The sequence below is a fragment of the Mus caroli genome, unplaced genomic scaffold (genome assembly GCF_978045245.1).
Source record: "Mus caroli unplaced genomic scaffold, Mus_caroli_1 scaffold_8, whole genome shotgun sequence".
In the NCBI taxonomy this organism is placed as follows: Eukaryota; Metazoa; Chordata; class Mammalia; order Rodentia; family Muridae; genus Mus; species Mus caroli.
This window is the reverse complement of record NW_028227263.1, coordinates 8,095,947-8,166,345: the sequence shown is the minus strand read 5'-3', so window position 1 is coordinate 8,166,345 and position 70,399 is coordinate 8,095,947. Positions and strand designations below refer to the sequence as shown.

General features: G+C 46.0%; 1 protein-coding gene across 2 annotated transcripts; it reads left to right on the top strand.

Moving 5' to 3' along the window:
• Positions 1 to 14,524: 14,524 nt before the first annotated feature.
• Positions 14,525 to 43,490, top strand: Glrx3 (glutaredoxin 3). 2 transcript variants are annotated; one of them, XM_021166420.3, is made up of 11 exons: positions 14,525 to 14,681; positions 20,425 to 20,533; positions 28,292 to 28,366; positions 29,011 to 29,212; positions 34,150 to 34,322; positions 34,514 to 34,575; positions 36,526 to 36,583; positions 38,080 to 38,132; positions 39,211 to 39,250; positions 39,545 to 39,637; positions 43,230 to 43,490. In XM_021166420.3, exons 1-11 carry the CDS (start codon positions 14,584 to 14,586, stop codon positions 43,278 to 43,280), a joined length of 1,014 nt encoding a protein of 337 aa, XP_021022079.1. In that variant the 5' UTR covers positions 14,525 to 14,583; the 3' UTR covers positions 43,281 to 43,490. The 2 variants fall into 2 exon arrangements, with proteins under 2 accessions (XP_021022079.1, XP_021022081.1); XM_021166422.3 differs by lacking the exon at positions 14,525 to 14,681 and adding an exon at positions 28,048 to 28,136.
• The last annotated feature ends 26,909 nt before the right edge of the window (positions 43,491 to 70,399 follow it).

Sequence of the window (70,399 nt, the reverse complement as noted above, 5' to 3'; positions counted from 1 at the left end):
TGCTGGCATGTAATTAAAATGGTATAAAAAGTGGATTGGGAGAATTAATTTTGCCTTCAGTCTCAGAATTGACAGGGGTCATGCTACAATGTTGTCTCACTGTCCTTTTTCTTTTTAGTCCTCACTCCCGCACTGGAAAACCTGTTGACTGACTGAGCGGGCTTGGTCATGCCACTGTTTTTGTTGTTGTTGTTGTTGTTGTTGTTGATTTTAGTTCAAAGATAGTATCTCATACTACAGTTTATGGTAATCCTCTTGCCTCAGCCTCTCAAGTGTTAAGCTTCTAGCTGTGAGCCTTCAGTCTTGGCTTTTGTTTTACTTTGCCTTCCTCCTGGTGTCATAAAACACCATAAGCAAAAACAACTTGGGGAGGAAAGACTTCATTTCATCTTACAACTCCCTAGGAAGCTGGCAGGTTCTCAGGCAAGAAGCTGGACCCAGGAACTGAAGCAGAGACTATGGTGGGCTATTGCTTCCTGGCTTGTTCTGCATGGCTCCCTCAGACCATTTTGTTATACGACATAGGGCCACCTGACCAGTAGTGGCACTGCTCACAGTGGGTTCGGTGCTCCCATATCAGCTTTTTTTTTTTTTTTTTTGGTTTTTCGAGACAGGGTTTCTTTGTGTAGCCCTGGCTGTCTCACTCTGCAGACCAGGCTGGCCTCGAACTCAGAAATCCTCCTGCCTCTGCCTCCCAAGTGCTGGGATTAAAGGCGTGCACCACCACGCCCGGCTCATATCAACTTTTAATGAAGAAAACGCCACATACATTTGCCTACCAATTTAATGGAGGAAATTTCTTAGCTAAGGTTTCCTCTTCCCAGATGACTCTAGCTTTTGTCAAGCTAACAAAAACGTGCCAGCCAACACAGTCTTTAAACTGCTTCACTTTTGGTGAGACTTCACACACTTTCTAAACACATTCCTTATGACCAGGGACACTTCACAGTGGCCAGCCTCAGAATAGCAAACAGCCCGTGGCGTTTCTGCTTTCCTGAAGACCTTTGTGAGTTTAGCTACTTCCTAAAATATTTTCTGTCTTGGTAAATATGCTTGGCAAAGTGACCCCAAACAGATCAGATTTAACATCTGAGAAAATAGATGACCCGTGCAAACTGGAGCTGTATAAGAGTGTATGACGTGTGTTAGGAGTGTTCCTGTATCCATTCCACAAAATCACAAAAGACACTGACTACAAACAGAAGGAAAGCCTTCCGCAGCCTGTCACCTTCACAGGTGCTGTCAATATATAACAGCCACAGATGTGCCTTCCAAAATCAATGGCTTCATATTTGAGTGGAACACATTAATTATATTCCATTTTGACCTAGCCTTGCCTTTAATCACTGAGTGACATTGGGTGACATTTGTCAAATGCCGCATGCCCCTGCACTTTCTGGGTTATACTTTGTTTCAGGAATAGATGGGAACTTTAGCACAAGGTTTTATATTTTGTCCTAAATTTTTTTCACTTGCAAGGATATGCAGTCACATTAGTTATGTCAGATAATCCATTTTGGGCATGCATTTTCATATAAATTATGGGGTATTTTTGCCTTTCGGCTCTCTCAACATAAGGAAAATCTCCAGCATGTGAAAATATGACTGATGCTGTGTTTGTATGTGGGTTGGAAATAATAAGGATTATAAATGACTCACTAGGTATAGAAAATAAGGGGAGAAGACTTATTGAGGAGAAGTAAAGAGCTTGCTCTCTTTATGCACAGCTGAGAGAAGGCACCATGAAAGATATATTGCTATTCACCTTCCTTTTATTTCTAAGGGAGTTTTTATTAACCCCTTTTTATCAATCAAAATAAATTGATTGCTGGAGAATGCAGTATTTCCTGACTGTTTAAAATTATAAAACAAAATCAAAGACATGCAAGGCCACATTCTACATCTCTGGTAACTAAGAGATCAACCTTTCCTGGAGAAATTGTTAAATAATGTTAAAGATTACAAGCATCTTTCAAAACAGAGCATTCATTTAAGTAGAAGGCTGGGCCTCAAGATTGTCTGGGACTCCCACCTCTTCCAGCTGTGCTGGTGACCAGGTATGCCAGACATTGTTAGTTAATATTTATATCCCATCGTAAAAGAACATATTTCTGTAGGGTAAATACAGTTATGCCCAATAATAATGGCTCTGGATAAGGAATGATGGTATAATAACCCAATTCTCAAGGAGAGCAAACTGGGTGACAAGGGACACATCTGTGACTCACTACCCCAAGAGGGGTTCTGGTCATTTGTAATGTCACTTGTACAGTGATTTACAGTGTGGAGAAATCAGAAAATAAAGATTTCCATCAAATTGGTGAAAAGATTTCTTTTGATCTCCACTTGTCTAAGAAGATGGTCAGAGAATTTGGGACAATAGGAATAAGACTGGGGACTGGAGAGCTGGCTCAGTGCTAAGAACCTGTACTGCTCTTGCAGAGGACCTAAGTTCAGTCCCTAGCATCTACTTCAAGTGGGTGACGACTATAACTCCAGCTCCAGGGAAATCTGATGCCTCTGGCACATACCCACATACATGTGCACATACCCACACACGTGCACATACCCACACACATGTGCACATACCCACACACATACACATAATTAAAAAAAAATGAGCTGGAGAGTTGGCTCAGTGGTTAAGAGCACTGGCTACTCTTCCAGGGGACCTAGTTTTGATTCCCAGCATCCATATAGAGGCTCACCATCCTCTGTAACTCCAATCCCAGATAATCTGACTCTGTCTTCCGAGGGCACCAGGCAGACATATGGAGCACAGGCAGTACATGCAAGAAAAACATCCATAGACAAAATAAAAGTGAACCCCCCCCTCAAACAACTTACTATACAAAACTAGATACAAACTTGCAAGATTGAGGGTATATTGCGCTTGGTGGTGGAGCGCTGGCTTTTGCACACACAAGGCCTGGGGTTCAATCCCCAGCATTATATTAAAGAATGAAACAAAACAAAAACTAGCTTAGAAGATGAAGCCAGATACGGCTCTGGTGTGGAAGAGAGGAGCGCTCTGGGCTTCTTGCTATTCACTGCTAAGACAACCATTGCTTGTTCAAAGCCAGACTTCTGATGGACTTGGTAACCAGAGGAATAGTCGCTGTCTGGGCTCTGGACAGTCGACCAGACATAGCAGAGTGGGCTGGGCACTGCTCTTTCCCTCAGCTTCTTGAAGGAAAAGACTGCCCATCTGGGAGCCCACCCCATCTATCTCTAAGCCTAGAAAGGTAAATAGTGACAGGGACTTGTTTGATAGAAACATTTCTTGGGCTAAAAAAAAAAAACCTGTTCCCAAGCAAGGAATGGGCCCTGTCTCCTACTCAGGTGCCTCTCAGAGCCCCTCCGAGTGTGTAAATGTTAGAAAGTAAGCAACCTCATCTTGAGATCGTGAGAAAAAAATCACATAGCCAATTCATTTATTTAGAAAAACTCAAGGCTATTGTAGTTTTTTTAAAAAATATTTATTTTTTATTATCTTAATTATGTGCATGTGTGTGTGTATGTGTGTATGTGGGGGAGGGGGTCTATGCAAGTGCCCTGAGGCCAGATGTGTTCAATACCCCTAGAGCTGGGTTTACAGGCTGTTCTAAGTCTCCTGACGTGGGTGCTGAGAACTGAGCCCAGGTCCTCTGGAACAGCAGCCAGTGCTCTTTAACTGCTAAGCCATCTCTCTAGGAACTCTGCATTTTTTTTTTTTTTTTCTTTTTTCGAGACAGGGTTTCTCTGTGTAGCCCTGGCTGTCCTGGAACTCACTCTGTAGACCAGGCTGGCCTCAAACTCAGAAATCCTCCTGCCTCTGCCTCCCAAGTGCTGGAATTAAAGGCATGCCCCCGCCATCCCCCCCCCCCCCCTGCGGAATTCTGCATTCTTAAAATTCCAATCTCCTTGCTTCCTCTCTTGCTGGATTCTGTGAGTTTCCCCCATTTTTTGCAGTCTAGGCTGGCTTCAAATTCACTAAGTCATGGAGGTTGGCTTTGAACTCCTGATCTTCCTGCCTCTTCCTCACGAGTGGGATTATAAGGGTTTGATACCACAAACAACTTTTTCTTCTCATTAAAAAGAAAAAAGTGATTTGTAATTTTATGTGTGTGAGTGTTTTGCAAGCTTGGATGTACGCATGGGTGGTATGTGTGAACCTGGCACATCAGGAGGTGAGAAGGCACCAGGTATCCTGGAACTGGAGTTACATCACAGACAGTCGTAAGCTGCCATGTGAAGCCAAGAAATGAAGGCAGATCCTCTAAAAGAGCAGCGGGAGGTCTTAACCACCCGTATCTCTCCAGCCCTTAGCCTGTTTGGTTGTTGTTTTTTTTTTTTTTTTTTTTTTTTCGAGGAAAGGCCTCGTGCTACCCACCCTGGTCTCAAACTGCTGATCCTCTGACAGTTGCGGTCACAGACCTGGGCTATCTTGCCTGAAGCTTGTTTTTTTTTTTGTGTCCTCTAAGAAGGAACTCTGTATGTGTGGTTTTATAGAACAAAACCACAGAAAACATCCTGGCTGTTTAAATCCAGGGTGGGGCTCCAGTCTGGAGAACTTCCCATGGGGATGTTTTGTGAAGGAAGCAGGTCCAAACACCTCCTGCTTGCCCAGGTCGCCTGATGACACTGGCTCCCTGAGTTTTCAAACTTCCTTCAGTCAAAGCTGCCCTGATGCAGAGGCCATGGAGTTGCATGAGGAGGGCTAAGGACCACACATTCCTGTCCACTCTGCCCACTACTCCTAGGATGCTCAGGATGGATAGAAATTCAGATGACAGTAATCAATAGTAACAAACAATCAGTATTCTTTGGGCCTGGTGGCATAAACCTAAAATGCTAGGTACCTAGGAGGCAGAGGCAGGAGGATTGAGGGTTCAGTGCCACCTTGGGCTATTTGGGAAGGCCTGCCTATCTCACAGGGTAAAATGGCTGGATTTTAGCCCTGTCATGGAGTGTTTGCCTAGGATGCTGAAGCCCTAGATTCCAGCCCTAGGATTGGGAAAAACAAAACAAACAAACAAACAAAAAAACCAAACAAAAAGTCATTGTTTCTTTTCTTGCACCCAAGAGAAATCTCTCTTGTTTATTAGGGAGGAAGCTCTTCTGAGTGTAGTGCATGTTTGAGGAATACAGCAATGATAACTGTGGTCATGGATTCAGTTCACTCTCAGTGATCTGATTTCCATGCTAGGATGGTGTCTGCTACATAAAGAATCAGTCAATGACTGATTGGCTGGCCTTTGTCTACACGGTACCTATATTGTAAAGGTGTGTATGTGTGTGTGCATGTCTGTGTGTGTCTCTCTGTGTCTCTCTGTGTGTGTGCATGTCTGTCTGTGTGTGTCTGTGTGTGTCTGTGTCTGTCTGTCTGTGTGTGTGTGTACATGTGTCTGTGTGTGTCTGTGTGTGTGTCTGTCTGTGTGTCTGTGTCTATGTATGTGTGTGTCTGTCTGTGTGTGTGTGTGTCTGTGTGTGTGTCTGTCTGTGTGTGTGTGTCTGTGTGTGTGTCTGTGTGTGTGTCTGTGTGTGTGTCTGTCTGTGTGTGTGTGTCTGTCTGTCTGTGTGTGTATGTGTGTGTGTATGTGTGTGTGTCTGTGTGTCTGTGTGCCTGTGTGTGTGTGTCTGTGTCTGTGTGTCTGTGTACCTGTGTGTGTGTGTGTGTCTGTGTGTGTGTGATCCTCATAAATATCTACTTTGAATCCTTCTGCTAGCAGGAAGGGGCAGGAGTTGGGTCTTCTCTGCCTGTTCCAGAGATCTATTCAGGGAGATGGCATCTCTGAGCACACACAAGTGAGAGTTTGGGACAGGGAGCCTGCTGTCTTAGTTAGGGTTTTACTGCTGTGAACAGACACCATGACCAAGGCAAGTCTTAGAAAGGACAATATTTAACTGGGGTTGCCTTACAGGTTTGGAAGTTTAGTCCATTATCATCAAGGCAGGATCCAGGCAGGCATGGTGCAAGAGGGGCTGAGAGCTCTATATCTTCAACTGAAGACTGCTAGCAGAACACTGGCTTCCAGGCAGCTAGGATGAGGGTCTTAAAGCCCTCACCCACAGTGACACACCTACTCTAACAAGCCACACCTTCTGATAGTGCCACTCTCTGGGCGGAGCCTATACAGATCATCACACCTGTGTACTCAAGTAGCTGACCAGGACCCTACTTCTGGAAGGTTCTGGTAGAAATGTGACCTCTTTGAGCCACTAGCCTGAGTCTGTCTAGCTAGAGCGTCTTAGCTTTGTAAGGAATCACTTCTAGCTCCACAGGCTGTGTTAGTTCCTGCTCTGCTGTTATGATAAATACCCGAGGGGGTGGGGAAATCCAAGCAGGGAAGATTTATCATTTTCTCTTGGTTCCAGAGGTTGGAGTTCGTGGTCCACAGGGGCCATCGCTGCTGTGAGGCCTTTGGTGAGGCAGAGTGCATCATGGGGGCTCGGGGGAGGGTAGGGGGTCATGGCAGAGCATAGTAGCTCACTTTGTAGCAGCCAGGAAGCAGATCTAGGCAAAGAAGAAACAGGAATAGGGGATGTCTTTTCAGGGCACATCTCCATTGAACACTCACTTCTTGGCCCTGCCTCTCCATGAAAGGATTATTCCAGCCAAGTTTCAAAGACCATCAACAGGCAAACAAGTCTCCAACAGTGGAGCTTGTGGGAACCTTCTGATTCAAGCCACTACACATGCTATATTGCCTGCGACAAGGGTGGGTTCACCTGTGTCCTTGTTTCTTAGCTAAGGAGCAAAAATTACAGCTGCCACACACTGTTAATTCCAGAACTTCGGAGTAAGAGGCAGGCAGAAGCAAGCAGATCTCTGCGAATTTGAGGCCAGCCCAATCTATGTAGTGAGTTCCAAGATAGTCAGGGTTAGATAGTGAGATCCTGTCTACAAAAAGAAAGAAAGGAACAAGATTTACTTACAAATAAGAACAGAACACTAGGGCTGGTGAGATGGCTCAGTGGGTAAGAGCACCCGACTGCTCTTCCAGAGGTCCAGAGTTCAAATCCCAGCAACCACATGGTGGCTCACAACCATCCGTAACGAGATCTGGCGCCCTCTTCTGGAGTGTCTGAGGACAGCTACAGTGTACTTACATGTAATAAATAAATAAATCTTAAAAAAAAAAAAAAAAAACAGAACATTAACTCTCAATGGACTAGGAGAATAGATACATCTGTGTGCACCGTTTATATGTAAAACATTTTGGCTCAGAAAAGACAGGGTACATTATCTGCACGCTCAGGCCAGTGCAGTGTTATGTCTGGGGTGGTCCCTTGGGCATGGGCCCCTGGAAAGTAGCTCTGTGTGTGGAAATGTGTATGTCAGTGATTGTGCAGGAGTTCTTCCTTTTCGCATCTCTCCGGAGCATCGCTGTGCTGGTGATGCTTTCAAATATACAGTCCAGATGTGGCGGCATTTGTAAGATCTCAAGTACTTAGCCGATCGGGATGAGAAGGGTTGGGGAAGGTATTAAAAGCTCATAGGTCAAGAAAAAGCAGGAGGTATCTCAAACATTAACAGAGCCTTGGAGCTGTTTATGTTAAATCTTCCTGGGCCTTCTAGGTTGACTAGGGAATCCATTCAACAAAGACACTCTCCAGTCTGGGGTGGAGGCAGCAGCTTAGGTTCTACACCACACACAGCTCCTTCTGGACCAGGGTAGAGAGAGGGATTCAGGCTGGGGATGGAAAACTTGTAGGCCCATTAAATGGTTGGTTTTTGTTTTCTGTTTTTTTGTTTCTTGTTTTTTTTTTTTTTTTTTTTCAAGACAGGGTTTCTCTGTGTAGCCCTGGCTGTCCTGGAACTCACTCTGTAGACCAGGCTGGCCTCGAACTCAGAAATCTGCCTGCCTCTGCCTCCCAAGTGCTCGGATTAAAGGCATGCGCCACCACTGCCCAGCTCATTACATGGTTTTAACTGAAGACTTTGGGAGAGGGGCAACTGAGCAGCTGGGTTAAGTTTGCTGAGCCACATTTTCACTGATGGACTTTTCTGAGTTGGCGTTTTGGGATCTGATCATTCACCCCTGTCCATAACAGCCCTAGTGTGCGACACAAGCTCCTGGTGGAGGATGCGCCCGCTCATTCAGCCCGTCTTCCCTTCTTCTGGGAAACCAGATTATGTGGAGCCATCAGACAGCACCTGCTCCTGAAAAGAAGTGGAACACATTTTATTGGCACAGCCAAGATGAAGAATGGCTTGAAATCTGTTTTACAAATAAACTTGCACATAAATTGTCCATTCTCGGCTTGGAAACCTGCTTTTTCTTTCTTTCTTTTTTTTTTTTTTTTTCTTCACGTTTGAGGAGCTGTCAGAGGTCCCTAATAAACACTGAGTCTTATTTAGTTTACTGGATATGTAATTCTTCTTTTCTTTGGAAATAATTATTTTTCAAGCAAGTGCAGCAGAAATATAACCAATAAACATCTAGCTATGACAGCATAAACAACCTTTATAGCAAGCCCATACATCGAGCGCTCCAATAAAAGTACCTATGCTAAGAAGGGAGCTACAAAATTGGCTGTCTTATCCCCAGACAGAGCTCCTTCTCCTGAGGATCCAGAGACTGCTTTTAGCTACTTTCCACTTCTGTGCTACAGAAATGTCTATCAGGGTGGCTGCCAAAATGGCCGTGGGTTAAGGAGAAGGAGTCTGGGCTCGTGGTCGGGTCAATGTACAGTGTATCTACATGGTTTGGTAAAACCTGTCTCCCTAGGTCCATTGTGGAGTAAAATTCCCCATAGGACTCTGGAGGGGCCATGTGAGGCCCTCAGCCTTTGGCCACCCTCGTTAGTTCAGGCTAGATGTCACACATGGGATGGAAGGCTATACCTGTGCATGGAACAAGAATAGCCTCTCTAGGAGTCTCCCACCTTGGGATTCTGCCCATGGCTGGGTCAACCTGATCCTAACCTTTCCAGGACTCTGGAAGGGGGAAGATTTGTTCAGGTCTTTCCCACCTAAGAGCTCAGGCTGACTCTCAATGTGCCCAAATTGGTGGGCAGTATGGGGATTGGGGGTTGGTGGTGAGACAAAACCCTGCTGGGCCAAGTGGGCTCCACGCTTCTCCTGGGGAACTGTGTGTTGCACAAGTCCCCAGCAGACTTGCAGGGCTCATTGGGGCTCATTTATGCTTTTATGGTAGCTCACAAGATGTTATCGCAGCTTGAGAACTGAAATTAAAATATGTATCCTTCAGGTGCAAATCCTGTACTAACAGCTTTACCGCTGCTCAGCGGGGGGCTCCATTAATCTCGCACCAGTGAAATTCCTAAGGAAATTAATTCCCTCCAGTTGGGGTTATTCTCAACTAGTCTTTGGGGGCGGAGTAATTGGAATTTAAGAGTCTCTCTTAAAAGAAGGGAAACCTTGGCCATTTTACTTGAGTGGCAGCCCTTTTCAGTGCCACAGTTCCCCCCCCCCCCCGCCGCGACTCCCCCCATATCCCTTTATGATTCTTGATTCTCTAGGTAGGGTTTACAGATTTCTACCCATGGAAGGGAGCTGGACTTTGAGGCTTCATTTCAGCTGACCAGGTATGGTCCTTGGCAGAATGGTTTGTTTGTGGCCTCACAGTCATGTGCATGCTGAGTAAGATTTGGCCATAGGAATGCATGACAAAGCATTAAAAGCTGGTGGTTAAAATACTGTACTAACAAGAGTAACTAGAAAGAGCCTGGCTGTTTAGGAGCAGTAACTACCAGCTGTCACTGTCCAGCCCAGCAAACCTCCCCTTCCCCCCACCCCAACACAGTTGAAGGCTGAATGACAGCTCAGTGGGTAAGGTGCTCAGAGGTTGCCTTGTAAGCTTGAGGGCGTAAATTCTATGCCTAGAACCCACTTGAAAAAAAGATGGCTGTGGTGGCGGGTTTGTAATCCCGGTGTTGGGGATAGAGATGGGGAGACATACATCTAGATCCTTGGGGCTCACTCTCTCGCCAGCCTAGCCCACTTGGAGAGTTTCAGGTCAGTGAGGCTTTGTCTCAGAAACTAAGATCCTGAGGACCTACAGACAAGGTCGTCCCCTAGTTCTACAAGAACTCGTGCATGTGCACGAGTGTGCACACACACACACACACACATGCATATGTCCCACAGTTGATTGCAAACACAAGATGGAGTTCTCTGGCTGCCTCCTCACTCCTGGGCAAGGACTTTAGCTCTTTAGCCGGAATCCCAGGTCCTGCTTGTTTCTATGCTCCAGAAATACCTCACAGTGCTCCTGGGGCAGCTTCATTGTCTTGATCTGCAGGTTAGAAGCAGCTGCTTTGCTGGGAGGGCTGTTTCTAGCCAGGCAAATCCGACAGCACAGGATGGCACCTTACCAGAGGGGGTTGGAGGTTCAGGAGTCACATTCTCTCCGGTAGGAATCCCAGCTCCTAAAAAGGCATCAGGCAAAAGTGAGTGTTGTACCCAGAATAACTCTCCAGGGACATAGGCCCAGATCAGCTCCAAGCTCTTGCTTTCCTAGGTTGGTTTTTCCACCTGCACAGAGAAAAGCCGAGTGTCCTTTACAAGTAACCTCTAGCTGGGGTTACTGTGGCTGTGATAAAACACCATGACCAAAGCAAAGTTGGAGAACAAAGGGTTGGTTTAACTCAATTCTATATCACTGTTCACCCCTGAAGGAAGTTGGGACAGGAACTCAAACAAGACACGATCCTGGAGGCAGGAGCTGATGCAGAGGGGTGCTGCTTATTGGCTTGCTCAACATGGCTTGTTCAATGTGCTTTCTTTTTGTTTGTTTGTTTGTTTTTCAAGACAGGGCTTCTCTGTATAGTCCTGGCTGTCCTGGAGCTCACTTTGTAGATCAGGCTGGCCTCGAACTCAGAAATCTGCCTGCCTCTGCCTCCCATGTTGGGATTAAAGGCGTGCGCCACCACGCCCGGCTTCAATGTGCTTTCTTATAGAACCCAGGACCACCAGCCTAGGGATAGTACCACCCACATTAGCTTCTTTCTTTCTTTCTTTCTTTCTTTCTTTCTTTCTTTCTTTCTTTCTTTCTTTCTTAAGATTTATTTATTTATTTATTTATTTATTTATTTATTACATGTAAAGTAACTCCCTCTCCAGAAGAGGGAGTCAGATCTCCTTATGGATGGTTGTGAACCACCATGAGGTTGCTGGGATTTGAACTCCAGACCTTCCGAAGAGCAGTCGGGTGCTCTTACCCACTGAGCCATCTCAGATACCACACATTAGCTTTCTAAAATGCATCTTGGCCCATCCTGAGCTCTCTAGTCTTAGATGCTGAAGTCAGAGCATTTTCTAGGCACGAAGTCACCTGCGGTCTCCTGGGTTATCAATATTAGCAGTGGTAACTGCAGAAAGGTGATTGGAAAGTTCCTCAGGATATTTCCTGTGGTTTCCCCAAAGTGAGAGCCCCTCTGCAGCTGGTGTCTGCCACTTGCAGCATATTCCATTTAGAGGGAAAGTCAGAATTTGTAAAACTGACAGATGGGGAGTGGGGTGACGCCCCCTTAAAAAAAGAACTCTAGGGCTGGAGAGATGGCTCAGTGGGTAAGAGCACTGACTGCTCTTCCAAAGGTCCTGAGTTCAAATCCCAGCAACCACATGGTGGCTCACAACCATCTGTAATGAGACCGGACGCCCTCTTCTGGTGTGTCTGAAGACAGCTACAGTGTACTTACACATAACAATAAATAAATCTTAAAAAAAAAGAACTCTACAATACATCTCCTCTCTGAATTACAATTTTACTAACTTCATGTGACAGAGGCAGTCTTAGTTCTTTGAAGGCAAGCAGAAGCAGATACAGAGCAGTGGCTCTTAACCTTCCTAATGCTACGACCCTTTAATACAGTTCCTCATGCTGTAGTGACTCCCTAACCATAAAAGTATTCCACTGCCACATCATAACTGTGAATTTGCTACAGTTGTGAATTATAACGTAAGTATCTGATATGGAGGATATCTGATATGTCAGCCCAAACAAGTCAAAACCCACAGGTGTGGAACTGATGGGTTAGAGAATGAAGGGCCTCCCATTAGCACCCCAGCTCTGATTCTTGGCTAGCAAGCTCTCACACTTTGGGGAACTTTGGGCAGACCTTTCTCTATGTCACATTCAGCTATATAGTTTATATGCTTAAATATAGCAATCAGAGTGGGTGGCTTAGTCAGGGTCTTACTGCTGTGAGCAGACACCATGACCAAGGCAAGTCTTATAAAAACAACATTTCATTGGGGCTGGCTTACAGGTTCAGAGCTTCAGTCCATTATCGTCAAAGTGGGAGCATGGCAGTATCCAGGCAGGCATGACACAAGCAGAGCTGAGAGTTCTACATCTTCATCCAAAGGCTGCTAGTGGAAGACTGACTTCCAGTCAACTAGTGTGAGGGTCTTAAGCCCACACCCACAGTGACACACCTACTCCAACTAGGTCACACCTATTCCAACAAGGCCACACCTCCAAATGGTGCCTTGGTGCAAGAATATACAAACCATCCCAGTGGGTATCCGGTCTTATTTATTTCTTATTCTTTTATGAAGGCAAGGTTTCATACTGAAGCCCAGGCCCTCTTTTCTCGTGCATTTTACCTCCAAAGAGTTCTCTACAGTCTTTGTTTTCAGTCAACCTACTCTTTATTCAAAGATGTAGATTCATATATACTTAATATGAAAAAGAAAAATTCTGGGTCTGGAAGCACATGTCTGTAAGCCCAGGACTTGGATAGTGGAGGCAAGGGGATCAGGAGAGCACGACAAACTTCAGCTACACAGCAAATTGGAGGCCAGCCTGTGCCACTTAAGAATGTATTTCAATAAAAACAATAATACATTTATTACCAATGCAATATACTATGCACACATAGTAGTTAAGTTTATTATCAACTAGGTGGTACATACATATAAGTCCAACATTTTGGACGTAGAAGCAAGCAGGTCATGAGTTCAAGGCCAGCCTTGGCTTCATAGTCAACTCTAGGCCGTCATGGCCTACATGAAAACTTGTTTCAAAATATAAAGGGTGTGTGTGTCGAGATACAGAGATAATGTGTGTACTGTCTCCCAATGATAAAACCTTGTGTCTTAGTTAGGGTTTTACTGCTTGTGAACAGACACCATGACCAAGTCAATTCTTATAAAGGACAACATTTAATTGGGGCTGGCTTACAGGTTCAGAGGTTCAGTCCATTATCACCAAGGTTGGAGCATAGTAGCATCCAGGCAGATGTGGGGCTGGAGGAGCTGAGAGTTCCACCACTTGTTCCAAAGGCAGCCGGGAGAAGACTGGCTTCCAGAGAGCTAGGATGAGGGCCTTAAAGCACACACCCACAGCGACACACCTACTCCAATAGGGCCACACCTTCTAATAGTGCCACTGCCTGGGCTGAACATATACAAACCATCACACTTTGCAAACCTGTAATACAATATTATAATCAGGATGTTAATGTCTGTGTGTGACCCTGATGTCTTTCTGAGGTTTCTATGGCTTTACTGGTATTGGTAAAATATGTTTATTTTCTTATAGTCCTAAGTTTGGGGTTCAACCACCCCAGCCAAGAAGCAGAACAATTTGTCCTGTTGCATTTGGAGCACTGTGATTCACATTTTTTAGTAGGGATGTTTCTCAAGATGTGTGTGACACAGCTCCCAGGGCTGTTTGTAATCATAGGAGCAGGGCTGCCAGTAGGATACAGGAGTGGCCACCGCAAGCAACTCTCCTGTGTTCTTTAAAATGGCTCAGTGAGCAGAGGTAAAAGGACATATTTAATTCCCAATCGATCCAAAATATTTCAATCTGTTACTGTTACTCAGGCTGGCCTGGAACTCACTGTAGAGCCCAGGCTGGACTCAAACTTAAGGAACTTCCTGCTTTAGGAGCATGGGAAAGGGTGTGGAGAAGATACCACTGGCGAGTAACTGCCCGTACAGGGAAGCTTCTAGTAAGAGGGTCATGGAGGCTGGGCCTGGGTGGGAAGATGCAAAACTCTAAAAAGGAGCCTAATGGTTCTTATAGGCAATGGGGCGAGCCATTTAGGTCCTGTTGTGTCAAGGCTGCAACGGATAACAGGTGTCACAGGGTTGTACTGAAGGGTTGATTATGGGGTTCAGAGGGCACCTCTAGAAGAGTTCGAGTTTCCTCCAGGACTGAGGTACAAGGACTATCAGGGTTGTGTTCAGACACTATTGTCTTTTAGTCTTAAGACTTCCTAGTTCATCTTTATGCAGCTTCATGTGAGATTTCAGCTTGCCAAATGTTCTAATCTGACTTCACTCTGATTGACAATACACACATACTTACATCCCTTCCTATTATACGTTTCTGAGCTCCAGAGCTACAAGAGCCGGGGGCCAAGGCATCTAGCTAGTTAGCACACCAATACAAAGCAAGGAGGCTCCGCTAGCCCAACCCAGAGCCACCAGGGGTGCCTCCAAACCTCCCAGTTCTCCCGGCCCGAGGGCGTGACCTTCAGTGCCGGAGGGCGTGGCATAGTGTGTCAGGGGTGGGCCCCCGATCTCAGCGGGCGTGGCTTCCCAGTGCGCAGCCTCCTCGCGTGTCCGTCCCTCCCTATCGAGCCTCCGGCGCTCGACTGCTGGTGTCTGGCGGAGACAGCATGGCGACGGGGGCGGCTGAGGCCGGCGAGGCAGCCGTGGCAGTGGTGGAAGTCGGCTCTGCCCAGCAGTTTGAAGAGCTACTGCGCCTCAAAACCAAGTACGCAGGGGCGGCGAGAGGACCCGGGGACCAGAGGGCGGCGGGCCGGGGGTCACGGGACTTGGGGGCGGCCTCCCAACGCGGCACGTCCGGAGCTGAGCTCGTGGTCCAACGGCGGCCCTACCTGGGCCGCGGCGGTAGCCCCTCCTAGGGAAGCGGCCCGCGGCGGCCCGCGTGCACAATGGACCTGCCCTCGGGAGACCCGCATGTGGCGCCTCCTGAAGGAAGCCTTGGCTGGCGACCAGCCTGCAGGCCCAGCTAGGGTCCCGGGCTTTCCTGAACCACCAGCCGGCTATGGGAGGGTCTGCGGCGGCCGGGTGCGCGCGCCTCGCCTTTGGCCAAGCCTTCCAGACGCCAGCCCTGGGGATGCGTGGGAAACAGGGACCTCGGCGCTCTAGGATGCTGCCCTGTCTTGATCTGCATGCAGAGTGGTGAGGGAGGGGTTTCAGGGTCCACTGCCGGGGACCCCCAACCTCTCCTTAGCCCCTTATGTGCTTGTAATCCTGGGGCAAGTTTCCTAACCTCCCCTTCGGCTTCCTCCCGGGTGAATGGACCGGTTCTGTTAAAGCGCTGTTGTGTGGTTGGCGTACCGGAAGCTCTCTCCACTAATGTGGGGGCCTTGGTATCCTCACAGAGCAGAGTGGGCAGGTGGCAGATTGACTGGCTGACATCTGCTACTCCATACAGAATGGAGGAGAATTAAAATAGCTCATTCAGAGGCTGGCAGTGTAGCTAGTGCTTAATACACGAGAAACCCTCAGTTCAACTCCTAGCACCGAAAACAACTCATCTTCATCAACAACAAAACCAGTCCTTTCCAGCCCTTTCGCATTTCAGGTTTACTTGATCTTTTAATTTTTTTTTTTTTTTTCCCAAAGAAAAGAAAAAGGGAGAATGAGAGTGACATTAAGTAGAAGTTGAGTTCTGATGGATCCAGCCAGGTCGTTTACCAGGCGTTTCGGAGGGCATCAGAGATGGCCTCCTGAAGTGATGAGGGCTTGTGTGGACATGTCCTGAAAAGCTTGAACTTAAATCAACTGAGAAGATTGTCTTATGTGTGTGTGTTTCACATGCTAAGTTTGTCTTTATGTTTCATGTGTTAAACAGGCCTTAGTGGGTAAAAGTTAGCATGCATGCCATTTATTCTGCAAGTTCAAGGTCAGTTTGATCGTCATAGTGAGTTTCAGGCTAGCCAGAGGTAGGTAAATAAGGAGACCCGATTGTAAGAAATCAGGAAACAAACATTCTTTCCCCTGGGGGGCGGGGGGGGGGGACAAGAACAGCAACAAACCGCAAACCCATCTGCATGTAGCCTTGTCACTGGTGTCTGCCTGAGATGACTCGAAGGACACTGTTCCTGTCTGCAGTGACTGTTTGGAATGGGTCGTGGGAAATGCTGTGTGACACCTGGGGAGTGACACCTGGGGAAAGAGCTGCTTTGTGTGGATAGGAAGCCATCAAGAATATTAAATAAATAGCACTTGTGGGTGCAGCCATTTCCATGTCAAGACTTTTTCAGGGTTGGTGTGGGTTGAAGTCTACTTTTTTGTTTTATTATTATTTTTTCATCATGTGTATTGCTGTCCACCACATGCATGCAGTGCCCTCAGAGGCTAGAAGAGGGCGTTGGCTCCTCTGGGATTGCAGTTACAGATTGCTGTGGGCCCTTGTATAGGTGCTAGGAATGGAATTCCCTAGTTTTCTGCAAGAGCACTTAGTGCTCTTAATCACTGAGCCATCTGTCCAGCCCCAAAATTTTCTTTTTATATTAAAATTTTAACGTATTTACGTACTTGTAAATTTTTCTATATATATTTTTTGTATATGAAAGTTTTTATGTCTATGTAAATTTTATGTTTATGTAAGTTACTGAAATCTCAGTTTCTGTCTATACAGTGGGGGTGGGAAATGGGTACCAGAGTTTGCGCCCATTCATAAACCACTTTATTCATAAACACACACACACACACACACACACACACACACACACACACACGAGTCCAGAATATGGTAGTGCTTAGAATTAGTCCAGAATTGGTAGTATAATTTGCAAATGAATAACTAGAGTAGTGGAGCACAATAGTATAACAACAAATGATTATTGGCTCTAATTGTTTCATTGATGGAGAAATGAGACTCATTATGTCTGCTAAAATAGTGAGATATTCTAGAGTGTAGTGTAGCTCAGTGGTGGGGTGCGTGTTCAACGCTCTAGGTTTGAACACTAGTGCAGGGTGTAAGGGAGCCATGTTAATGAGTATTTCAACTCCAGCTTTCTATAAACGTCCTAAAACAATGCATTGGACATACTGGCCTGTCTGTTATGAGGCAGAGACTGGTGACATCCCTGTTACATGTGCAGTCGGCACTCCATGCTTAAGTGGAAAATGAGAGCTAGGCCTGTAAACATAACATCTTGGGCAGTAAATAGTCATTCGCATTAAGCATGCAGTGGTGCTGTCAAAGCAGTCTTGTCTGATCTTCTACCAACCCAGTGGGCGTTCAAAAAAAGCATTCAAAGCCATGTTAGTGCCATTGGAGCAAAACTCAGCTCTGAGTGCAGACTTTCTTCTTCCTCCTGCCCTTCTTTTTGAAGCCAGGACTCATAATGGAGGCTGGCCTGGAACCCGAGATGTAGCTGAGGAAGCCCTTGAGTTCCTGATCCCTCTGCCTGTACTTGTGAGTGCTGCGGTTAGAGGCAGGCATCAGCACACCTCGCTCTCCTCTTTTGTTTTTCACACTTGGACTCATACTGGGAACAAACCCTGGTCACTTGTTTTAATTTAATTTAATTTAATTATTATTATTATTTTTAACTCTGCTGGAATTAAGCCCAGGGCCTGAGGCATACCAGACACTGCCATGAGCTACATCTCTATCCACCGACTGTAATTTTTAAAAGCAAGCCAATATTGTCAGCATTTACTTATGCCATTAAAACTTGTTTGCAAATTTGTAATGTACTTTAAATATTTAGAAATACTTTTAATATTTTAAAAATACTTTGTTTTGGTTATTTGAAGGCTGTTGTGAAATGAGTTGTTTTGGGATTTTTTTGGGTATTTTCTGTAGTATTAGGAAGATACCCATCATCCTAAATCTTTGTATTTGAATTCTTAGAGTAAATACCTGTGGGTGTGGGCGTCGTGGGAGGTCTTGTTTCCAATCTCTTCGGCAGGGTAAGAAGGCGCTTCTTCCACTTCCTTTTAGAGATCCTGCTGCTCTGCTGGCCTGGGGGGTGTGGTCAGATCCTGCCCAGGCTTATGACGGAGGGTTTCAATATTCTGTAGGCTGTAACTCCATTCACGGTTCCCAGACAACTTTAAGGAGGCTGAAAAATGTTGTCTAGCTGAATGGGTGACTGAGAGGCAACATTGCTTGGTAGAGCAGTTGCTATCAGCTGAGGCCCAAGTATTCTTCAAAGATCTGCCAGATACAGGTCTGTCTGGTGCAGATTGTAAGGTATGATGTGTCCTTTCTTGCCGTAGGTGGATCCTCCTGTTTGCCTTTTGTAGTCTCTCAAATGGCTTTCTCTTTATCGTTTCTAACTAGTTAGTCTCTGTCTTTCATATCTGTCTGCCTCCCTTCCATGACCCCAGTCCCTACCATTTTTGAGGTGGTCCTACTGGCTCAGGATGGCCTTGAACTGACTGTATCCAGTCTGGCTTTGAACTGCTTGGTGGGGTTCCAAGCATGCAGTTCCACACTGGGCTTCCATTTCTGTTTCAGCGTGTCATCTAGCTTTATACTTGAGCAAACCCAGGATCTCAGGGACCTTCTTTCTCAGCCCTCCCCACCCCTACTTTGTACATGTCATTTAATCTGCTCTTAATTCTTTGGCTCTGGACTGGAAGGCACTGTTCTCTTTGCTCTGGCTGCCTTTCCCCTTTCCTAACTTCTTGGACACCTTGCACCTACAGCTGCCTCAGATTTTCAACCCTGTCTGCACTGGCATTGTTTCTGCACGATACATGCATCTGGGGATTGATTTCTTGCACCGGAGTTAAGCTGGACCCGGTGCTCTTGGATTCTTCTGTGCAGTCCAGATCTCTTGAGGCTGATTTCTGTAGTGGCCACTTCCAGACAGCTCCCTGTGCAGCTGTGGGCTCCTCCTGCTCCTCCTGCTGCTGCTTCTCCTTCTCCTCCTTTATTATTTATTTATTTGTTTATTTATTATATGTAAGTACACTATAGCTGTCTTCAGACACACTAGAAGAGGGCATTGGATCTCATTATGGATGGTTGTGAGCCACCATGTGGTTGCTGGGAATTGAACTCAGGACCTTCAGAAGAGCAGTCAGGCTCTTAACTGCTGAGCCACCTCTCCAGCCCCAGGCAGCCCCAGGCTTCTGCTTCTTTGGCCGTTGGCCTCGTTCACTGTTTGCTGCTACTTTAGTGGTGTAACTTCTCCTTCTTGCCATTATCTTGACTTCTGGGAAAGTCTGATCTTAACACTCCCGAAGCTGTCCCTCTTTTCTCTGTCCCTCTATCTGGCCTGATGCGATGTTGATGAGACCAGAAACATTGACCTCAGGTTCCTCTGTCCCTTCTGTGACATGGTTGGCTCTGTGTTTCTAGATTCCCAGATCTATAGAGAGCTGAGGCTCTCTGCACTTGAGCCCTGGTCCTAAAATCCCGGTAGACTTCCTTTCCTCCTAGTATGACATTCACTGTCAGGGTTTAAGCCAGAACTTGTAGTCAACCTTTGAAGTCAACCTTTGAGTGCTACCCTTTCCTGCCCCTTCTGGCTATAACCTTCCTCATCCCATATGTGTCTCTTGTTGTGGGTAGGCTCCCACTTCTCATCTGTGTGTTTTTTCTTTTCTTTTGTTTTTTTATTTATATGTGTTTTTGTGTGTGCCCATGTATATGTGTGCAGGTTCATGTGGGTTCCTGAGGAGGCCAGAATCTTGGAGCTGGTGTTGAGATGTTTGTGAACTGTGTGACCTGCACGAGTGATGGGGCTGACCTCTGGTCCTTGTGATTGGTAGAGCAGCAAGTGCTGCTCCTGCTGAGCATCTCCCCAGCCCTTTATCATTTCTTATTCCACTCCTTGCTGGTAGGTAAAAAAGTTTGCATCTTTTTCCATATAACACATTTTTATGTGTTTTCCCCCCCACCTTGGAGGAGGATTTTACTTGAAATTAGAATTCTGTAAATTCAAGTTTCAGTTAAATTAGAGGTGGTTTCAAACATAGGTCTTTGTGAACAGTTTTGTATGAAAATAATTAAGATTTTTAACATTGCCCAGGAATCTAGTGACTCCACTGTCAGCCAACATGGAGGGTTCTCTGGTAACATAACTGCAACAGACATCTATGAACAGTGATCGTAGTCCTGCTCTCCTCTGCCTTTACTGTTAAGACTTTTTTGCTCTTCTGCGGTTATAGTTGTGTCCCTTTGTCACAATATTATGTGAGATTAATATTAATAATGTATCTTCAATCATTTCTCAGCAGCAGCTTGCTTGTACAGAAATTCAGTCTCCACTCTCATCCTGGGTCTGAAATATAGTTGACATGTCTGTTAGTTGATGTGGATGGACATTTAGAAGCACTTACTAGGGCTTAGTCTTGATTTAAGAAACCCCATTGACTTGACTGTTTATCCAGACAGTCTGAAGACTGGCCGTGATGCTGCCCACTGCAGTGGGATTCTTTGTTTTCTAGGTAGAAGAATTTGATCTACACCTGTATTTGCTTCCAGGATCATTTTAATAAAAAATATGCTTTTTGATTTACAGGTCACTCCTTGTGGTTCATTTCTGGGCACCATGGGCTCCACAGTGTGTACAGATGAACGATGTCATGGCAGAGTTAGCTAAAGAGCACCCTCATGTTTCATTTGTGAAGGTATTCTTCATTTTCACTCTGATGTCTTTTATTAATATCTGACTATATATATATATCTATCTGAGATGGACTAGATTTTATAATGTAAGGAAGAAGCTGTGAAATCCCAGTACTTGAACTTTGTGTTGAATTCTGTTATATTTGCAGCAAGCTATTTTGACAGATCTTTTGGTTTGATTTGTTTGTTTGTTTGTTTTCGAGACAGGGTTTCTCTGTGTAGCCCTGGCTGTCCTGGAACTCACTTTGTAGACCAGGCTAGCCTCAAACTCAGAAATCCGCCTGCCTCTGCCTCCCGTGTGCTGGGATTAAAGGCATGCACCACCATGCCCGGCTTTTGACAGATCTTTTGATGTTGCATTTCTCACATAGTTTAAAAAAATCGCTACAGAATGGGCAACGGACAGAAGTGTTTGACAGGACAAACAGACCAGATAATTCACTGGATAATTTTGGCTTGATAGCAGTTGATGAACATTGAGAAGGTAGTATGTTGCGAAATGATTCTAGAAAGTGCATATATAAACAGGTTGCTGGGGTCAGTTATGTCTGCCTCTCCTGTGTATACTGAGCCCCTGCTGTATTCAAGTCTTGGTTTCTACGTTGCCTGTTGTGTTTTGAGAGACTAGGCTTTACGAGGAGTTGCATAGCTGGGCCTGGAGGTCAGCAGGGTTTACTTTTACAAAGCACATGGAATTCTAGTCACTCGGGAAGTCATACTGCTTTAGGTTTGGAAAAAAGTGAAATAAATATATGTTGAGAATAATGAATTATTGGGAAGGGAGGGATACTCTCTGTGTATTCAAAAGTGTTAATTCTTAGAGTTGATTTATTTACTTTTAGACAGGGTCTCACTGCACAGGTTGGCCTCAAGATGTCAGTTGCCTCCCAAGTGCTGGAGTCAGTGGCTTGTGACTTTTATCCAGCGCTGAATCCTTAGGATTTAAAACAAAACAAGCCGGGCAGTGGTGGTGCACGCCTTTAATCCTAGCACTCGGGAGGCAGAGGCAGGCGGATTTCTGAGTTCGAGGCTAGCCTGGTCTACAAAGTGAGTTCCAGGACAGCCAGGGCTACACAGAGAAACCCTGTCTCGAAAAACAAAACAAAAAACCCAAAAAACAAAACAAAAAACCCAAAAACCTTCATTTTAAAACTAAAAATTGTGAGTTCAAAATACATGTTGACAGATAGACCCATGTGTGAGGTTAGAAACCACGTGAAGCTTTGGGTCGCCTGTAGGTCAGATTTCCACCGTCTCGTTTCCTAAATCCTTTTCGGGTAGTGATTACATTTCCTGATAGCATTTGCATAAACAGAATTTGTGTGCTTTGAATTGGTACTGTATTCTGATGGCTCAAAATGCCACGTAGTATAGCAGGGTGGACACCGAGAAGATTCACGCCATGTCTTCTCTGCCAACCCTTTGTCCGCCCCTATAAGTAACCAGTTGTATTAATTTTGTATGAATTCTCTCAGTGTTTCTTTATGCAGATAGCACAAATATGAATATAATAGTTAGCTTTTTAAAATTTAAGGACTTATTTAAAATTCTGATGAAATGCATAATGTAACCCTAGAAGGTAACCCTAAAATGTCCAGTATAAATAATAGAAGGGGGCATTAAAACTGCATGTTTGGTCAGTGATAAAAGATAGTGACTACAAGTGAAATGAATGATTAAACATTTGAATCATAGAATTAGTCAGGCTCATGGTAATTGTCACATGTCTGCTTTCATACGTATCCTGTTACTGGTTTAGGTCACACGCTGTTCTCAGCTGCCATCTGAATGATTTATTTAAAGTCACTATAGAATTGCTTCTCACATTGGTACCAGACTTGGCAGGGAGATTTGAAGTTGTTCAAGTGCTTAAATGTAGCAGTGAGCCAAGAGTTGTAGGTGTGGCACTGCTGGATTGTCAGGGATACCTGAGCCTGACTGTTTGAGGGGTTGGCAGCACTGTTTTTGTTAAGCAGGATTTCTGGAAATTTCTGGAGTAACACAGTGATGGGGTAGAATTTTTATATCGTTAGGAGTCTCACTAGTCTTGAACTCTTGGATTCAAGCCAGACTTCGGATTCAGCCTCTTGTAGCTGGCACCTCAAGAATGGTCTACTATACCTATGTTTCTTTCATTTGATTATTTTTAAAAAAGGTGTATTAGTTTGGCTTTTTTTTTTTTTTTTTTGGTCTTTCAATAGAGGGTTTCTCTGTGCATCCTTGGCTGTCCTGTAACTCACTGTGCAGACCAGGCTGGCCTCGAACTCATAGAGATCTACCTGCCTCTGCCTCTCGGGTGCTAGGACTGGGCATGTGCCACCACTGCCCGGCTAGTTTGGCTTTTTTTTTTTTTTTTGAGACAGGGTTTCTCTGTGTAGCCCTGGCTGTCCTGGAACTCACTCTGTAGACCAGGCTGACCTCCAACTCAGAAATCTGCCTGCCTCTGCTTCCCAAGTGCTGGGATTAAAGGTGTGTGCCACCACTCCCAGCTTAGTTTGTCATTTTTGACTTGTGAAATGAAGTGATTGTTCCAGTCTTTGTTAGTAGAGTCACAAAGTCCTTTAAATAAGTGATTTTCTCTTAAATACATATTTTTGGTTTGCATGTAAATTATTATTATTACTATTACTTCTTCATTTTCTTCCTTTTCCTCCTCCTCTTCTTATCTTTTGTTTTGTTTTTTTTTTTTTTTTTAAGATTTATTTATTTATTTATTATATGTAAGTACACTGTAGCTGTCTTCAGACACTCCAGAAGAGGGAGTCAGATCTTGTTATGGATGGTTGTGAGCCACCATGTGTTTGCTGGGATTTGAACTCCAGACCTTTGGAAGAGCAGTCGGGTGCTCTTACCCACTGAGCCATCTCACCAGCCCTCTCCTCTTCTTATCTTGAAACAGAACCTTATATATCCTCGGCTGGCTTGGAACTTACGCTGTAGCCATGGATGACTTTGAGATTTTGATCCTCCTGCCTCTGTTTCACTAGTGATGGGACTGTAGTGGGTCCCATCATGCCCCTGTTATATGGTGTTGAGAATCAAATCAGGGCTTCCTGCATGCTAGGCCAGTACTGTACCAATTGGTTATAACTACCAAGAACTAGTTTTCTAATTACTAAGATACCAGCAGCTCAGACAAACCAGCCACACATTTCTGGTAAGAGTTGTGAAGCTTGTTCCTACCAGGACTGAAAGCTGAGAGGCAAGGCTTTTGCATTCTCCACTGAGACCCTTGTTCCCCAACTTGTGCTGTGGCTGTAAGATGCTACCTCTAATGGGCTAGGCCCTTCCCTGCCTCAGCTGCTGCCATATCCAGTTGGATCCTGAAATGTGGGTTTTTCTGTCGGCTCTTACATCTCTAAGAACTGTGAGGAAGGAAGCACACGAGTTACTTCCACTGGTAAATGCCTTACAAAAAGATTCAGGCTTACTTAGAATAGAGTGAAATAGCTAATTAAAATACTGCCTGCCTTTTCTTTTCAAAATACATAGTCAGATCTCTTCCTAAAATGGAAGTACGCTTTATTGATCTGTGGATGTTGATGTATCTGGGTAGGTGGAAGGATGAATTTATGATTTTCTGCCTCAGCCTCCTGGATACTGAATAGGCTTGTGTACCATGCTGGTGGGAATGCATATTTGTCAATTATATGGTAGAATCTTTCAGATTATGATGTTTGGGAGTGAGAGATAGTAGGAAGGAGATAGAAATTCCACGCCTTTGTCAATGAGGGAAAGGGGGGGAAAAACGTCCGACCCTGTTTGAAGGAAATGTATCCTCCCCTCCTGCATAGCTCATTTGTTGTGTGTTGCAGTCCTAGTGCTGTGATGATATGCTCTGGTAGAAACAACTTAAGGGAGAAAGGTCCATCATAGCAGGGAAGTCAGCTATAGCAACTGGAGGCAGCTGCTTAGATTACAGTCATATTCCTAAGCGAACAACACATGCTATTGCTCGGCTCACTTCTCCTCTTACACAGCCCGGGATCCCCTGTCAAGGGATCGGCACCCCATTCCCCGTTGGGATAGTCTCTTCACAGTGATGCCTAGAAGCCAGTCTCTCAGGGTTAACACTGACCATCATTGACAGTTCCACGTCAGTATAAACTTTCTCAGAGATCAGAGTCAGCTGTTTAGGGAGAGTTTTATGATGTTGCCCTGGTCAGTATTGTTTTATTGTATGATGCATTGGTTTCTCACCCTGTGGGTCGCAACAGGGGTTCTTTGGGAGTTGAAGGACCCTTTTACAGGGTGTCACTTAAGACCATCAGTAAACACAGATAATTACGTTATGATTCATAATAGTAGCAAAATTATGGTTACGAAGTAGCAATGAAAATAATTTTATGTGAGCATAACATGAGGAAGTGTATTCAAGGGCCGTAGGGTCAGGGGGTTGAGAGCCCACTGGTATGGTGGTTGCTGTGCTGAGAGAGGGCATGGAGGATTACAAAGTTGCAGCGCTGTGCTTTGCATCCCCTGCACCATCCCTTGTGCTGTTGGGGACTGTGCTCAGGGCTTCACAGTTACGTTAGGCAAGTGCTTACATTACATTAGGTTACATTGAGCTCTACTGTAGGAATCATCGTGGCTCAGCAGTTAAGAGTACTGGATACCCTTGCTAGGGACCTGCCTGGTTTCAGGTTCCAGCACCTATACAGTGACTCATAACTGTCTGTAACTGCAGTTCCAGGCCATCCTGTAGGCACCAGGCATGGTACATATATGTATATGTATACATATGTATCCGCAGGTAATCACTCATACACATATGATCAAAATACATAAATCTTTAAAAAAACAGGTTTCTTGTAATAGCTGAAAAAGCCAAGAGTCATAAAGATAGTTATGCTACCTTGCAGATGTCTGCACAATTGCTCTGTATAAAACAACTGAGACGATAGTGCTGGCCAATACCAGGAGTAAATAAGTGAGTCAGAGCACCAACTCCCAGGTGTTATCTAGCTTAGAGTAACTCTGAGCTGTGTGCCATTTCCATCACGTCCCTGACGTGTAAAATGAAGTCTGAGAGTGAGGACCCTGCTGGGCTTGTTGGCGCACACCTCTAGTCCCAGCATTCAGGAAGACGGGTCTGGATCTCTGCCTTCAGAGGATCTGAGTTTGAGTCTATTTGTTCTAAGGCAGCCAAGACTACATAGGGAACCCCTATCTCATACCTCCCCAGATGAGTGAGAACCCCCTCCCCGCCCGCCCTCCATGTTCTCACCTGTTACCCCTTCTCACAGACACACCATGAGAAGGCTCTGAAGGGCTCAGTTCCCAGCAGAGACAATGTGAAAATGCAGTGTGGGTAAACCAGCCCAGTCCCTAAAGTGCAGTCTTTCTTTTGACTGTAGCAAATAGAAAGCTGCATGTGGCATAATGATAGAAGCACAGATTTTATATTTAGACTTCATTTCTGAGCTGCGTTATTTCTCTGAATCTGATTATGTCACACACGCCACCTTTTATGTCAGCCAGGCTTGTCCAGGGAAACAGCCAGTGGGACATGGAGATGCGATAAGTAAGATTTGTTATAGGAAGGAATCTGCTCACGTCTTTGAAGAACTTTAGAAGTCTCTTGAAGCTGGAGAAGCAGGGGTGCTGTTGTGTGGTCTGCCAGAGACCTGTGACCCAAGGAGCTGATGGTGCAGAGCTTGAGCTCCGGAGCAGGAGCACAAAGACGCAGTAACTGGGGCTCTTACTCCAGGGGAGGAGACAGGCGTGCCAGCCTGAGAAGAGAGCAGGAACTCACTTTCCCTTTGTCGTTTTTGTTCTGTTGAGGCCTTATGCTGTTGGGTGGTGCTCTTGGGGTTTGAGGGCAGGTGAGCCTTTCTTGCTTGGTTTGCCTCTTGCTGGGTGGAACTCTTATAGCTATGTCCACAATGATTGTTTACAGGTTGGTTATCAAGTTCATTCATCTCGTTTGTAGAAGGGTTCATGGTATGGAGCTGGTGTTCATGAAAGGTAGCTTTGAGCTCTTGTACATACATGAAGGTCATTTAAAAGTATTTCCTATTTTCATTACTAAGACCATTATACTCTATTAGAGCCATATATTCAAAGAATTTGAGTGCTGCAAAGATTGCTTTCTGTGATGCTAGGGATCGTACCCAGGGCCACAGGCATGCTAGACAAATCCTGGGAGCCTCTATCCCAGCTCTACAAAGGTGTTAAGACATCAGATGGTGATGTTTTGGAGAACTTTATGGCTGTAGTGGAAATCCCATCACCTCTTCTGTGTGTTTGTGTGTCCCTGTTACCTCTGTGAGGAAGAGCTAGTCTTCTGGAAGCTGATTTGAGGGGAGGCACTTTTAGTTGATCCTTAGGCAAGAATGGCAGCAGAAATGGAGCGAACATATGTAGGCCTGTGTTAAGAGTTAGGGTGTTGTCTGTTGTGGTGGAGGAACATGTTTCTAGGTGTTGCTCAGCTGTATTGCAAGTAGAGTCTCTTTCTGAGCAGCGCTCAGCTGGTCAGAGTTGAAGAGAGTGAACTGCTGGGTGACATCATAAACCACCATTGGTCTTCCTATGGATCTGTGCCTATGGAAAAAATAGCACATACATTTCTAAAGCTGTCCATTCAAATGGTTGTGTCGGACTGGTCTCTCTTTAAGTACACTTGAAAAATAGAAACAATTAACACTTTTGCAGAAGGCACTAAAAGTATCCTTACAAACAAAGCCTGAGAAAAGGTGAGACCCTGGGTCAGGCCTCATGAGACTGCAGCAGGACAGTGCCTCTGCCTGCCAGGACATCACAGGTAGCCTGACTAGTATAGCAGAGACAAAAATCACATTTCAAGCCCAGTGGAAATCTTTCCCTCTTAGAGAAATTCAGTATATATATTTTTAAACACATTTAACAATATAATTTATCAATAAGTTTTATTTCCTATAGGTATAATGTGAATACAAGTTTTTATTGGTTTCAAAGTTTATATTAAATTGACAGTCCTATGAGAGAAAAATATAATATATCTTGGTTTTCCCTCAAAGTATATTTATAAAGACCTACGTAAATATTTTACAGTAATTGTGTTCTAATTATCTGGAAATTGTGTTTCTAAATCTGTTCGAAACCCATGTGCCAGACACCACCACATCATACCATGAGGGGCCCCAAGGAAATGATCAGACCAAATGCAGTCATCTTAGTCAAAATGAGTTTACATGTTTGAAGAGACTGGACTGCAAGCAAGCAACCCAGCAGACTGTTTGCATAGTATCCAGCAGCCAAGCAGGGGTTAAAAGTAAAATTTATCAGACATCAATAGTTTATTGAAGAAATACTCCTTTTTGCTTCATAATTTGCAGAAAGCTGCAACTGTCAGTCATGATGTACTGCCTCTTGAAATTAGTCAATAGAGCAAACAGCAAGAATTGCTGTGGGCAGAAAATAAGCACTGTAATCATGACATAACTGGGGTCAGTGATTTATGGATTTCAATATAGTAGTAGCTGCATATGATTGAAAATTTACTAGGTCACTAGTGCACCAAAAATTTTATTCACAGCCTCCAGGCATCTTTTGAAATGTGCAACAAAATAAAAACCTCTGAACCTGTTTTGACACTGCAGACTCCGTGGATGACATGCCAGCCCAGTGAGTCTCATTTAAATGTAAATGTGTCATAAACTTTTGTCCTGTAGTCTTAAAATACCATGGACTTGAAGGGACAGTGCATGTGAAACTGATTTACATATCAAAGTAGAAAAAGGGCCAGTAATAATGAAGCTTGGATTCTTTTATTTTTCAAGCTGGAAGCCGAAGCTGTTCCTGAAGTATCTGAAAAATATGAAATTAGCTCTGTTCCCACCTTCCTGTTCTTCAAGGTAAGGATGAAAGAGGCACCAGAGATGGTCTATCAGGAGGCTCCTGGGACTGTATATTTTGATTCTTTTATCCTCTCCTAACCTCCTTGGTTGCTCCTGGCCTTGTACCTTTCTCTGGTACTCTCTTTTTTTTTTTTTTTTTTTTTGCACCGATGAAGACCGTGCTGGTTGCTTGCCATGGGCAGTGGGCAGCCCACGGCTAGAACTGGGGCCTCCTGGCCAGCCTTCTCCTGCAGACCCAGGTTTGAAGTGGGTTATTGAGGACATGTGCCTGGACGTGAGGAGACATCTGGCTGGTTCTAGTTGATTAATGACTCCTTGGGAATCGAGTGCAAATCTGTGCTTCAGGGCACCCCCGGGTATTATTACCACTCACCACAGCTCTCCAGAACTTCATTTGTGTTCAGTAGGTCTATTCAAGCTGGGATTACTGTGAGATGTCTGCTTCCCCAGCATGCTCCAAAATGAGTGTTTCTAAGTGAGAAGCAGTGCAAGCAGTCGCTAATCATGCCCTCTCACTGTCGCTCACAGGGATGCCTTAAATACGGGCTAGAGCTTTAGGTACTTTCCGTAACCTTGGAATCTAAAGTATAGATGAAGGTGAAGAAATGCCACTTTATTCTAAATGACATTTCAAACTTCAGAATTCTCAGAAAGTCGACCGGTTAGATGGTGCACACGCCCCAGAGTTGACCAAAAAAGTCCAGCGACACGTGTCCAGCGGAGCCTTTCCTCCTAGTGCTAGTGACCATCTTAAAGAAGACCTCAGCCTTCGCCTGAAAAAGCTGACTCATGCTGCCCCCTGCATGCTGTTCATGAAGGGGACACCTCAAGAACCACGCTGTGGTAAGAAGCTGATCCTGATGATTGGAACAGAATCCCCTTGCCTGCATGGGTGCTGTTGATGTGCGTAGTTAGGCTGGTCACACCTCCCCGTGTCATGCCAGTCATCGATAGCTGTCAGTGTCTGTATACGGAGGACATGGGAGCCAGAGGGAGCGGGAGGGAGCGGGTCTTTGGAAATAACTGGGTTCGGGCTTTCTCTGTTTCCTGTCGGAGTCGGAGTCATCACGTACAAAGATAACTTGCTCATGTGGTAGTTGAGCTGGGGGAGGGATTAGGTTCCAGCTATCTGTCATATTGCGTCTCTATTAATGGGTCTTTGGCCTATATAGGTTTTTTAAAAAGGTGTGTGTGTGTGTGTGTGTGTGTGTATATGTACACGTCTTTGTATGTATATGTGTCTCTTTGTATGTGAGCATAGCATGTAGGCCCATAGAGGCTAGAAGATGATGTTGGATTCTCTAGATCTGCACGTAGAGGCAGTTGTGAGCTTCCCAACATGCGTGCTGAGAGTGAAACCAGTCCTCGCAAGAACAGCTAGTACAAGCACTCTTAACCTCTGGTCATCCCTCCAGCCCAGTCTGTCAGGCTGCGCATGCCACAGAGGACATGGGAGGTTCTTTGTCAGTTTCCACCCATCATTTGAAGCAATGTCTTGAACCTGCGAGGCTGGCAAGGCCCAGTCCTATTCCCGTCTCCATCCTCTGGGAGCTGGAGTTAGAATTGTGTACTGACTCGGGTGGTTATGTGCATGCTGGGATACAACTCCAGTCTTGAGGGTTGTGTCGAAGCACTTTTATCTCCTCAGCATCTCTGGCTTGTGTAGTTTGCTCTGAACAGTTTTCTTTCTTGGCAGCCTCTTTCTCATCTTCTTGTTTAGATTTCATAATTTAACAGCTTGAGGGCTTTCTCATTAGGCCTGAGCCTGCTCTGTCTTCCTGCTTCCCCTCTTGTTCTTGCGTGATGACTGCTGTCACTTGCAGTGGATAGCTGTTAGTAGATCACAGATCACTGAGTCTGGCTTAGACTTTTACCCTTATGTAAGTTCTGTAATTATCTGCCCTTTACCCCCTGGGATTGAGCTTATGTTGTTTTCTTTTGACTGTGTCTACTACAACATTATTATGCGACATAATTGAGTTTTTAATGCCTTTTGATGATTCTGCTGAGACTCTAAGGGTGTTTATTTATTTCAGCTGCACTAGAGGGGATTTATTAAGATGGTGGCAGTAGAGTTGGGGATGCTGTTGACAGGATTACTGTGTCCAGTGTGACTGGTGAGAGCTGTGCTGCCATTCTGAGTGGGCTCTATGCTTCCTTTTTCTTTCTCTCTCTCTCTGTGGTCAGGAAACAGTTTATTTCATTAACAGTAAAGGATCTTGTTACGTTCTATTAAAAAGATGAAGAAGTAATTCCTTTCTGTCTGAAAGGTTGCCCAGGCAGTGTCTTTTTGAGTCAGCCTTGCAAAGCTTCCTGGGTCTGCCCTTGAGTGAAGTAGTGACAGGGAGCAGACAGTCTTCATGGTGCTTTTTTGTTACTTTATTTTTATTTTTATTTTTAAATTTATTTTATGTATGTGAGTATCAGAACCCATTACAGGTGTTCTGAGCCACCATGTGGTGGCTGGGAATTGAACTCAGGACCTCTCGAAGAGCAGTCAGTGCTCCCAACCACTGACCCATCTCTCCAGCCCCTGATACTTTATTTTTAGTGAGGGTTGGAATTCTTGCCCTCTCTGGTGCTTCATCTTGTCTAGATGAGGACGTTTCTTATTCCAGTCTAAAGGGCAGTAGGAAGGCCTGTAAAACAGTAAAAGCCTCCATGGCAGGTTATACATAGCAAACTGTCTGTGCAATACCCTATTCTTTTTTGAAACTCAACAGTACCACTCTGTAAATCTCTGCTGATCAGCTAGTGATATTGGCAGGAGGCAAAATTGGCTGGCATCGTGTTACCAGGCAGCAGAGGTGGGGTGCTTGTGTCACTTACTGGCTTCAGCCCTGCCATTGGAGTTGGCCCTGCTCAGGAACTAGGTACAAGTCAGGTACTAGAAGTGCCTTGGCTTTCAGCTGCTCTGGAGGGTGCTGGCTGGGGCTTGTCACCACAGGTCTTTCAGTGCAGGGGCTTTCTAAGTTTTCAAACATCAGTGGCAAACAGAAGTAGTCATTTTTAGAAATTAACTTTTAGGTTCGTGTACATTGGACTGAGAGAGGAGCTTTGCCCCTCCCCCATGCTATCTCAAGCCTCGTCCAGTTCCTCCTTTGCAGCTCTCTGCTGCTCTCCTGTTGCCTGTGTTTCACCCTCTGCTTCCCTTGTCAGAGCTAGCGCCTCTTTTCCTCCCTTACTTTTCAGAATTGTGACATTCCCTATGCATGTGGATGCATGTGTGTGCACACACGCGCGCACACACACACAGGTGCTCATATACAATTCTAAATCTAGTTTCTGTATACAAAGGAAATATGTTCCTTGTCTTTCTGAATTTGACTTATTTAGAAATAGTGTATTTCTCTAAACTGAATTTCTGACCTATTGAGGTTTTTTTATGTTGTGACAGTCAGACTACAAATAGAATAAAAAGAAAATTTAGATATTTTAGAGCAATGAAAAACAAGATATTTAAGCATTTAGATAATGAAAAAAAAAGGTAAAGAGATTGTTAAATGCATAAAGATTTAGCTGCTAGTTCTTCTTGGGTGCTGCCTTTGTGTTTTCTAGAAGTTCTGCGCCTTTTCCCCTGATACTTAGTTTCTTTTTATGTGTCTTCCTTCCTGGCACACAGAGCAAAGGTGTGTGGCTTCACTTCTGTTCTGGCTGCTGAGCTGCCTAGTATGGAACGATCTCTTCCATATTGACACTCCAGTGAAGAGTGTGTGCTAGCCCCTTCATAAAACACAGGTCATCTCTGAAATGAAGACGTTTCTCACATGCAGCAGGGTTGGTTTTGAGAGCACTCTGCCACTCAAACTGCTTTGCTCCCATCTCAGCATCTGTTGTGGAGCAGGGCTACACTTGCATTTGAGTCGGTGGCCCTGGCCTTGCTTTGTGTTACCCCGGAAACTTAAATAACATTTGTACTTCATATCCAAGAAAGTGGGAAACCGTTTCCAGAGCCTGTCTGTTCTAGAACAGTAGAGGCCACAGCTGCCCCTTCTGCTCTCTGGATTCCGTCCGCAGAGTTTATGGTGACTTAGAAGCACAGCCCCGGGTCGCCTGTCTTCTGGCTTCTCAGAAGAATAGGAAGAGAGCTTGCTTACTTTCCAGGAAGTTTTCTGAATCATTGAGGTTCTTTAGCAGGGTAATGAGGTTTTGGGGGGACTCCCAGCTATTGTGGGTAAAGCTCTGGTAGATGTTTGCTGTGGGAGCTTTGGGAGTCGGATGCAAAGCACAAGTGTAGAAATACTCTTAGGGTCTTTTAGGTAGTTATTAAATGTGGCAGTTAGGCTTATTACTCATGTCACAAGTGGAAATGACTGCACATAGAAATGGTGATTTTGTGGTAAATGAGATTTTTTTTTTAAAACTTTTAAGTGCTTCTGTTACATGCTTGCATTTTTCTTCAGGAGTGTATAAATATTTTGTTATTAGAATAAAGCCTTATTACTAACTTTATCCTTAAGCATAACATTTCCAGTCTGCCACTTTAACCCTTAAAAATGAAACCCTACCAATCAATCTTTCTAGTCTGCATGTAATTGCCTAAAGCCAAAATAAAGCCTTTTCTCAGCCAGTTACAGTAGAAACGAGCTAATATGTTGGGAACAGAATAACCATCAGCAGTCAGCCGTTAGCTGTTTACTAATGAACTCCCAGATGAGTGAAAGCATTCAGAAACAGTGTTTGACTTGAGGCTGTGCATGAACACACACTTCAGCTGGAGGAAAAGCAGCTTGTGTGCTGTACACTCTCCTAGTGCCTCATCTCAGCCACTGCAGAGCAGCAGAGCAGCGTTCGGAGCTCAGCTCTAGGCCCATGTTCTTAATAGTAAGTGTACTTTTGGGTGACGTCAGGTAAGACCATTGCAGCTCCTCTTATACTGAATTTCATGATTTGTTTTTATTTGAAAATAACTGCTGATGTGGGGAAATCTTAAAGGACGAGTAGTTTACAGTCCAGTGGATTAAGAGTATCTTTCAAAGAAAGCTGAAGTGAGAAAGAGGAAAGTGGTTCCGACTTGGAGGTGTTAATTGGTAAGAATTACCATCTGGGAAGAAAAGTGACCTTTCTCAGCCTGGACAGATAGGTTCATAAGAGTGATGTGAACCCTGGCAGAAGATGGCTTCACCAAATTCTAAACCCCTGGGACAGATTTGTCATTATAGTGTACCTTCAAAGAGAATCATCATCCTGCACACTAAAGGGAATGTAAATAGTTTCAACAAAGGCTGAGGTGGAGTGACATCAGTCTATAGGTGATTCATGTAACAACAAAGATAGCTTGAACACTGGCTGCTGACTTCAGACCCAAAGAGAGCACTTGTGGTTCTGCGTGCCATCCATCCTGCTCAGAGGTGGAGATGAGAAGCGCCTGCAGAAGTGTATACAGGCTCACTGGAGTGGTAGGAAGGACTGCACTGGGTCTCACTGTGGTCAAGCAGTGGTTAAAACTGCTGTTTCAGGCTCCTGGTCAGTTTCTTGAAGGGAGAGGGAGCAGCCATAGAGACCTTTGTCACTGTCAGGGTGGAGCCTGTGGTAGGCTTTCATGGTTCTGCTCTTTGACTAATGCTGTGTCCCCAATTAAAGGGCAGCTTTGATAAACACACACTTTGCTGTAATTGTGCTGTGTGAGACTCTAGGTCAAGCGAATTTTTAGCATTTATTTTCATCTTACATTATCCAGTTATGCTGATTCAGTCACTGTGCGGGCGAGGTGGCATTTCTGTGCCCTGGACACTGGGTGTATGTGAGAGATGCTGCATCTATTCCTTGTTCTGTTGCAGGTTTCAGCAAGCAGATGGTGGAAATCCTTCACAGACACAATATTCAGTTCAGCAGTTTTGATATCTTCTCAGATGAAGAAGTTCGACAGGGGCTCAAAACATACTCTAATTGGCCCACCTATCCTCAGCTCTATGTTTCTGGAGAGCTAATAGGAGGACTTGACATAATTAAGGTTAGATTCTTTATACAGACAATTTGTTTAGAGCACACTTTCCTAAAAGTGTTGTAATAAATTGAAAGCACATATTTCATATTGTACCTCGGGGTTTACTAACAAACTTAGTATTTCTGATAGACATTTGTCAGTGTCGCACAGTGGGGGTGGTCAAGGTGGTTTACGTAGTCACAATGTGCTTCTTTCAGGAACTGGAAGCCTCAGAAGAGCTGGATACAATCTGTCCCAAAGCCCCCAAGTTAGAGGAAAGGTAAGTGATGGGAATGTGGCAGCAGGGTGCTCTGTGCATCTTACATCTATCTATCTATCTGTCTGTCTGTCTGTCTGTCTGTCTGTCTGTCTGTCTGTCTGTCTATCTATCTATCTATCTATCTATCTATCTATCTATCTATCTATCTATCTTAACATCTTGTCTAGACACCCTGCTAGTGTGTTGTTCTTTCTGAGTAGACACCAGACATTTAGTTAGTGTTTGCCTATTTGGGTCATACTGTGGTGTTCCTCAGTACCTGGTTTTGCAGACTCTGGATGCTCTCGTTTGGACTGGAGATGTTTTACCTGATTTAGCACTTATGAAGAGTAAGTAGACTTGCTGCTGTAGAAATGTCACTGTCAGTGGGTCCAGCGTCCTATTTGGTTCTTGCTCTTTTGTATGAGCATAGTACCTCTGTGTTTTTGTGTGCAGCTCAGTCCCTAAATGTGGTGAGAGTTTAATGGGAAAAGCTAGGGTTCTCAGAGGCTTCTCTGAGTCATAGTCACAAAACTCAGGCCGACTCTGGAGCTGTGAAACCATCTTTCTATTTATGAGAGATGACAGCCTGCTTTAGAAGTCGTGTAGAAATGGTGGATTTTGTTGTAGAGGGATATATGAAGGAGGTTCTGTTGTAATAAATGTGAATTATTAATTCACATTTTTATATTAATTAAACATAATTTATCTTGAAATGCATCAGAGCTCAACAACTGTTAGTTGGGCCTTGAGTTTGTAATTTGCTTGCTATTTCACATTTTGAGAATTTCTACAAATATTTAATAAAGATCATTTGTCTGTACTTAATCCAAGTATTCCTTAGGAACAGTATTCTATAGATGTCATGCTGGCCCAATGCCATTGGTCTGCACCCTTTTGTAGTGGTGAGAAGATAGTGGTGTTGTGGATACCACATGGGCCCCTTTGTGGTCTTTATCATGGCCCATGATGTTCTTGCTTCCCCCCCCCCGCCCCCCTCCCCCCCCAAGGCTGTGCTGCTTCTTAGGGTGGCTCTGCATCTCATCCCCCGGATTGTCCTTGCTGCTGTTGCCGTGTCTTCCTCAGATCTTCTTTCTTAAAGTGCTGTTTACAGCTTTCCCCGCTTCAGGCATGCACAGATACATACAGCATAGAGTTGTATGTTTCAGGTAGTAATCTAAAGAGCTCTTCTCTAGTGACATGATGAGTATTTTGACAGCTGAGTGGCCTGTGATGCATGGATCTAGGTGGTTATATCCTCTGGTGAGTGGGCTGGGCCTCTGGGATCGGCACACCTGACCAGCGTCAGCTTGCTTCTACACGATTTTCACTCGTGCTGCCTCCACAGATGAGAAGAGAGAAGAGAAAAATGATAAGACCCATTATCTATACACTGATTTTTTTTCTAAAGATTTGTGACTAAACTTTGTTCCAAATTTAGGTTATTAACAATCCTGATAGAGAGCAAGTTAGATTGCGCTTTTTGACAGTGACATATAAAGTTAAAATGAGAAGTGTTGATTTTTCGTGGTTAGTGGTGGGTGGAGGACTAAGATTTTGCTTTCTTAGGCTCACTGCCCTGCTCTGGTGTGAAGAGCATTATGTACATCGTGATGGGAAGTGCTCACTGCTTCATTTGGGGAACTGGTAGATGGCTCACTATACAGGCCCCCCATCGAATAATTCCTTGCTGAATTGGTTATTATTATTTTTTTAGTACTACAAGTTGATGGGCTTAAATTGCAACTTGAAAGAACATTCGTTGCCTTAAAAAGCCATATTATGTTTTACAGTGGCTCAGGGAGAGAATGAAATAAAGGAAAGTGTCAATGCTTTTGCTTGTTTAGTACCACTCAAAGCTGTGAGCCGTCATCCTGCTATCCCTCAGATATGCCTGCTACTCAGGAAGCAGAGCAGAAGTGGTGTTTAATAATTGAGCTGAGCCATTTTATATCAATTTTCTCTCTTTAGGCTCAAAGTGCTGACCAATAAAGCTTCCGTGATGCTCTTTATGAAAGGAAACAAACAGGTAAAGAACTCAAAAACAGTTTTATTTGTAATTTCTTTTGATGTTAACATCTGCAGCAAGGGGACAGTTAAGTCTTTTTTTCTAGTTTAGCTAATGAAGCTGTAGTAGTATCAGGAAGTTATCCAGGCCTTAATTGGTACTTATGGAGATCAAACAAAGTAATCTCCATTTTGCTTGACTTTATCATCAGCATCTCAGCAGGGTGCATGTCTTTCTGCTGCCAAACTTTGTCAGCTGAAGTGGTCACCGCTGCTAGCACTTAGCCAGTACCTGTTTTGAGGATGTGGGCTGTGGGCAGATGTCCATCCCTGGTAGTCCTGAGGTTCTTGTCCTTAGGTCCAGAAAGTAAGAAGTAAACCTGACAGTGGCCCCCATGCTCTGAGGTGACATGATTGGTTCTTGGAGTCCGATGGACGTAGGTACTGAATTAGTTTGATAGGCCCCCTTGCACTTGTTAAGTGGTGAAAGCTGATTCTCTCCGTGTTGGGATTAGATTGGTAATTTCAAAAAGCTAGTCCTGTCATTTCTCTTACATTTTGCAGTTAACAGTTGTTTCAGCTGTTTAACTTCAGGCAGGCAAAGCTGTGCAGTTTGCTTTCCTCTCAGGATAAGGAGACTAAATCTCAGAAGGGTGAGGCAGTGGAGTGAGGGAGCTGCCCATGTACAAGCCACCCTGGGCAGGCAACGCCACAGAGGCCCTTGCCTTCATTGTGCCTTCTTGTGAATGGATCTGTTAATGCCATAGGACTGTTTTACCATCAGGTTGTTGTAAGGGTTGCCATGGTATCAACACAATGAAGGCCATTAGTTAAAACAAGTAATTAGTTAATGTAGCCAGTGTGATGAAGTAATAAGGAAGACATTAATATAAATTTAGCATGCAGATACCACTGTGTTAGGACCTAGACTCTAACTGGGACAGTGCACAGTGTTAATTAATGACTTACAGTAATGATGAAGTGTACTCTTGCTCTGTGACTGTTGAAAGCAGACTTTATTCTCCACATTTCTTGTGCCTGTCTAGGAAGAATTTGTATGTCTTGGAAATGGTGTCCTGGGAGCTCTTAAGTTGTTGTGTATTGTCAGTCTTTTCTCCCAGGATAGCTGGGGCTTGGGGATCTGCCCTGGAATAAAGCAGAGGATTTCAATCACTTCCAGTAGCTGATGCCACAGCGCCAAGATCTGGCTTAACCGTGTTCTATCTCTTTGCTTAGAGCAAGAAAAAGGCTGGTGATTCTGTGTAGATGATCTATGTTTTATTTAGGGGACCATCCTGGCCACAAAGATTTTAAGCTGCTGCATGTCACTCAACTTAAAAGGTTAAAGCCAAAGTCAAAGGTTGTTTGGGATGATGTCAGAGGGGATGGAAGAAGCACAGGAGCTGGGTCCACAGAGAGGTTGGGGTGCTGACTTGAGCATTCGCCATGGCCACACTCACTGGGTCTGTGGAAAAAATGTACAATGTACTTTTTTTTTTTTTTTTTTTTTTAATTCAGGAAGCAAAATGTGGATTCAGCAAACAAATTCTGGAAATACTGAATAGTACTGGGTATGTAAATCTTGTGTTCCATTCTGGTACTGATACTTCACAGTTCTAATGTTTACACATATTTGCATAATACTCATTTATTGACACACATTTCTAATTTTTGTAGTGTATTTTGAATGCTTTAACTTTGACCAAAAAGGACTTTTCTGGCCCTTGTTCTCAACATGCATAAAAAAGTGCAGGGAGACAATCACATAATCTAGCATTTTTCTGAAGCCTTTGCTTTCAGAGCTAGGAAGATGGCTCAATGATTTAGTGTGTTCTGCTCTTTAAGAAGATGAGAGTTGGTTCCCAGCATCCATATCAGGCATCTCAGAGCTGCCTGTAACTCAGGTCCTGGAGGACCTGAGGCCTCTGGCCTGCTTTGTGTGGAGTATGGTGAGCTGTTTAAGTCTCTGCTCCTGTGTTGGAGCTGCTGGGCTAGAGATGTCCGGTGGGGACTCCCTGATTGATTTTTGTGCTTTGAACCAAATCCATCTATGTGGAGCTGTTTAGTATATGTTCTTTTGGACATTTTTTCAAATGTTTGGTTTCTCTTGTTTCATGATTGCTTTTCAAATTACAATATGTGTTCTGATCATACTTTGAATAGATAGCCTGTTCAGATCTGAAGTTGCAGGGTGGAAGGCAGTTATGCAGCACAGTCTGAATGTGACCTTTAAAAAGTGGCTCTTCTGTTTAAAGCAAGATTGGGGTCCAGCAGGCTGGTGTGGAGGGATAGGTGCTTATCCATCCCCAGGACTGATGCTCTGAGTGTGATCCAAGTAGTGGAAGGAGAGAGTTGACTGCTTCTACAAGTTGTCCTCTGACTGACACACAGATATCTTGGTCTTCTACTGTGCTTAAGAGAAATCTGTCACGCCCCACTGTAGCTAGTGTTGCCCATTGAAAGACGGAGTGATTTTGTCTAGAACAACAAGCCTGAGACTAAAGGTCGTCCCTATGGCTTTACAGCAGGCTTCCTAGAGGAAGTGTGTTAGCGATGGGCTGCTTTTCTTGACTGTATTAAAAACACTATATAGATTTTATGGTTTTGTTTAAAATGAACACCTAATAAAAATGCTTTCTCCTTTTGCAGGGTTGAATATGAAACTTTTGATATACTGGAGGATGAAGAAGTAAGTTCTAGGTTTTCTGTTTCTCTCTCTCTCTCTTTTTTTTTTTTTTTTTTTCTGGTTTTTGTTTTTTGGTTTTCCAAGACAGGGTTTCTCTGTGTAGCCCCAGCTGTCCTGGAACTCACTCTGTAGACCAGGCTGGCCTCGAACTCAGAAATCCACCTGCCTCTGCCTCCCGAGTGCTGGGATTAAAGGCGTGCACCACCACGCCCGGCTAGGTTTTCTGTTTTATCCCATGTTTTAGCTTTGTTCAAAGGGTCTGATGGGAAGGATTCAGGATTTCTGTTGTTCCTTTAGGTGCGTCAGGGATTAAAAACGTTCTCAAATTGGCCAACCTACCCTCAGCTGTATGTGAGAGGGGATCTTGTTGGAGGATTGGATATTGTCAAGGTAAGAGCTTTTCATTGCTGTTCTCAAGAACTGAAGTACTTGTCATGTTTGAACATCCAGCTGGGGTGCTGTGGGGCTCCTCCTCTCCAGCCTTACACCCAGCTTGCCAGTGCATGCGTCGCCTCTGAGTGTCTTCAAAGCCTTTGAATGCTGCCAGCTCCCAGGGAGAGGGAAACGCTCTAGCTGAGTGTCCAGATGACCTCAGAGGACCTGCTGTGCTAACTACTGCACAGCTTCCTTCCCTGTTTTCTTGTCTGTCAGTCCATCTTTGCCTGGTTCCCGAAACTTTAGGTTTTCTTGTATCTTCCGTATTTAGATCTTTTTATCTCCATCCTTTGGGGCCCAACTTCTTTTGTAAATGTGTATTTCTCCTGCTGGGAACATTTCTCTGCTCTAAAATTCTTACTGTATTTTTATTTTTTGTTAGTTGTAATTGTTTCTCTGGGTCATTTTCCTTTTCCCTTAACCACCCTTAACGTGCAGGCGTGAGGATGAAGACTAGGAGATCATGGTCTGTCTCAGCCTTCCCAGTTCTGAGATTACGGGTATGAGCCATCAAAGCTGGCCCTACATTATTACTTCAAATCCTTCCTGATGCTCTGTTTATTTTAGGAACTTGGTAATGGTTATTAGACAGTTAAAAAACTTAGTTCTTTTGTCTTTTAAATGGGCCTGGCATTTCCTTTTAGTTTTTCAAGACAGAATTTCTCTGTGTAGCCTTGGCTGTCCTGGAACTCCTTCTGTAGTCCAGGCTGGTGTCTAACTCAGAGATTGCCTACCTCTGCCACTTAAGTGGAGACATACGCCGCCAATACCTGGCAATGGACGTGACATTTTGAAATGTGCTACAAGGTGGTCTTATCTACTAGTAACTAGCTATGTTGGTTGCTGTAAATTGCAGCTTTCGTGGCCCTTCTCTACCCCACTGCTCTCCACCTTGCCCAGTGTGTTGAGGGTGTAACCAGCAGATGTTGGGGCAGCTCCTCCTCCAGGCAGGATAGGGCCCTCTGCCTTCTGATTGCTTCTCTGAGTTTTAAGTGGAAAAAAAAAAACATTTAAAACATAGTTAACATTATACAATAAAAGCTTTAAAAACAGGCTTTCTTAATATGGACAAACTCAATCTCTGGACCATCAATGAACTCAGGGCTAAAGGCAGTTACTGGGCTGCTGTGCCCTGCTTTTGCAGGGCAGGCTTTATTTCCTATCAAGTGCAGAGTTTGATGGCACTTTGACAACAAGGTATGGGCAAGAATAAGGTAGAGATGTAGTTTTCTTAGTAAATGGTCACATTCATGGAGAAAAGAAAGCACTGCAGCTTTTAGGAGCCCTGAAGCAACAAGGTAAGTGTGCACGTGCTCCTTTCATATCTGGGTGCACACATGTCACATGCAGGTAGACATTAAGTCACAGACTGTCTTTAGATCTGAGATGCTCTTGAGCTTGTTCTTGTCTGAATGATTCACGGGCCACGCGGGCCTTAGCCAAGCAAAGGGTCTCAGGAGGCCAGGAAGTCGTTGAAACCTCTTGGGAACTGTATGACTTTATGATTCCTGTACAGAACACATGCATTTGCAAGTTGGTGCTGCTGCTCCTACACTGTGTGAACATTGTGTCACAGTTTGGGGGGACTGTCACTTTGTGTTTCCTGCAGGGTGCAGTTTTTCATCTGTTCATTAATACACATTCCATAGGATAATTCTGATTGGCTTCTGTTAGAGCACTGGTACTTTTTGTTGACTTAGTAACTCAATGACTTGTTCATTCTGAGACCCTGGAAAAGGCAGCCCCTGACAGGCTGTAGATGGACTGAGGAGCCATTAGACTTGGGGCCCTGGGCTGAGTGTAAAATGCCTAGAGAAGATGTGTGCACTGCCTGCCCACAGAGGAGAGGGCAGCTCTCCAGGAGTCTCAGAGGGAAGAATTCCTATGTAGAGTTCATCCACTTCCCACCATAGCTTAGGTGTAAATCTGGAGATCAGAAGAATGAACTATGATGCAGCAGAGTGCTAGCTTGTGTAGGAAAAAACATGAAAGACCCGATGCTACTGAAGGCTACCTGAGTGGTGAGTTACGGCTACCTGGGCTTAGTGTTTTTGTGTTCACTGATCTATCTATTGGTTTAGAACACCCTTTTAACTTTGTCCTGAGATTGTTTGCCAGCTCTTCCTTCCATTTGTGAGTTCTGTATGTGCAGATTTAACCACTGAAGATAAAAAAATACGTATATGTGTTTTAATTTGTAGAAGCAAGACTTGGTAGTCCGTACATGCCTTTAATCCCAACATTGGACACACAAAGGCAGGAAGATTTCCGTAAGTTGGCTGCTTAGTGAGTCCTAGGACACCCAGAGATTCCATAGCAAAACAATGTTTTGTTTCAGTCTATAGTGAACATGAAGTGAGTGGTCCCTGCAGGTGTTACGTCAGGAGAAGAATAAACCCGGAGAGGGAGAATGAGACCTGTTCAGACTGACTTTCGTCAACCTGGATCAAACTTCGGGAATCTGATGCCAGGCAGTTTATTGCCAGCATAGTTAATCCCAATATAAATTAGAAAAACGTTTCCCAATACAATATAATTCCCAGTGCAAAAGAAACTCAACTCAAAGTCCATGAGGTTTCTTCCAGCCAGATAGGTTATAGACATAGGCAACCTCTATTAGCTAACAGCCTAAGGAAAGATCTTGCCTGGATGCTGTGGAGGCACTTTGGGCCATTAGCCACCTCTGGGCCTGGCTGTGGGAGCTTGGAGGAGCCTCTGGCTTTACAGGTAATGTGAGGGTCACTTAACTATTAGATGTTCTCAGTCTTAGGTGTAGAAGCTTGACGAAGCTTGGTATGGTCTAAATCAACAGATATTGCAGATCACCAGGCTATTTATTAATAGCCTCCCATTCTCAGCTTCTGGATGTAAGAACAGGTTTTACATATTTTCCTTTGAAATGATAGTCCTGTGTACTTAACATTCCCAGTTTCCCTGGAGATCTGTGGATGCAAGGACCTCCATGCTCCTAACACTGTACCAGCGTTTTCCTTGTCATTATTTTCCAAGCAACATTCACATTATAGTTTAGCATGGGAGTGGTGTGCACTGTGTCTTCTACATATTATCATCTGTAAGGAATGAGCCTGAAGTCAGTCTCCATGAATACAAAAAGGTGACTCTATTTAGTTTTAAAATAAATTCTAACCTACAATTTATGTTCAGTTTTACTTGTGCAGAGAGAGGAGGGCAAAGAGAGACTTGAATTAGGGCCTTGACTGTTAGGCCAGTGTTCAACTCCTGCACCTTGTATTCTATTTTATGGTATAAGAATGCTGGCATGTTGAAAGCCTGTAGGTTTAATTGAGTGTGTGTCTTTTTGGTGTTAGATACAGGTAAAAACCTTGTTGCTTAGGTGCTTTTTCCTTTGTGTGACCATATACTTTCTCTCATGCATGCTTTTTTCCTCCCTCCCTTCCTTTTCTTTCTTTTCTTTTCTCTTTTCTTTCTTTCTTTCTTTCTTTCTTTCTTTCTTTCTTTCTTTCTTTCTTTCTTTCTTTCTTTCTTTCTTTCTTTCTTTCTTTCTTTCTTATTTTCTTATTTTTAGGAACTGAAAGACAACGGTGAATTGCTGCCTGTACTGAAAGGAGAAAATTAGTGAACATAAGCATTGGTGTCCAAGGACTGCAAGACAAGAAGTAACTAATTACCTTGGAACAATTGATGATTTGGTCCTGAGAAGTGGACTAACAGTAGAGATACAACACACTCAGCCATGCTCGATGCGCTTCAAAAGGTGTGCTGAAGAAACATGCTACGTTCTCCATGAAGCAGAGAAGGCAATAAACTCTTCAGACTCAGCTAAAAATGATTGCGTGTAGAATGTCTCTGTAGTGATGCTTGTGCATATGACCGTGTAACTTACAATCGCTGTCACTAATTCCTTTAAATCCCTTTCTTAACACAGGGACCTCTTGTAGCACTTAGGGAAGGCCATGAGGCAGGGAAGGCCTCTTGCAAGCAGTGTGCTGTAGAGCTCAGCTAACTCCTGTACCGGTCCAATAGCTCCCCTCACTGGCCAGAGGACGCCTCACAGCCTGGTAAATGCAACCCAAAAGTTTATCCTGCTACAGTGCAGAAAGCCAGATGTTGTACCAATATCCAGAAGAGGGAGCAGTAGCGACCAAAAGGGAAGCACCCTTCAGTCTTCATTGCAACGAATGTACTAATTTTGCCTTCTAATAGGCAGAGAATATTCTAAAAGTCATGGAAATTTTAAATGTAATTTTTCCACCCTGACTTGTTCCAGTAAGCTTTGCTGCACAAGCCTTAATTAGGATTTCTGACTTCACAGCTGTGGGATATGGGTATTGGATGCCTGTGGGATGTTCTTAAATGATCATGGCCTGCTGATCTGGGCTGTGAGGCACTGTGTCGTGAAAAGGAAAGCAGTGTGTGCCGGTAAGTGGGATGAAAGCGACCAAGGTCGGAGTGTGAATCCAGCCTCTGCAGAACTCGGGGACTGCTGCTGCCTCATAGCCTGGGTCCTGTTGCTTAAGGTGGAGGTATCGAAGCAGCACAAGTGGTTAGGGCCTGGCTTCCTAGGGTTAGGATGCCTATGAGGGAAACAAGAGGAAGACAAGGCTCTTCATTTCCACTGAGAGAAAACCATTGAGTAGGTAAAACTTTAACATTCGGGTAGATGTAAATATCTCTTGAGTTCTTATCAAGGCTTCCTGTGTGTCTCATGGAGGTCTGACCATATTAGTTACTTCCCTGTTGCTGAGCTAAAACACTGGGACCAAGGCAGTTTTTAGAAGGAAGTTCCTTATTTATTTGGACTGGGAGATAAACATAGTAAGCCGTAGGAACAATGTCCGGAGCAGAAGCTGAGGACTCACAGTTGGGAACTTAAGCAAGAGGGGGAGGGGGATGGGGAGAGAGGGAGGGGGGGATGGGGAGAGAGAGACTGACTTAAATGGTGCAAACCTTAAAACTCCAGTGACATCCTCAAAGAAGGCCACCTAAACCTCCCAAACATCCTCGGCAGGTCGGCAGGAGGAAGTCTTCAGAACCCGGAGACTATGGGGGGCATTTTTTATTCAGACCATCTATAGGAAGACTGGCTTTCTTTGGTGTCCCAAACGGAAATTATTTGTACAAGGCCTTTGTGATTTTTATTTTTATTTATTTTTTTGTCTGCCGGTGCCTCCTGTCCTGTTCCATTATCCTCACCCCTTATGCTTTGTGTTCCAGTTTCTTTTCTGTTGTGAGAGAAATAACTTCAGGGAGAAGTGGTTAATTTGGCTTACAGTAGGGAAGCCAAGGCAGAAACTGGAAGCAGCAAGGACAGGGTGAAAATGAATGCATTGAAGTCCATGGAGGTTCTAGAGTCAGCTCTGTTTCCAGCATCGGCCACACCTATTCATTTCCTGAGGAAAGGCTGCAGGGTTTGAATGTTTATTGGGTGTCTGTTGGTAGAGATTCCAAGTGTGTGCTGTGTGGAGTTGAGTAAGTTTGGATATGTCTGAATACACGAAGGCCCCAAATGGGACACCAGTGCCACCTCTTCCAAGGCCAAGCAAGGGAACATTCCAGAAGAAGGAGTGGAAGTACCACGAAGTCAAAGATAATGCAGTCAGGAGGGCGGGAGGCAGGGGCTGGGTGGGAAGAAGGGGGAGGAGGAGGGGAATGAGGACAACATCGTCAGAAGTTAAAATTCATCCCCAAGTAGTATAACGTGCTCAAAGTGAATGGTTCGTGGAGAGGTACACATATAGCACCTATCCTGACAATTGAAGCTGAGGCTCAAAGCTTAAGATTTTTCTGGGCTTGGTGACACATTTGTAACCTGGAAGGATCAGGATGGAGGCAACTCAGAGTTAGCCTGACATGAGACTTTGTCTCAAAAGGTAAAAAGCAAAGGCTGGGAAGATGGCACAGGATGTCAGAGCGCATACTGCTCTTCCAGAACCCATGTCTGGTGTCTCAGAACTGCGTATGTCATATGAGGGCAGTTGTATAATTATACATAAACAAGTGTACATACCTGCAATTGAGATGACCCGGCCATATGCACAAATTTGAAAATGAAAAATTGTAGGAGTAAAGAAAGCCAAAAATGGGGCCAGGCGGTGGTGGCGCACGCCTTTGCTCCCAGCACTTGGGAGGCAGAGGCAGGCGGATTTCTGAGTTTGAGGCCAGCCTGGTCTACAGAGTGAGTTTCAGGACAGCCAGGGCTACACAGAGAAACCCTGTCTCGGGAAAGAAAAAAAAAAAAAAAAAGCCAAAAATGCTTAATATTTCAACATGGAAGATTTCATTTCTGATTAAATTTTAAAATCATTTTACTTAAAAATGGAAAATTGGGATGCTTGCAAATTCAAGCATTTCTGAATAAAAATGACTTAGTTCTTTGCAAGCACATTCCCCCTTTTACTGCATATATCTGGTGTTACAGGAACAAGCAGCCCCAGCTGAAAGGATGCTCTAGCTAAGTCTTCATAGCTGGACTGCACAACTGTTCAGATTTGAAGGACTCCTGGTAAGCTGGTTTTAGGGTCTTTAATGGGCTGGACATAGACAAGGTCATCATGGACCCTTGTCCCAAACCTGCAGGAGGAATATTGGTGTGCATAAGGTCCCCTGCAACGGCCCATGCTTTTAGATTTATCGATTGTATGTGCATGTGTGTTTTGTCTGCATGTGTATCTGAATGGGTACTATGTGTGTGCTTGGTGCCTGTGGAGGTCAGAAGAGGGTGTCAGATTCCCTGGAACTGGATGTAGGGATCCAGTGCGAGCATCATGAATGCTGGGAACCAAGCCCATGGCTTCAGCAAGAACAAGTATTCTTCACCATGGAGCCATCTTTTCGGCACTCTGTTGTGTTCTAGTGGGGGCAGCATAACCTTACTACCTCTGCCTTCTATGTGTGCCATCAGGTCTAGCAGCAGCTGCCATTCAAGCCAGGCCCATGTCCAGCCCTGGGCTATGCCTGAAGCACTGTGCATTCTATAGGAGAGCTGTGCCATCTAGCGGGAAAGGGAAAACTTCTGGTTTCTGAATGGGGTGTGTGTGTGTGTGTGTGTGTTTACCTGTGTCAGGAGTAGGGTGGCGTTTTAAAAGCTCCATGACCTGGCATATTCTGACTCTGAATGTGCTTTTCTATGCTGCCCCACTCTCTGGCTACCAGTGACTAATTGTTAAACACACCTAATAGTTCTTTATAAAGTCACACTTATTTCGAAGAAGTTGCAGTTCTCCCACATGGACACTAGATGGGGAGCTTGCCTGGATGATGATCATGACCCGGGTGTGGGTGATGTTCATCTGGGGAGAAGAGAGGGTTGGTTGGTAATTTGGGGCGCTAAATTAGTTTTTATGCTACCAGGCCAAGTCCCCTCCCCCCAAAAGCAATGGCCATAGCATGCTGAAGAAGCTAGAAGAAAATTGGAAGCCTTCAGAAGCCTACCGTCTACCCCACCCACATATTAAAACATTCTTTTCTGTTTTATCAAGAAGTGTCTCTGTAGCTGCTAAGTGTCAGAAGGGTCGTATCCACAAATCACGCACACAAGGTGTACAGTGCCTGCTACACAAGGTGTACACCACACTACAGAGGACAACGGGTTCCAGGCTGGTCTTGGATGAAGGCCTAGGCTTAGGGGTGGTGGCCACAGGACAGCCTGTCACCAGTGTTGTGTCCCAGTGTGTACTCTGTGGCACAGACAGTAAATGCACTTGGACATAAGTATGCACATGAGGAAGGGGACATTGGAGGACACTGGGGAGTAATGGCGGGTGTTGCCCCTCCTGACACCCACAGCTGAGACCTGATGTCTGGAGTTCCCTGGAGGCCCTCTTCAGAGCTGTTCTTGTCCATCTCCTGGGAAGGAGCCTCTGATTCCTGTGGGGCTTGCACGCATCATCTGCTGTGTGAGCTGTGGCCCCTTGTTCAGGAAGCAGGAAGGACGCGTCTCTAGAGGTGGAATGGAAATGGAGCTCACTCCCGGCCTCCGCTTGTGGATTTCTTTATATTCTCTCATATATTATGTCCCAGCAACAGTTTCCCCTCCCTTTCTTCCCTCAGCCTCTCCCCATCGCTCCTGCTGTACCTCTCCCCCGGATCCCCCTCCCCTCAGAAAAGAGCAGACCTCTCAGGGAATCAACCAAACACGGCACAACAAGCTATATCATAAGACCAGGCATATACCATCACATCAAGGCCGGGCAAGGCAACCCAGTAAGGGGAGGGGGAAGAGTCCCACAAGTAGGCAAGAGAATCAGGAACAGTCCCCACTCCCACTGTGAGGAGTGCCACAAGAACACCAAGCGACTCAGTCATAGTATATATGTAGACTGTACGTCAGACCCCTACAGTCTCTGATCTCTGTGAGGCCCATGAGTCCCTGCCATTTGCTTCTGTGGACTGGTCTTGTGGCGTGTCCCTGACCCTTCTGGTTTCCTCCAAACTGTCACCCCCACTCCTCAACAGGACTTCCCATGCTCTGCCTAAAGTTTGGCTGTGGTACTCCGTGTCTGCTCCACCAGTTGCCGATGAAGTCTCTCTGGTCTCTTCAGGCAGGGCAAGCTGTAGGTAGAAGGTTTTGTGGCTGGGTTGGTTCACTTGCTGTCTTGATGCACTGTACAGAGTCATGAATAAGGACAGCCCGAGCATGGGTGTTTTCTTGCTGTCTGGTGTGCACAGTGATTTTTTTTTTTTAATTTTTTATTAGGTATTTTCCTCATTTACATTTCCAATGCTATCCCAAAAGTCCCCCATACCCTCCCTTCCCCACTTCCCTACCCACCCACTCCCACTTTTTGGCCCTGACGTTCCCCTGTACTGGGGCATATAAAGTTTGTGTGTCCAATGGGTCTCTCTTTCCAGTGATGGCCGATTAGGCCATCTTCTGCTACATATGCAGCTAGAGACAAGAGCTCTGAGGTACTGGTTAGTTCATATTGTTGTTCCACCTATAGGATTGCAGATCCCTTTAGCTCCTTGGGTACTTTCTCTAGCTCCTCCATTGGGGGCCCTGTGATCCATCCAATACCTGAGCTGACACCTCTGCCGAGTGTAGCCTATGGTTTCTTCACATCCTTTGACCACTGTCGGCCTTGCTCCTGGAGTACTGCAACTGTCGTGTCTCTCAAGATACACAAGTGAGCTGTTGACTCCTCATATCCTGGGGGTAGGGTGAGGAGGGGCCTTAGGAGCCAGGAGACCCAGGACCAAATCCCAGCTATACCACTTTCCCTGTGACCTTGTTGGGTCTTGCTCTGGACCTGAGCACTAGGATTCTATACTGGAATATGGGCCTACTGCCATCAAGAAAGCTCTGCTACCAAGCTTGCTGCTGCACCTATGGTGAGTCTAGAAGTGAGACAGGAGGTTGGGGATGACAGCATCATAGTCCCCTGAGTGCACAGCCTGGGGATGCTCAGGCCACAGGCAAAGATTCTTCCCATCATGTGCATGGTTGAGATTGGGCTAGCCTGCTGGGATCTTCTGTGGCTCTCTCCCTAAACCTGACCAAGGAGTTCATGGAGTCTGCATTTGACTGTCAGTGCCACTTGTCATGGGGGAAGCCTTGTTCAGGGATCTTTCCTGACAGAGCACACTTTATACCTATAGCTGGCTTAAAACAGCCAACACACATGCTATTGTCAGGCAGTGACCCAAGCACTCAATTCATCAGGAGTCACTGCTGTCTCAACACCACGGGAGAGGAGGAAATGGGTTAAACAAACCGCTCAGGGTCACAGTACTTGGTGTAGCTGGGATTTGACCCTAGATCTCCCGCCATGCTTCCAATTGGCCTCGTATCCCCGACAGGATGTGGAGTTATAGTCCATTAATGTAGCTTGAGAGGGAGGACAGTTGTAGTTCTCAAGGGTCCAGGTCAGTGGTAGGTAGAGGATGAGAGGGGCTGGATCTTCTTCATTGGCATAAGAGAAGCCAAAGAGGAGGATAACTCTACAGAAGGTGGGGCGTGCACTTCCAGCAGCCAGGAGGGTAGGCTTGAGTTCCCAAACACAGGACCAAACAGATGATCCCTGATCAGGCACCTCGACAGACAGCTACTACATGAATTAGACAGTAACCCTCTGAATGCTAGTTTCCCCCAGCGCTGATTGGCACCTCCTTTGAGTTTTGTTCTACATTCTTTCTCCTCAAGGGCCTTGGTATGCACAAGGGAGGATGCACAGCTGCAAGAAACCAGCATTGCCTGTGGTTTGAAGGTCTGCAGAGATGAGTGCATGCCCCATTAACGTAGCCTGCTCCTGGAGCAGTAAGCTGGGAAATGGGCCACGCTGGAGGGCTCATCCCCACACTGTTGGATCCCCGATGGTCCAGGGCTGTCCAATTGCTCCCTGTGTGGCTGCCTAGCTGCCTAGCTGGCCCAGTTCTAGCCTAGTTCTGAGATGTTAGTGTCAGGACAAGGTTGGATCCCGGCCTGACTGACTGGAGTCCCTGTCCTTGACTGTTGAAGGCCCTTGGTGTCCAGACACGGCTTGGGGGACCGGTCAATCCTCAACCCCAAGGCGGGTAATGGTAGGCAATGCCGGCTTTCCAGTGCTAATTCAGCTTCTCTGTCCCCGATGTCTACTTGTAACTTTGCAGGAACTAGCCTGGTATCCTCTGTATCTGGTCACCACTGGTCTATGAATGTCATAATCAGCTCCTGGCTGTAGGAGGCAGCGGCAGGTGGTGACCGTGTGTGTCCACGCGAGGTCGCTGCGCACCGCGGGCCGATCAGCCGCGCTGTCTGCAAGGGCGACCTTTGGGCACCAGGGGGCGCGCGAGGACCAGGGTTAGCACAGCATGGACAGGAGTGCGGTGGTGGTGTGTCCCTCTCGCCTCGCCTCTGCGCGAGTCTTGAAACCGCTTGTTTTGAAATTCTACTTCCCTTTTTCCTTTACAGATAAAGCATGTGGAAAATCTAGGTTGACTCGCTGGGGAGCAGAGTTCACAGACCTGTGTGGCTGCCGCCTATTGCCTGCCCTGTTACCTGTTCGAATACCAGAGCTGACCCCCACCCCCACTCACCGTGCCCCCGATCTCCTGGTCCTTGGAAGCCACCTAGATGGCACTGCTGATTTGCACCCTGCGGGAGCCAGCATCCACTCTCTGGAGTGAAGCTTACCTGGTGGATAGCCATCAGCCTAACCTAGGTTTTCAAGTGTATACATGAAACACCTCACCCCTATTCCCGGCTCCACTTCACAGAGGACACACCATAGAATAAGATGCCACTGTCTCATTGCATCATGAGATGGTACTGTCCCTACGATGTGTCACAGCCTGAAGAAGTTTGTGGATGTCTTCATGGTGACACAACCCTCTTCCCCTTTCCATGCTGTGTTGCTTGGAGACAGTTCACACCTGAAGGGCAGGCATCTTTAGGGGGAGGTGCAAAACTGGGGTTCTGTTGGGAGATTTTTGGATATTCATCCCTTTACCCTGCTTATTCTTTTGTCTAGTCATTCGTTCATGTCAGGGGGTACTTACCGGTATTTTATACCTGCTGCGGAGTTCTGCTCTCTGGGCATGATACAACCATGGCCGTCTCAAAAATCATTAGCAGTTCCAACTATCTGCATAAGATCCTTGGCCGCTAACATTCCCTCAAGGCTGGTGGGCCTGATAGGGTACGGCTCAGGAGGGTGTACTCGAGAGAAGGATATAATTGATGAACAGTTAGGGGCACTTTTCTTTGGAGGTGTGGCTGCCCATAAACTGTTCCTGTTCCTGTAAGTAACTCCAGCTAAATGTAATGATTAGTCAAGGTAGACGTTGGGGGTGTTGGCTCTTTGGTCTGTTGCTGGCACCCTGTCTGGAGGGAGGTATCCATTTATCTCTCTCCATGCAGAGTTTAGCAACCATAGCCAAGGGAGTGAGGGAGTGATTGGTTATGGAATGGTGGGAGGCGTGGCCGCAGAAGGGTGGGAGGCGGGGCTGGTGGTATACACAGGGGCCTCTGTGTGTGTGTGTCTTTGTGTGTCCCAATTCTAGTCTTTTTGAAATGGAATATTTCAAAGGAGAAAAAAAAAAACAAAAAAAAAAACCAAGACGGATTTAGGATAAACACTGTTGCCAAAACATACCGAGGATAGCCATTCACCATAGCCTGGTCACTGTAGTAAGAAAGGCTGGGTCTGGGTGGCATGGTTGCTCTGGGTTTATCTATCCCTGGTCTTGGCCCTGTTCTATGTTGTAATGGCTATGGTCATGTCAAGAGTTCTCGGGACACAGATGTAGTTTCTGTTGGCATCCCCTATCTGCCTCAGCTAGTGCCCTTGCTCAGCCGACTCAAGCTGGGGGCCAGAGCTTTGCCGCTGCCTCCTCCTCCTCCTTCTTCTTCTTCTTTCTTCTTCTTTTGTTCGAGACAGGGTTTCTCTGTATAGCTTTGGCTTTCCTGGAACTCACTCTGTAGACCAGGCTGGCCTCGAACTCAGAAATCCACCTGCCTCTGCCTCCCGAGTGCTGGCATTAAAGGCGTGCGCCACCACCGTCCGGTTAGAGCTTTGCCTTCTTAAGTGATGTCTCCACTGGGTGCTTCCTTAATGCTTATCACTGGCCCCCAAGAGAACCAACATGGACAGGGGCCGCCAGGGGTCCTGTAGAAACCTTTTCATCTGATCTGCCAGATGCTTGAACCTGTGCCTACAGAGTCATTTGTATGGCGCTGTCTCTGCTTTCTTGGGACACACCCTAGTCTCTTTGGATGGCCATCTGCCTGGGGTGATGGATATAAGCTAATCCTGTCTGTCTTGGAAGAAGGCAGTAGCTTGGCAGTTAACAAAGGATTTTAATTAAAGAGAAAAGAATCATTTTGGCAAACTAGTTTTGCTCCTAAACTCAAGTAGTCTGTCAAAGCTATAAGTTTGGTTAATTTCCGCATAAGCCTCACTGGAGGAATTCACCCCAGTGTCTGTGGGAGACAGAGTCCCGGGTCCAGGGATCCTGGGGAGAGCTCTTCTCATTTCCTCCCTCCCTTGTGGAATTCTCCAAAGCTGTGCTCCTCTCTCTCTCTCTCTCTCTCTCTCTAGATCTATTTATTTATTTTATGTATATGAGTACACTGTAGCTGTACAGATGGTTGTGAGCTATCATGTGGTTGCTAGGAATTGAACTCAGGACCTCTGATCGCTCTGGCCCTGCTCACTCCAGTCCAAAGATTTATTTATTATTATATGTAAGTACACTGCAGCCGTCTTTAGACACATTAGAAGAGAGCGTCAGATCTCATTACAGATGGTTGTGAGCCACCATCATGTGGTTGCTGGGATTAGAACTCAGGACCTTCGAAGAGCAGTCAGTGCTCTTACCCTCTAAGCTACCTCTCCAGCCTGAGCAGTCACTCCTTACCCCAGGTTGCCAATAGGTCCGGACTTTGCTTTAACCTCTTCTCCAGGCATGTGACCGTGACCTTCTCGCCCTGGCCCAGCCTGCCAGGACATGGCTGTTTTCAGCTGCCTTGTGCTTTCTGTATGTGCTGGTTAGCTTTTGTCAAACTGACACAAATCTACACACAAACCTGGGGAGAGGGAATTGTCAACCGAGGAACTGTCTCTACCAAATGACTTATGAGTATGTGGTACTGAGTCCTGCCTCTCGGTGGGGTGCCCAGACATTGCTGAAATGGGAGGAGGCAGGGCAAAGTTTGAAACTGGCAGTCCACATTGGTTCCAAGTCTTCTCTCTGGGTACCCGGCATACCACTGAGAGAGGGAGTTAGGAACTGGGGTTCATGGTCTAACTTTCATCCATGTGCTGGGCAGGAGGGAGAGGGTAGGGCCCAGGATGAGCAAAATCCAGTCTGATTGGAAGCGAGGGCAGAGAGTACCAGACAGGCTAGAGGGCCGAAAGCCTTCCTCAGGAGTCTTTGTTCTTTAGTCAAAGGCCTTACCCTGCTTCGATCCTTAACGAAGCAGCTCTCTGAGACAACCCTTGCTTCTTCACATTGCTTCATCTGATGATGGATGTAAACACATACACTTTATTTGGGGTGAATCGGGGATTATGTACCTCTTGTTGGGAGGAATACCCAGGAAGGGAAAGTGACTGACTAAACTATCTAGACACCTCACGAGCATGGAGAAGAACTCCAGCGTTATGCTACGTGACTGGGTGCCCACGTTCCTCTCAGTGGGGTGTTGTGGTTATATGTGTTCCAGAGCAAGTACAGAGACGGGTAGAGAAGGACTCCACTTCTGCCATCAAATCTCTGAGATTCCTACGGTTTGAGCTCATTCAACCTTACCAGATTTTTATGCCTGTCTGGTAGAAATGTCCCACATACCCTAAATGAATATGCCTGTGAGGTATTTTCATGATTGCTATTTGATTGATATGGAAGGGTCCAGCCCACTATGGGCGGTGCTATCTCTAAGCAGGTGGGCCTGCTCTGTATCAGAAAGCCGGATTTTTTGCTCTCTCTAGAACTTCAAGTACTAGACTGAAGAGATAGGGAGAGAGTGGGCAGTCTTCTCTTGTTTGATTTTAGTAGAATTGCTTTAAGTTTCTCTCCAGTTAATTCGATGTTGGCTATTGGCTTACTGTATATTGCCTTTATTGTATTTAGGTATGTGTCTTGTATCTCTGGTCTCTCCAAGGTTTTTAACATGAAGGGCTGTTGGATTTTGTCAATGGCTTTTTCAGCATCTAATGAGATGATTATGTGTGGCTTTTTTTTTCTTTCAGTTTGTTTATATGGTGGATTATGTTCATGGATTTTCGTATGTTCAACCACCTCTGCATCCCTGGGATGGAGCCTACTTGATTATGGTGGATGATGTCTTTGATGTGTTCTTGGATTTGATGTGGTTTTTATTGAGTATTTTTGCATCAATGTTCATAAGGGAAATTGGTCTGAAATTCTCTTTCTTTGTTAAGTTTTGTGGTTTTGGTATCAGGATGACTGTGACCTCATTGAATGAATGAGTTCAGCAACGTTCTTTCTGTTTCTATCTTGTGGAATAGTTTGAGATTAGCTCTTTTTGAAAGTCTGGTAGAATTCTGTGTGCTTACCATCTGGCCCTGGGCTTTTTTTGGTTGGGAGACTTTAATGACTTGCTTCTATTTCCATAGGGGTTATAGGTCTAGTTATATAGTTTACCTGACCTTGATTTAACTTTAGTAATTTGTATCTGTGTAGAAAATCATTTGTTTTACTTAGATTTTTTTTCCAATTTTGTGGAGTACAGGCTTTTGAAATAAGACCTAATGATTTTTTTTGAATTTCCTCTGTATCTGTTATTCTCCCTTTTCATTTCGGATTATGCTTATTTGGATATTGTCTCTCTGCCTTTTAGTTAGTTTGGCTAAGGGTTTGTCTATCTTGTTGGTTTTCTCAAAGAACCAGCTCTTTGTTTTGTTGATTCTTTGTATGTTTGCAGACAGGAGCCGAGCATAACTGTCCTCAGAGGCTCCACCCAGCAGCCAATGGAAAGAGATGCAGAGGCCCATAGCCAAATAGTAGATGGAGCTTGATTATGGTAGAGTTGAGGGAAGGATTGAGGGACCCGAACAGGGCAGGGATTCCATTGGAAGACCAAGAGAGTCAACTAACCTGTACCCTTGGGGGCTCCTAGAGAGTGAACCCCCAACCAAAGAACTGAGCACGGGCCGGATCTTGCACCTCCCCGACGCATGTAGCAACATGGGGTCCCCCAACAACCAGAGCAGGGGCCGTCCCTGAATCTGTTGCCTCCCTGCCTGTGGATCCTGTTCCACCGCTAACTGACCGTGTTGGGGGAGGGGTTGGGGTGGTTGTGATACTCAGAGAGGGGCTCCCCTTCTGAGAGGAGAAGTGGAGGGAGGACTGGTGGAGGATCTCCATGCGGAGGTACTGTGAGGAGAGGGGGCTTATACTGCAACGTCAAGTGAGTAAATAAATAAATATAACCAAAACCCAAACCAAACCGAAACCAAAGAAAGCAGGGTGAGTAGGTTAGGATGGACAAGCCAGGACACAGCATCCCTCCGTGGTCTCCGCTTCAGTGTCTGCCCTGAGTTCCAGGCTTTCCACGATGGAGGACTGTAACCTGTAAGATGTCATAAGCCCTTTCCTCCCCAAGTTACTTTGGCTCAAAGTGTTTATCACAGCAACAGAAAGATGTGTACACTCCATGTACCAGCCAAGGGGACTTTGGGAACTTTTGACCCCATCCCCTGACGCTGGGAATTAAACCCACAGTGTTATACACTCTAGACAAGCACTCGACCGTGAGTTACGTTCCTACCTGCCTAGGAATTTTTCGAAATGGTTGTTGGTCCCCAGAGAATGGAAAGAAACAGTGATTTTTCAGTCAGTTTTCCCCAGAGGAGCATCTTGCAAAATTGAAGGTATAGCTCAGTGGTCGGGCATTTGCTCAGTCAGGAATGCAAAGGCCCTGGATTTGATTCCCAGCCCTGCAAATCAAAACCCCGTATGGCAGCGATACAGCCCTGACCGCTTTGCTCCCTCAGTGCAGTGACTTGGGAGCCTCACGTGGACCACGTGTGTAGCTCATGCGCCTGCGCCTTCACAGTCAATTACAAGCAGCCTGTTTCCAGACGCTCCTTGCTCTGTCCCTTAGCACTGACCACTCTACCCAACCCCACAGGTCAGGACACATTCTCAGCTCCCTCCTTGCCCCTCCCAGGCTCCACCCACACGACTTTCATGATAGTGTCTCCTGAGTGATGGGGTCCTCTGCCTCTGCCCGCTAGCCTGCTTCAGCCTGGCCCACCACCCCTACCTCTGTTCTCCTCGCACACTCCTGCCCCCTTATGCTGCACCTTGCCTCACAAAGACCTAATCTTCATCTTCCTCTACCTCTCTTCCTGTTTGTCTCTTTCTCCCCCCAAATCTATCTTTATCCTGTTTTCTCTCTCTCCTTATTCGTCCTGTGTATTAGGTCCATTTCTTACCTCTCTCCAAACACTCCCATGTTGCTGAACAGAGGTCACAGTTCAGAGGAGAGTGGCTGCCTTTGAATGCCCAGTCTACTCCCTGTCATCTCTCTCCTGAGCTGTGTGTGGTCAGGGAGCCATGCCACCCTGGGACAGCATCACTTAGTGCCAGCTCCAGGACTTTTTGTTGGTTATGGGGTTTTTGTTCATTTGTCCATTTTTCTTTTCTTTCCTTTTTTTCTTTTTCTGGTAATTCATCCTGGCTTTGAACTCTTTCTCAGTCCCTTTGACCACCTTCCAAGCACTACTGTATCAGGCAGATATGCCATTGCAGACACACCCATCCCTGGCTATCTTTTTAAATCAAGCATAGTGGAACATCTCTCAGCCCAGGTAGCAGAATCAACAGTGACCAGGGCTAGCTGCTCACTAGCGCATCTTTGGTTACCTTGCGAGAAAGAGAGTAACTGATTTCAGATTTAGCACAAAATAGAAACTGTGAGGAAGTCATCATGTCTTCGAGTTGCATGCTCTTTGCCAGTAGCTGTTGTACTTTCTGAGGGGTGCTGATGCCCCCAGGCAATAGGGAAGGGCCGTTCCATCTGGAGGGTTCAGGGCACACCCGATTTACTGGAGCAGCCTTTAAAGAGGTGCCTGGGAAGACGATGCTCCAATAAAAAGCTCACTGGTTCTTGGTGAAAAGTTGGATTTGCAGCATGTTGAGAAGGCAATTTGGTTTCATTACCTCTAAGTGCCCCGTGCATTACAGATGTAGGTGGAACCCAGAGGCCCCGAGCCGGCTAATGGAAATGCTCTTTTATTGTGGGACATTCCGGAATGCGTTTTCATAAACATAAATATAAAACTCTTACTATTCCTGAAATACCCTTTTATTTGTAGACACTAGTTCCCAAAGCCCTGGTTCTAATGAAGTGGGGCTGCCATGAGACCATGCTTCTGGGGGAGGGGGAGGACAGGGAGAGAGGGGAGGGTAGGGGAGAGGCAAGAGACAGGAATCAGGTGCAGCTGCCAGGTCACCAAAAAGGGGAAGGTAACCAGATGTCTGTGTTATATAAGGAAGAGCCTCTGGGGAAAGGGCAGCCCAGCCCCTGGGCTGGAGACTTCAGGGTAAAGGGTACAGGGTGTGCCAGCTATACCCTGTAACAGGTAGATAGAGACTGAGGGATGCTGGGAGAACCTGGAGGCCAGGTCTGCTTTGATATGTTAAATAGGCACCTCAGCCATTTGTCCTAGGTTTGAAACATAACACAGGGGGGACGCCTTGTCCTGTTCTTTATAGGGTCAGGACCCTCAGGAAGGTAAGCGGCATGGGGGAGGAGGAGGAAGAGAGAAATGGGAAGGAGAATCCAAGTAACATCTTCCCGTTGGGAGTTTCACAGATTATGGAAGGACCCAAGAGTTCTGTTGAGGCCATAGCTGTTGGACCGTCAACCATGAAGGCTTCCTCCCCAATCCTGGCTTAATGGGAACTGTCCTACTTCAAAGCAGCCACAATGTTCTGATGGAAAGGCCTGGCAGTAATGTGTGTGGTCTCCCACACTGTGTGCTGAGAGACCGTCCGGTGCCCACTGGCTGGGACTGGAAGCTGAATCTCCACGCCTCTTCCTGTCTACACACGTGAATGTGTATAGAGCTCTCAGCACAGGCCAATGCTGCTCTTTCTCAAGCTACCCTAGTGATCTTTGACTGGGATTAACCTCTGTTTTCTAGATAATGGGGTTAATAGTCCCCACAAGTCTGTCTCCTCCTGGACCCAGGCTGGTAAAGGGACTTGATCTTAGATGTGATCTTGGAGACCCTCCTAGTCAGGCTGGTGTATTTGCAAAGCAGCCATGAAGGTTATGGATGGTCCACTGCCCTGTGAACTGGCTGTCACTGAGGAGCAAATCCAGAGTCTTAGAGATGGAGGCCAAGGCTGCAGAGTGGAGGAGAACAAGTTTTAGCTGGGAACACTAAGACTTGAGAAGGTAAAGGCACTATTATTGCACTTTTGGGAAGCCTTAGTGCTGTTGCCTGTTTCTGTGACAAATGCCCTGATAAAAACTACCTAAGAGGGGCTGGAGAGATGGCTCAGCAGTTAAGAGCGCTAACTGCTCTTTCAGAGGTCCTGGGTTCTGATGCCCTCTTCTGGTGTGTCTAAGATAGCTACAGTGTAGTGTTATATATATAAAGTTAATAAATCTTTAAAGAAAAAGCTACCTAAGGGAGAAAGGGCTTGTTTGAATCACAGTTCTATGTTATAGCCCATCATTTCAAGAAAGGTGAGGCAGGAGAAACTTGAAGTTGCTGGTTACATTGTATACAGTCAAGAACCTAGAACAATGAATTAGTGCAATTTAGTTTGCCTTCTCCATTCTAACACAGCTCTGAATTCCCTTCCTAGAAAATGCCGCCTCACACAGCAGGCAGATTTTCATATCCTGATTAATGTAATTGCAATGACCCTCTATGGAAATGCTCACAGGTCAGCCTAATCTAGACAGTCCCTCACCGCGACTCTGGATTTTCTTACACTCACATTACATAACCAACTGTCACAGAGCCCAAACTTGAACACACAGGCAGTCATTTCCCATGACTGGTGACCTAGTGCCCTTTGATATGCCAAGAGTCTCAGGAAAAAAAAACAAGTCTGAACTTGCCCAATTCTCCAATTCTCTTTGCCCCTGAGAACTGGAACTTACCACTGATTCTCAATTCTGAACCAGTTCTTAATATTGGAGACGTTCATACTGGTAGCCCCCCCCCCCCCGAGGAAACTCTCATCCAGCAGCCTTTTAAGAGGGATTCTTGAGAGTCTAAACCGTTCCCTCAGGTTAGCTCAATGTTCTTGTATGATTTATACAAAGAGGATCCACGATTCGAATGTCCTTGCTTTCCTGTAAGCTTCAGGGTTACGGTATCCGGACACCCTTAGAATAAGGTAGATGGCATCGCAAGAGTAAGTCTGAACTTCCTGAAGGGTCCACATGACCCTCCTCAGGCTGGGCTGCCCATGTCCATTGTCACTATAGACCTGAGGACCAGGAGAGCAGGAGAGCAGTAGCCCTCTCCTGACCCCAGGAAGCTCTGAGTGTGGGACAAGAGGACATAAGCCATCTGCTGTCCCCTCCTGTGGGTGCCAGCTGGCCTGTTGCCCAAGCTCTGCCACCAACGCATAGCTTACTGGTTTAGGATCTTCTCTGTAGGGATTTTACATCTGTCCATCACAGTTGCATCCTTTGAATTTCTGGGATATAGATGCTATAGCTTGAACCCCCCCACTCACTGTGTCTTATTTCCTTGTTCATTGTGGCAGCTTTATTTGCGAGAGTATTTGATTGGAAACTGGCCTTGCAGGGAGACTTGCCCTATATGGGGCAACTTTAGTCAACTTTCTTTTTTTTTTTTTTTTTTAAGATTTATTTATTTATTTATTATATGTAAGTACACTGTAGCTGTCTTCAGACACTCCAGAAGAGGGCGCCAGATCTCGTTACGGATGGTTGTGAGCCACCATGTGGTTGCTGGGATTTGAACTCTGGACCTTCGGAAGAGCAGTCGGGTGCTCTTACCTACTGAGCCATCTCACCAGCCCCTCTAGTCAACTTCCTGTGTGAGTTTTCCCAGACTTCAGGAAGTGTTCATTTAGGTTCCAAACTCCTTACAGGGCCAGAGTTCTGCATATGCACAGAGGACACTTTCCTTGTCTGAAGCCTGGGTTCCCACCTCGTTCCCTGTGTTGAGCAGCCCTAAGGTGCTCTGAGCTTGTAACAACTCAATTCTCTCCATAGAGATCTAGAGCTGGGGCACTAATCAGTACCTATGCCAGATGTGGCACCTTCCTGGGTTTTGCCCATTCACATTTCTGTTAATTTCTTGTGAACTCAGATTCACATTGCATATCCTGCTCTGCACTTCCTGGGCATCCTATTAGGAGATGATTTTATTTTATTTTTTTCCTAGTAGATTTGGTCTGTAGAGTTGGCTTACTTGTTTTTAGCTCCAACACTGTACTAGGCTTGCACCAACCACCCTTGGCTGCTTAGCCAGGCATTTTTCAGGCTGTCTAGTTTCACATCACAGAACTTAGGCCAACTTGTCTTTCCACTTCCAAAATGAGGATCTAGAGGGCTAGAGCAGGTGGCTGGAGGGCTGGGGCCCCAGCGCCTGCTGTCCTGCATTCTCTTGCCTGCTGGAGGGAGTCGGGATGAGCCTCCAGATGACAGCACCCGCCCTCAAAGGTTGCAGTGAGCTTTTAGCCAGGATGATCCCTGGGCCCCTGCGGCCAGCAGGGGATGGCAGAGTTCCATGTTCTCTGGCGGCAATCTCTCTTGGGAGATGTGGGTGACTTTGGTTTGTTTACCTGGGCAGCCCAGGGAAGCAGCTGAGCTGCTATGGTTTTCTAAGGTTTGTTCCTCAATCTTGACAGAGAGCCCATGCTTCACTCTGACTTTCTCTTTGCCTGGCTTTTTCAAAGACTGGCCGTGGGCTTGCATCCCTACCTCCTTTTCCTTTGTTTTCTCTGTCCCCCACTCCTTCCTTCCCTCTCTCCCTCTCTCCTCCTTTCTTCCTTCTGTCACTTGACTTTTCTTTCCTCTCTCCCTCCTCTTGCCTCTCCCTCCTCCTTTCTCTCTATCCATCTGTCCTTCCTTTCCTCCCTCTGTTCCCCTTTCCTCTTTCTGCCTCTTCTTCCTCCCTTCATTCAGTCCCTCCTTCTCTAGTGGCTTAGGCCTTGTAGGCTGCAGGCTGATAACATAGCAGCACTCGCCAATGTGCTTCTGTCTCATGCCCAGTGCTCTAAAGAGCAGAGGACCACTACCTACTTTTTGTGGTCTAGGCTGTCTTCCTGTGTCCAGGTCAGGCTCAGCCCTGGGCTTAGACAGTGACTGTTGGAACTGGAGCGTCCTCCTTGGCATGGATAAGTCTGTGTGCTGTACCCTCACGTTTACAGGAATGGTAGTTATCTAAGAGATCCCTGGACATTGCAGGGGCATGCAGCTTAGTATTCCTTGTCTTCCCATGAGTCTTTGCACTGTTACCTCATCCATGCTCAAGGAGTGGTGCCTTCTCCCTCAGTGCTTCTGTCCCCAGTGGGCAGCAGATGGGACAAAAGCCTCTTCCATCAGGCTGAGTGGTTTTGATGGGCAGAGTTTATTGACCAGCCCTGAGATTCTTGCCAGGGGAGTCATAGCAGTTGCTCCACAGCCAGCACCCAAGCCCAGCGTGGGCTACTTGTAATCCCTGGGAGAAGGCATGGGAACCCTCTGCCTATCTTCCTCATAGATGCGGGTGCTCTGCGTTAGGCTTCTGTGTTCTACCATCTTCCGACCTGGACAGCAAGGCTGTGGAAATATCCTGAGAGTCTGGGATCCATTTGTAAACACTGTTATCTCATGTCAGAAATACAGGTCAGTCAGGAGATGTTATGGTTTGCATATACTCTGCCCAGGGAGTGGCACTATTAGAAGGTGTGGCCCTGTTGGATTAGGTGTGTCACTGTGGGTGTAGGTGTTAAGACCCTCATCCTAGCTGCCTGGGAGTCAGTCTTCTGCTAGCAGCCTTCAGAGGAAGATGTAGAACTCTCAGCTCTGCCTGCTCCATTCCTACCCAGATGCTGCCATGCCCCTGCCTTGATGATAATGGACTGAACCTCTGAACCTGTAAGCCAGCCCCAATTAAATGTCATCCTCATAAGAGTTGCCTTGGTCATGGTTTCTGTTCACAGTAAAACCCTAACTAAGACAGGAGGCATAATCCCTTCTTGAGAGTCACAGAGGACTCATGAAGCCAACACACAGCATGGCTGAGAAGGCTAACCCAGAGGCATCTGAGACGTCTTTCTATTGCGTGTGGTTTTTCCATCATCCATGGACACTGAGATTCATCCAGCACTTTTGTCCTCATTTCCCTGCAAAGATAATTACTCGGGACGTACTCGGGTGTGCTGTGTTACGTCTTCGCGTTTCCCGACTCTGAGAATGGGAAGGTATTATAAATAAGGGCAATAAGAAGCCGATTCCGCACAGAATGAAACAAAGGCCCATCTTTCTAATTGCTTCTGTTAATCTTGCACACATCTTCATCAGGGCTTTAGAATATTGGAAAGATGCATCACAGTTGGCAATTAAAGGCTCCGCATCAGTATGGGTTCCTAGGTCTTTCTCGGCTGGCAGCTGATGGGGAGAGGCTTCAGGAGACCAGTCTGCCTGCTGGCTCTGCCTCTCTGTGAGACTGGAGCATGCTGACTGGCGTATTTCAAGGTGTAGAGGCGGTCACGGGGCTGCTTCAGGGCTTCAGCGATCCAGGTGTCAAGCCAGCAGTGGACGTGCATGTTGGCCTTGCAATTGGACTGAAGGAGACTGGGAGTGAGGAGTCTGAGAGCCGAGCATAGGTGTGTGGTGCTTAGAAGGGATCTGAGCCCAGCATCAACTATTTTTCCCTTAGAGCCTAGGCATCCCAGTTCAGGGTGGTGATGGGAGGCCAGAGCCATGTGGTATCTGAGCCAAGGGCAATTGGGCGCTTGTAAGGCATGTTTAGGTTGCAAAATATTCTAGGCATTTTTATTACGTCTCTCTGGATCCTCTCAGAAGCCTAGGACACGCTGTACTGTCTACAGGGTATCAGACCTGCAGAGTCATTTGTCACTCAGAAGAGAGGCAGTACCTGGCACTCAGGCCTTCTTCCAGGAGGCTGCCTCAAACTTCAAGCTGCAGATAGACTCACTCCTGTGCCAGTGGAGGAGAGACAAGGGCCAGGACAGATGGGGAGGGGAGGAAGGGATGGAAGACAGGCAGAAGGATGGCCTCTGTCTGCCTCCCCAAACTGCTCATAGTGAGCATTTGGTTTCTAGAGTCACGAGTGAGGAATTAGGAATTAAGAGAGAAACACTTCAGAAGCAGTTTATTGGACTAATTGAGGAGAGAATTATGGAAATTTAATTTCTGAAAAAAAATTGGGGGTTTTTAATTAGACATCGATCATTGGGTTAACTCTTTCTTGTCTTCCTCAGAATTTGGAATGGTTTTAGTTTATTCATGCCGCTGCTGTGGTGTATTATATATGTGACCATTTTTATTCTGTTAATTAACTCAGCAAGGCAGATGTGGCATTTATAAAGGACAGGAGTATTCTGTGCAGTGCGCTTCCATTTACCCCGTCTATTGGGGCTGGGATGCATGGGAGGGACAGCTCTGAAAGGAGCAGAGCCAGGGTTATCATTCCCTGGATCCTCCCTTCCACTAGGAAGAGGTCAGGGCTCTTCTTTCCACAGGAGCATCCTTCCCCCAGGAGGTACTCATCTGGAAACAGCTTAGTTACAGGAAGACACTTCTAGATGGCTCATCTCTTGGCCTGGAGTTCTAATGGCTGGTTAGGTGCAAGTTCAAGATGTACTTAGTCCCAGCAGCTGCCAACAGTGACGCATTGAGGAACTGGGCTACAGATTTGTGCCTGTCTGTAAATGGCAGTGCCTCCTGTCGCCGCCATGCCTCCTCTGGCCATTGGTGTGATGTAACAACTATAGCAGTCCCTCATATTGGGTATGCAGGTGCTGTATTCTGGGTCTTTCTGTATGACCTGTAGTCAATCTTCAGGGAATCTGATTTCAGGACAATCTTGTGAGGGGTAATCAGCCATGCACGGTAGAGCAGAAAATGCAGATAGTAAGGGTATGAGAGGCTCGACCAAAGCTACAGGAATCCTAAATCCTGGCTGGAGAGCAGCAGGAATCACAAACACCAGGCTTAGCTCATTGTGCCGGTATGGGATTTATTACAGATATCCTGGAACATGAGGTGCTTGTGTGTTTTCTGCTGGCAGGCACGGTGCTGGGTACTACGAACAAGCATGAGTGTGGAAAGCCCCTCCACAATCAAAGTGAACGTGGGAGCAGGACTAAAGTGGGCTTGTGGAAGGGTAGCTGGCCAGACTTACAATCATCTCTTGTACTCGGTGGAAAGCTGTCTGAATTCAGGCTGAAGAGGTTCTCACAGGCAGGGATCCTGGGCTATACAGAGCAGAGCCTGGGCCCCACTAGAGCCCCTGGATACCAGCTCAACTCAACCTCTTTCCTGTGTGTGGTTTAGGAGAACTGCTTGGCCTCTGTACTTCTGCCTTCCTCGCTGAGGAGGTGTGGTAGCAGTTCCAGGGCAGAAACTGCTGGGTGGTTCGGGGGACGCTGATAGCCCAGGACACACATGACATAGGCACTGGGATCTTGTTACCCTGTGTAGTACCTAGGAGAGCATAGTGCCATGGTTAGAACGTGAATATCCCATGGGCCCATGTAGATGGTAGTGCTATTTTGGGAAGTTGTGGAACCTTTAGGGGGTGGGGCCTGCCTGGAGGAAGGCCTGGCAGGGTGAGCTTCCTATTCTCTTATTTCCAGATCAACCCAGATGTGAGCAAACATCCTCACACCTTGTGCCAACAGTCGAGAGCCACTCCCATGCCATGCCTTCCTGGCCACGATGAGTGAAAATAACTTCTTCAGCTGTTTCTTAGAGGTGTCTATAGCTGTGGGAAAAGTTACTGATACGTGTGTGTGTGTGTGTGTGTGTGTGTGTGTGTGTGTGTTTACCTTTTTTCCTTCTTAGTAGTGGGGATTGAACCTATCTATTTCTGCATGTTAGACAATCACTGAGCTATCTCCCCCAGCCCTAATATACATAGATAAATTTGTCTTTATAGCAGTCACATGAACTCTGCGGAAGCCATACAGATGTGATCATGCATGAACTAGACCAAAGTCTGCTCCGTCCTCTGCTTTGCCTCTCTTCATCTCCCCCAAGGGAAAACAGGAAGCCTGTGTGTTTACAGCCACATAGATATGGGCATATGCTTTCTTCAGTTTATCTTGAGAGCATTCAGGTTGCTCACTGCTTCTTATGCTGCCAATCTCCGACCTTGGCACACACAAGGATGATATCATGTATCAGGGATGGTTCAGGTCATTGGCGGTACATAGCCAGCCTTTGCCCACAGTGTGCTACACCTGTGTTCATTCAATCCTTCCCTACTTAATGGAGATTTCATGCCTGCCTTGTGCCTCTTTCCTATGCCCACTTCTCAGATCAAGGAAAATGGGGTAAATACTTGATCACTTATTGTAAATTTGGGGCTGATTTGGATTAAAGAAAAACACCCTTGATATCTACCCAGCATGTCTGGTCATCAATGCTTTCCGTCTCTGGGATATTCCATCAGGGTAAGAGGGCCACCCCTAAAGAATATAAAGAATATCACGGAAGGCCTGGCTGGGCTGTGGGCATTCAGGTTTTTGTGCATGAACTATTCTGGTAATGTGTTGGAAGTTTCATGTAAGGATCGTATTACGAAAGTTAACTATAAACTGTGCTGGATATACATTTAGGAAAAGATGTCCAGGCTGGGGTAGTCCTCAAGTCACCCCTGAGGGAAAGTAGCATGTATAGCCTGCTGCTACATGGCCATCTGTCATCACAGGAAGGAAGACTCCACAAAGAAGTTTCTCTCATTGGCTTTGGTGGACAGAGATGAGATGGATGGGCTGTTGGGTAGGAATAACTTCTGAATTGAAACATTGCAATCCTGGAAAGAGACTTTCCGAGACACAGGGTACCCAACCCCATTTGGTACATCTATTACAAAACCCCTGTAGCTATGGCTCAGCGAACATTGGGGGGAGGGACAGAAAGACTTTAAGAGTCAGAGACCAGGACATCTTCTGTGAGACTGTGTCTTCCATTTATAACAGGGAAGCTCCATCCATGTACTTCCAACAATATGGTTTCCTAACGGAGACATAAATGATGTCAGCACTAGTTGACATGCCAACATGGATGCGGGAAAATCTCACAAGGTTCTAACTCCAGATGAAGAGTAACAAGCAATCAATGGCTACCGAAAGAAAGGCAAATCAATCTCCTCCATGGACAAGTCACCTGATAGGTTACCCAGTTCTAAGTGGTCAGCCCTGAAGCATGCACATATGAGCAACACTAAATGAATTTAGTAGACTGTGCAAGCATGTGAGTGCATACATACATATATACATATATAATACACACATAATACATACATACATACATACATACATGTGGCCTGTGTGTGTGTTTGTGATTATGCATGCACATGTATGGGCTGTTGCACCTGGAATCAGGAGCAGCCCTTCTTAAAGGAGCCGGTCAGTCCCTATTTTCCAGTTCCAACTTCCTCTGACTTTCCTTCATCGCTTGGGAGGCAGGGGACATATGTGCCCCTGGGCAGGGGACAGCTACTCCAGCTAGGCTTGGAGCTCAATGTTCTCACACAATGATGCTGATCCCCCTTGTGTGGACACGGCTGTGGTCCCTGTTAGGTGCCTGGTGCCCAGCTGCCTCATGCCCTGTTGATTAATACAATGCTGTTTCCTGCTCTGTGTGGTTATTGGATTTGTGTTTTCTATAAAGCTGTTTCTCTTGTATTGTAGTCGAATCAAATGGCTGGCAGCGACACAGCCTTGGAAACAGGCTCTTCTGACTATGAGGATATTTTTCCAGCTAAAAGCTCGTTCATGTATATTTTATCACTGCTATGTTGGGAATTATTCACATTAGAAAAAAAGGAGTATGTTGCTGGGGGGAGGGAATCTCAAAAACAACACTGTTGTGAAACCAACAGGCTTCCTCATGCGCGTCCCACAGGGGGCTGTCTGTACCCACAGGCCCCAGGGACCACCCAGGAGCAACCCTCAGACACAGTTGGAACTGGCATATACTGGAGCCAGGCTCTGTTTTCCTGGAAGGGTTCTGGAATCTGAGACGAGGCTAGTGTGTCTTCACTTGCTTCTTGCTCTGCAGATCTGCAGCTGTAATGGAAATACCATCACAACGAAGGAAAAGTCCTCATTGGAATGAACAGTTCTGAGTGTCCGAAGTTGGGATTGCAGAAGGAGGTGTTAAATTTTTGTAAAATGCTTTTTACTGTCGTGCATCAAACTACACACAATAATGTGTCTCATTGTGACATTTTCATATGAGTACAGAATGTATTTTGATCATATTTTCCCTGGCCCATTGCTCTGTCTTGTCCCCCTCCTGTTCATGCTAACTCCCTCTCCCCAAAGAATTCCCCTTCTACTTCCCTCTCCCTCCCCTCCCCCTCCCCTCCCCCTCTCCCCTCCCCTTCCCCTCCCTTTCCCTCCCTCTCTCTCCTTCCCTCCCTCTCTCACTCCCCCCTCCCCCTTTCCCAATGAGTTTCATTGCTTCTTTTTTCCTTTTCTTTTGTAAATAAGGGTCTAGCTGGGAGTTTGCTTACAGGAGGATGTGAACCTTGTCAGTGGGAGGCTGTGGAATCTTACCTCCAAGTTTTCAAATTCTTGAAGTCCTTTCTCTTACCAGCACTTCCTGCTTTCTCTGTACCCACCTTTGTGTTGATAAGGAATTGCTAGCATCTCCTGTGGCTCAGAGGAAGCAGTTTCTATACCTTTCCTTTGTACTTATACCCTTCTCTCCACTTTCCCCCATGTGCTTGCTGATGCAGGACTCTACACAGGTGCGAGTTCTCCACCGATGGTGCTAGGTATTGGCCACTCGATAGCTCGATAGCTCCGTAGAGCAGGTTTTACAGCTTTCCAGAAGTTGTGTAGTTTGAAGCAACAGAAAGAACTCTCTCCAGGTCTTGAAATTCAGAAGCTCAAGGTCAAGGGACAGGCAGGGATGAGCACCCTCTGGAGGCCCAGAGCAGGGTCTGTCCTTGACCCGGTTGGTAGCTGGTATCCCGAGAGTCTGGCAGGATATCTCCAGTCTCTATTTGTCTCTTACTTACCTTAAGATCCTTAATTACACCCCTTTGGTGGCTTGAATGTAAATGGCCCCCATAGATTTATAGGGAATGGTATTATTGGAGGTGTGGCCTTGTTGGAGAAGGTGTGATCTTGTTGGAGGAAGTGTGTCACAGTGGGTGGGCTTTGAAGCTTTAGAAGCTCAAGCCAGGCCCGGTGTCACCCTCTCTTTGGGTTATCTACTGATCCAGATGCAGAAATCTCAGCTACCTCTCCAGCACCATGCCACCAAGCTTTCTGCCATGATGACAACAGATTAAACCTCTGAACTGTCAGCCAGACAAAGGAAATGGTTTCCTTTATAATAGTTGCCATGGTCATGATGTCTCTTCTTCCCAGTAAAAGAAACCCTAACTAAGACAACCTGCAAAGACCCTGTCTGCATGATAAGGCCACATTCCCAGTTCTGTGGGATAGGACATGGGCTTGATTTTGGGGGAGGGCACCATTCAATGCAGCACATCCACTAGGATGTCTGTGATGGTGTAGGTACTAATAATGAACATCCCAAGTTGGGAGCTATAAATGGTTCAATGAAGATAATTGGCCAGCTTTCCTGAGCCGGAAGATCATTGTGGGTGAGCAAGTTAAAAGCCCCAGCTGGACAGGAGGGTGATGCTCTGTAGGGCACGGACATTGGTGGAAGCGCTGGAGGTAGAATCGGACGCTTGTTTCCTTAGGCTGGGACACATTTGTACCTTTGCTCCTTAGTCATAATTAATTGGCTAACCTAGGTTGAAGGCCTAGGGCTCAGGGTACGGGGCTCCTGCAGTGTGAAAGAAGGTAGGTGGCATGGATTGCTTACAGTGTGGGGTTTCTGACAGGGCTGAGAGAGACTTCCTCCCATGGTGCTTTTCCTCACAGTGGGGCTGAGTTGACTTTAGGTGACCCCTCAAAGGTCTCAGGGAGAGTGTTTCTATTCCCTTTCTGTCAGCCTTTGGCTTGTAGGGCCTGAGCTGGGTTGGCTTAATGCCTTTTCTGTAGAGAAGTTGGCTCCTAGAGAAAGCTGCCTCCCTCCCTCCCTCCCTCCCTCCCTCCCTCCCTCCCCCCTCATGGCTGCTGAGCCAATAGGGGGTCTGGAGGAACAGCAGGAAGTCTGCAGGTGGTACAGCAAGAGGCCTGGCAGCGGGCAGAGATGGAATTTGTGTAAATGAATCCGATTCCTGCAGGGTAGTGTTGAGGGGGACTCATTAGTGTGTTTCGAGGGGCAGTTCACCTCTCAGGCCCACAGTTAGCCATGTGCTTTCCTTTTAGGGCTACTCTTGACTCTTTTGGCACTTCAGGTCCTGGTGGTCTCATGTCCTCTCATGCTGTACTTCCCACTTGGGAGGCCATTCCTGCCTTTGAGGGGCATCTGTATGATACCCCCGCCTCTGAGGGGCATCTGTATGGTACGAGATTTGTGCTGTCAAAGGCACCCTTTCCTGCTCTTGGCTCTTCCTCAAGGAACTGGACATTTCTTCCATTAAAACAAATAAAATTATATTTTATGTCCATGTTGGTAAAGGCAAACAGAACACAGAAGGTGGGTTTCTCGTTACTGTGGGGGATGACTGAAATGATCCTGTGGGACCCAGACCCTTCTGCAGTGCCCAGTGCAGGCTGGACATTCAGGTAGCCAGCCCGAGCACTGAAAGCGGAGACTCCCGACCCTGGTGCTTCAGCTTGTTGGTCTAGGGCTTCCACAGTTGTAAATCTAATGACTTTTATTACTCAAGGAATTTTACACTGCCTATTAGCCTAGCAGTTGGGAACTTAATTGGTAAAATTAAGGACCGGCGCTTAAGAACTTACAGTAAATATTCACTAATAGATTGATAGGAGTGGGCCTACTGGGACATCTGGTGCAGCTCTTTCTATCAGAACGAAGCCCCTAGAGTGGGAAGAAGCTTTACCTTCATGGGCACCTGTTTCCTGGCCTCAGATACTTCAAAGTTGAAGCTGTGGGAGAGTTGGTGATATTTGGGTTGGTTGGAAAGAAGAAAGAGTGGGAGAGGAGAGGAGAGGAGAGGAGAGGAGAGGAGAGGAGAGGAGAGGAGAGGAGAGGAGAGGAGAGGAGAGGAGAGGAGA

Coding starts and splice junctions, on each gene's coding strand:
- Glrx3 (XM_021166420.3), top strand. CDS start 14,584: ATGGCGACGGGGGCGGCTGAGGCCGGCGAGGCAGCCGTGGCAGTGGTG. Junction 14,682..20,424: donor CTACTGCGCCTCAAAACCAA/GTACGCAGGGGC, acceptor TTTGATTTACAG/GTCACTCCTTGTGGTTCATT. Junction 38,133..39,210: donor GAAATACTGAATAGTACTGG/GTATGTAAATCT, acceptor CTCCTTTTGCAG/GGTTGAATATGAAACTTTTG.